Below are 60,948 nucleotides of genomic sequence, written 5' to 3' on the forward strand. Positions count from 1 at the left end.
ATGTTCTAAGACTGATTATGGTGATAGTCACACAACTCTGAATATGCTAGAAACCAACAAAGTGTTATACGACATGTAAATTACATCTCAGTAAAACTGTTACTAAACAAAAGTCTGGGATACATGGAAAACAGTATGGAGGGTTTCAACTTCAAAAAGTTAAAAATAGAATTGTCATGTAATCCAGCATTCCCACTTCTGGGTATAGTTCCAGAGGAATTGAAAACCGTGTATTTGCACACCTGTGTTCGTTCTAGCATGATTCGAGATGGCTGAGAGGTGGAAGCAATCTGAATGTCCACCGGTGGACAAATGGGAAAGAAAACGTGGTGTATCCATGCAACAGAGGATTGTTCAGCCTTAAGAAGAATCGAGTCCTGACATAGGCTAGAACATGGATGAAACTTGAGGATGTTAAATGAAATAAGCAAGTCACAAACAAACAACTAATGTATGAATCTACTTATTTGAGGCGCTTAGCATAATCAGACCCACAGAAACAGTAACAGAATAGAATGAGGGTTACCAGGGGCTGGGGAGGGGGAAAAGAGGAGCCGTTCAATGAGTGGAGCATTTCAGTTTTACGAGATGAAAAAGTTCTGAAGATCTGTGATGCAAGGGACATGTAGTTAACCCTAGTGTACTGTACACTTAAAATTTATTAAGATGGTAAATTTTTTGTTATTTATTTTTTTAACACAATGGAGTAAAGTCTGGGAACTAGACTGGAATTAGGAGCAGCAGACCTTGTCTTCTCATTGTAACCTGTTCTGTACTGTTGGGTGGGTTTTGCTTTTTTTAATCTCTAAAACTTAATTGTTTGGGGTGCCTGGGCAGCTCAGTCATTAAGCGTCTGCATTCGGCTCAGGTCATGATCCCAGGGTCCTAGGTTTGAGACCCGCATTGGTGTTCCCCGCTCTGCAGGGAGCCTGCTTCTCCCTCTCCCATTCCCCCTGCTTGTGTTCCCTCTCTCACTGGCTCTCTCTGTCAAATAAATAAATAAAATCTTTTCTTTTTATAAGACTTTATTTATTTATTTGACAGAAAGATCACCAGTAGGCAGATAGGCAGGCAGTGGGGTGAGGGGGAAACAGGCTCCCTGCTGAGCAGAGAACCCAATACGGGGCTTGATCCCAGACCCTGAGATCATGACCTGAGCTGAAGGCAGAGGCTTAACCCACTGAGCCACCCAGGCACCCAATAAAATCTTTTTTAAAAACTTAATTTTTCATTAAAACTAACAAATAATATTACCAAAAAAGGTTGGACATAGATTTTTTTCAAGTACCTCCTGCAATATTTTAATTATTGTTCTTGAGTCTGTAGCAACTATGGGTGCTGGTTTCTTATCTTGAAGTACATTGCTAACAAGCTCACATTTCTTGGGGGTTATCTATCCTATATGGCAAAGCAAGCAATGAGATCATAGTCTCACCAATTATTTGCTGTTATATTTTCTATACATTTGTAATATAAATTTCAGTCACACAGACAAACCATCTGGATATACATTTCATCTGTTGAAGTCATTTACAAATGCCGAGTTAAATTTTATGTTGATGGCACACAAATTATTCCATATAAGCTTGTATACTTATATATCCATTATAAAATTATTCTTTCTATAAGAGAGAATTATTTACAGACCTTTGGTTGATCTAATCTGATTTTCACTGATTTTTTTTCCACTAATATCCTTTTTTATTCTTTTTCAGTATCCCACATTGCATTTAGTTGTCATATGTCTTCAGTCTCCTCCAATGTGTGACAGTCCCTCCGCTTTTCTTGTTTTTTTTTTTTTTTTTTTCACAAAGTTCACATTTTTCAAGCATTCAGGTCAGTTGTTGTGTAGCATTTTGCTCGGTTTGGGTTTGTCTGATGTTTTCTCAAGATAAAGTTATGTATATTTGGCAAGAAATCTACAGAAGTGATGTTGTGCCCTTCTCAGTGCATTGTATCCAGGGTACATGATGTTGATGTGTCTTATTCTTGGTGATCTTGACCTTGATCTCTTGATCAAGGTGGTATCTGTTGGGTTTCTCCACTATGAAGCTACTGTTTTTCCCTTTGTAATAAATATCTTGGGGAGATGTTTCAAGGTTAGATGCAATTTCCTTTGATTGCTCATCCCTATGGGCTGTTAATTTTTTAACATCCCAAGTAGTTTGTTGGGTGGCTAGGTATTGACTCTAAATAAAAAAGGATATAATTTATACGTATCTGTACCACAATATTTAAATATTCTCCAGTTGCCACCTTACTTCTTTCCTAGTGAGATTTCATACTCTAACCACACAAAGAAAGTTAATGAAGTGCTATGATCCTCCTCATCTGAAGGCTTATATACACTTAGGACTTTTATACATATAGGACAGTTAATGCTCAGGATTTTTTATATATTCCATTGCTCTTTTCATTTGTTTGTTTCATGCATTAATTATGAACGTGAAGAATGGATTTGATGCTATCCAAATATGTTTATCTTGTTTGCCATCCTGATTCCTTCTAAGAAAATATTAGCTCATGCTAGCAGGATTCAGTTAAATGTGTTACCCCATTTAACTAGTATTAAGAAATGATCTGGGCTTCTCAATCACCATGGTATAAGGCGATATTCTAGCCCTCTTACTACTCATGGTGGACAGCAAAATGCCCTCCACCAGCACAAAGATGTCCATGTCCAAATCCCCAGAATCTCAGGGAATATGTTATAGTGAATGTCAGAAAGGACTTTGCAGGCATGATTAAGTTAAGGATCTCAAGATGTGGGAGATTGTCCTGGATTATCCAGATTGGTCCAATGTAATCGCAAGGGTCTTTATAAAATGAAGGCAGGAGGTTTAGAATCAGAGAAGGACATATGATGAGAGAAGCAGAGGGGAAGGAGAAAAGGAGTTGAAGGTACCACGCTGCTGGCTTTGAGGATAGAGGAGGGGCCCCAAAACGAGGAATGCAGTTAACCCCTAGAAGCTGGGAAAGGGCAAGGAAACATTCTACTCTAGAGCCTCAGAAAGAACTCAGTTTTGCCAGCACCTGGCGTTTAGCCCCATATAATGACCCTTTTTGGATCTCTGACCTCTGGAACTATAGTAAATTTGTGGGGTTTTTTAAACGATTTATTTGAGAGAGGGGGGTGCAGAAGGAGAGGGAGAGAATCTCAAGCAGACTCCCTGCTGAGCACAGAGCCTGACACGGGGCTGGATCTCACAATCCTGAGATCATGACCTGAGCTGAAATCAAGAGTCAGTCACTTAACCGACTGAGCCACCCAGTCGCTCCTAAATTTGTGTTGTTTTAAGTCACTAAGTTGTGGTGATTTGTCACAGCAGCAATAAGAAACTAATACACTGTCGCAGAAAAAAATGATTTGTCCTCTCTTTTTTGGCTAGTGTTATAGTCTTGAGTGATACAAGTTTTGAAAGATAAATTCAGTGATATGTTATAGGAATACCTGCATTTTAAAAATCTGTGCCATCCGTGGCATTTGGAGGGATGATATGTTTTTATGAATTCTAGAAAAGAGGATTGAATAATTATATATGAGTAAATCACATGTCAAGAGTGTGTATTTACTCACAAGGAATTTCCAGACTCCACCATCTATATATATAGTATTTCAAATGTGTAGTAATTGACTAAAGCAGATCACTAAAGAGGGGCACTTTGACAAATTCTGGTTTTGTATAATTAAGCCTGAAGTCGATAAATGGGGTAGTTGTGTCCATATTTCTGATACCAGATGATAAATAAGTTGTCATATTATTGGCACATAAACCAATAATGCATGAGACATTACAAGTCTTATGGCTTGGCAGTCTGGGATAATTTCTGAAAGCAACTACCAATGAGTTTCTTTAAAAAAAAAATAATAATGAAGAGAGTACATGAAGAATTGAAAGTACCTCTGCTTCCCTTTTTATTTTGATATGTCCCAGGGATTTTATATTCATTGGAAGAAATTTTTCCAGAATACATCTTTTGAACACTTTCTGAAATAGTGACATTCCAGGTAATGAAAAGCTTCCAGCATCTACTGCTGGGCACATGGAATGCTTTTCCATTCTTTTCTAACTGCCTAGGGAAATAAACTATTTGAGAATGACAAATGTGTTATTTAATTATGTCATTTGGTCTCATCGCATATGGAGGTGAAGAATCATTTGATGGCCTTTATTCCACCTCCCCCAAAAGTGATATGTGTTTATATCCAAAATAATTTGACCTTTTTGTTGTTGTTGTTGATTTCCTTCTTATTTGAAGGAAGACAGTTGTGTACTCCTTGGGTTGTGACAGAGATAAGACTGTTCAGCATTCCTAGGTAAGTACCCACGTTTTCTCTCTTTGCTGGGCTGAGTGTACCAGTTTGGGATTGTACATCCTCACTTCTCAGGCTATGCTGGTGTCCCTAGGTGCTCTGACTTTCCTCTCAGCAGCTGGTAGAGCAGGCTGTGTAGTGAAGATGAAAGAGGAAGTCAAGGAGAAACTAGGACTTGAGCCACACCTTGGCCACTCCACCCAATGTTCTGGGGCCTGCAAGTCTTGTGCATATGAGGTGGCTGTTGTACTATCATGCTATCATGCTATCATGTCCTACATGCAGGGAAGGAACTCTAGCTTCTAAAGACTTCTTCCCTTCTCTGGATTTCGCAGTTAGAGTTTCCTTTTTTTGTTTAAATAGGTGGCTTCCCCCCACTCTGTTCAAATGCAGATATTCTGAGAGAAATGAACACTAAGGCTTATCAGGCATTTATTTTGTAGCGGGGCTAGTTTTCCAGGTCCCTTCCTGAGAGTAGATTTTGAGGGAGAGGGAGAATATGAAGACTCCAACAGCTAAGGAACAGGAGGCATTTGTGGGAGGAAAACAAAAAGAGCAGGCTGTTCTTAGAGAATCAACATTTCATAGATTACCCAAAAATGGACCTTTTGTTCAAATAGAATGATCTGTTCATTCTTTATCCTTTATCATCTGTAAATATGAACGATGCCTTCTCCACCCCCATGACCACTTTCTCCCTCTTCTTCACATTCCCCAACCCCTGTGATACCCCCAAGGAGAGGACATAACCCAGTAACTGTCTACACAGATGTCCACCCTTGCACTACAATTTGGGAAAATGGAGGAGCCCACTTTGCTCTAAAGAAAACAGGTTGAAGAAATCTTTCAAATGCTTTCCTTAACATTAAAATATATTAAATATGTTTAAAATTTTATGTAAATACATGAAAATATATGTAAAGATATTTTAAACTATTAAAAATAAGTAACATCCCTTCAATACTCGTTAGGATGGCTATCATCCAAAAGACAGATAATCACTGGTGTTGGTGAAAATGTGGAGAGATTCGAACCCTAATATACTGGTGGTGGGTCGTAAAATGGTGCAGCTGTTTTGGAAAACAGTCTGGCAGTTCCTTACATGATTGAATATAGAGCTCCCGTATGACCCAGCAATTCCACTCAGAAGTATGTACCAAAAAGAAATAAGAATATATGTCCACACAAAAATTCATACACATATTTTCATAGTAGCAAAAAATTCATAATTGCAAAAAAGTGGGAAGAGCCCAAATGTAATATAAGAAAAGAAGGAAGCATGGAGGAAGAAAGGAAAGAAAAAGAGAAAAAAGAACCCAAATGCCCATTAAGGCATCCTTTGATGGGTTAAACAAAATGTGGTCTAACTACACTATGGCGTACATTCAGCACATGCTACAACGTGGACAAATCTTGAGGACAAGATGCGGAGTGAAAGAAGCAAAACACAAAGGACCACATGTTGTATAATTTCATTTATATGAAATGTCCAAAGCAGGCAAATCCGTAGAAAGAGAAAGCAGAGTAGCGGTTGTCTAGGACTGGGGAGGAGGGCGACTGTTGATGGCATACTGGGATTCTTTTCAGGGGTGATGAAAATATTCTAAAATGTAGTGTGGTGATGGCTGCCCAGCTTTGTGAATATACTAAAAGCTGTTGAATTAAACACTTGAAGTGTGTGAACTGTATGGTATGTGATTTAAATCTCAATGATACTGTTACAAAAAAAAAAAAAAAAAAAAAAGAAAGAAAGAAAGTGAGAGAGAGAGAGTAACATGACCACAGAGGCTAGAATCTTTCCATGTACCATGTTGAGGAATTTGCAAACCATTTTAATTCCCTCAGGAACTCAGTCAACCCAGAGATGCTGGGCCCTCACTCTCGCCTTCTCCCCCATGGTACCCCAAGATTCTAGGGAATCCCATAAATCCAGGTGGCATCTTGCCCAGGGGCCTGTGACCACCCCCAACCTTAGGTGCAAACCTCATGGACTGCTGGTGTTAGGGCTGTTGCTGAAGATCATCTTGTAAGGTTTTTACTAAAGAGAAAAGTTTGTATTTACAACTGATACATCTTATAAACTATATATATACACACATATTGTTTTAATATACATATATATCCCCCTTTTTATTAACATATAATATATTATTGTTTCAGGGGTACAGATCTGTGATTCATCAGTCTTAAACAACACACAGCACTTACAACACATACCCTCCCTAAGTGTCCATCACCCAGGCTCCCCATTCCCCCACCCTCAGTTTGTTTCCTAAGATTAAGAGTCTTTTATGGGGGGAGCCTGGGTGGCTCAGTGGGTTAAGCCTCTGCCTTCAGCTCAGGTCATGATTTCAGGGTCCTGGGATTGAGTCCCATATCAGGGGTCTCTGCTCGGCGGGAAGCCTGCTTCTCCCTCTCTCTCTGCCTGCCTCTCTGCCTACTTGTGATCTCTCTCTCTGTCAGGTGGATAAATAAAATCTTAAAAAAAAAAAGAGTCTTTTATGGTTTGTCTCCCTCTCTGGTTTTCTCTTGTTTCATTTTTTTTCTCTCTTTCCCTATGATCCTCGGCCTTGTTTCTTAAATTCTGTGTATGAGTGAGATCATATGATAATTCTCTTTGATTGACTTATTTCTCCTGGTATATTACCCTCTTGTTCCATCCATATCATTGCAAATGGCAATATTTCATTTTTGATGGCTGCATAATATTCCATTGTATATATGTATCACATCTTCTTTATCCATCTATTGATGGACATCTGGACTCTTTCCATAGTTTGGCTATTGTGAACATTGCTGCTATAAACATTGGGGTGCAGGTGCCTCTTTGGATCACTACATTTGTATCTTTGGTGTAAATACCCAGTAGTGCTATTGTTGGGTCATAGAGTAGCTCTATTTTACACACATGTATATTTAATATCCACGTATTTTTTTTTAATGTGGAAAGAGGTTGATCCACAACATTGTAAGAATGAGTCTGTTGGTCACATAGCAGATATTTGTTGAGAATTTACTAAGCGCCTGTAGTGGGGGACACAGATGACAAGAAGGCAACATGAGTATTTCTGACAATGATTCCGATCATAAATAATTACCTTCCAACAGTGACAATAATCTCTCTTTCCCACAATAAACCCAATACCACAATCAGCCTCTACTTTGGAAGAAACTTTGTGAAGAAAATGAACCCAGTTTTAGAGAAGTTTCTCTGGGTGACAAGAGAGGAAAATAAAACCCAGCAAGGGAAGGCAACTCGCTCAAGGTCACGTGGGTGATGCCATTGAACCAACAACTTTCTCAAATCAGTTGTGAGGCTCTTAAAACCCTGGGAGTGTACCACTCCCTGACCCACGGAAGATGCTCAGAGAACATTCTATGTTGTCGTCTAAGCCTTTCTAACTACAACACGAGTCCAACTCCCAACCTCGCACTAGGACGTCATCGAAAACTTGGAGTTGCAGTGCCCTCTCCGCCGGCTTTCCAGGCTGTGCCCTCACATCCAAGGTGCCCACACCCTGAATTGGGAGTCCATCATTCCCTCACTTTAGGAAAGAGTTTGACCAGATCTAAATACGTCCAGCTAAAGCTGTTTTGGAGCATTCGAAAGAGAGGCATGTTAAAGGAGAGGAAATCATCTTAGATTTGTATGTATCCCCGTGTTGCCCAGCAGGGGCATCGCAGCAGAACAGGTGCTCAGAGCCGGGTGTAGGACTTTCCTTTCCAGCAGACGTGATGCAGGCGGGGTCTCCAGACAAGCACCTTGGAATGAATTTGGCCCAGTTGCTTGTTCTCTTCTCCAGGCACCTGTGGTCTGAATGGCTTTCCGTACCTGTTCATATTTCAGATTCCTCCTTCCCCTGCCTCTTCCCATTTCTCAGAATCTCTCTTCTCAGATAGATAGATAGCCATGGAACCCATTTTTGGGTTTTTGTTATTGTTGTTTTTGCTGGGGTTTTTTGTTTTGTTTTGTTTGTTTTTTGGTTTTTGTTTTTTCTTAGAGTCTGTCCTTAACCATCAGCATCTCTAGGTGCTTGATAGGTAAGGAAACTTCTACTCAATTTTCCTCTGAGGCAGAATTAATTAAAAAATCTTTACAGCCAAGCAATCTGAGGGATAGAGCTGGAGAAAATGATACTTTATTACTCCATAAAGTTCACAAGCTGCCTTTTGAAGGCAGCATTCTTACTGGAATAGAGTACCACAGAACTTCGTACCATTTAAGTGCTACGGTAAGTAGAAAATAAGGAAGGGTCTAGGTGTGGACGACTGTCCCTGCTGCCATCTTGTGCTCATCTCATCATTACCACCAACATTCACTTCTCGCCAGAAATTTCTCATAAGGCCTTCCTCTGAGGCCAAACCACAGTTCTGTTTCTCTAGGACCAGCTTGCCAATTCTGCATATTCTTAGACGTGGAGCCCTTTGGAGAATGTCGTGGGTTCAATGGTGCCCCCTTCCCCCCAAACATTCATCCACCTGGAACCTATGAATGGACCCTATTTGGAAAAGAGATCTTTGCAGATGGAATAAAATCTCTTGAGATGAGATCATCTCACTTTAGGGTGGGCCTAAATCCAGGGACAGGTGCCCTAATAAGAAAAGAGGAGACTCAGGGGCAGGCCATGTGAAGCCAGAGGCAGAGACAGGAGCGACACTTCCATGACCCAAGGAATGTCTGGAACCACCAGAAGCTGCAAGAAGCGAGGACAGATCTTCCCTGAGAGCCTTCGGAGCGAACACACTGTCCACACCTTGATTTCAGACCCCTTTGCCTCCAGAACTGGGAGAGGATAACTCTGTTATATTTCAGATGCGTGCTAATGTGTTATGGCAACCTTGGGAAAGCAGCCCCCGGAGTGCTGAGGGGAAGGGAGAGGTACAGAGGGGCTTGTCCACAAGGTTTCCAAGGCAATTACTCCCTTAAATACACAAATGCCAACGAGTGTCAGGTGAGAAACGCGTGGTCTCCAAATCCAGCCCATCCCAGAAATTCTAGTGGATACTGGGATTTGCTGATCTACTCAGGATCAGTAGAGCTTGTTTCTGGTACCCCTTAGTGTTTGTCCTTCATTCATGCTCCTCCGTCTGAGTAATCTGCCTCTTCACACCCTTCGAGAAGGGAAAGCATGCGGGCTCTGTGGGTGCGGGGCCATTTGCCCAAGTGCCCATGGCTACAGCAGCAGGTTGTACTTAGTGGTGATGAACAGCCGCCAAATGAAGGATTCCGTTCACAGGTGGAAGAAAAAGCATTTGCCTCACAGCTTCTACAAAGTCACCTGCATCTCATGCCCAGAGTTCCTGATTCAGTAGATCAGGGTTGGGGCCCAAGAATTTGCATTTGTCGCCAGTCCCAGCTGATGCGGAGGCTGCTGGTCCGGGAACCTCACTTTGAGAACCACTAGCCTGGACCAACTGTGGCTTTCCCGTGGCTCAGGATTTCAGGCTCGATGAGCTCAACAGAAGTACCACCCCGCAGAGAAAACTGTGGTCAAAACCAGCTGTCACAGCTTCACCTGTCCACCGGTGGCTCCTCTGGTGACAGGCCAACAACAGGAACAGGCTTCGGACTCCGCCGAGCCAGCGCCCTCCCCTCAGTGCGGGCGGCCTTGCTCTGCTTCATGCAGTCGCTTTGCCTGCACCCCCCAGGCCTCCAGTAACACCACCGGCTGCCCCGCGGGTAGCCATTAAGCCATCACCTGCAGACACTTCTCCTCCCCCAGGTCCCGGAAGAAAGCCCGAGAAGCGCGGGGTCCAGCCGCGGCTGGGGAAGCGCTGCCGGGCCAGGGGGCTTCTCCGCGCGCACCAGCCTTCCAGCCGGCGGGCGTGCGGAGGGGGCACTGCGGAGACGAGGACCCTAGAGACACGAACCGGCGAACCAGATGGGGCGCGCACGCGGCCGGGTAGGGATCCGCCTGCGAGCGGGGGACGGTCGGACGGCTGCGCCGACGTGGATGGATCCCGCCGACGTTAGAACCAGGGGAAGGAGCGCCGCGTGCTTGCACCTGTCGGAGGCGCTTGGAGCGCTCGGATTCGTGGGGAGGGAGAGCAGAATGCTGGTGGCCGGGGCCCCGGAGGGAGGACAGACAGGAAGAGTCCCGTGGGCAGAGCTTGCGTCTGGAGCGAGGATAAAGCCCCGGGGACGAGCGGTGGTGGCGGCTGCACGGCCACGGGAAGGCACCCGGTGCCACTCACTGTACACTTGGCCGTGACAATGTACGTTTTCCGTGTACTTCGCCATGATTTGAAAAAACAGAAACTCCCTTTATTTTCCCTTGTCATGTTCCCTCTCAGTATTTGCAAAGCCCAAGCCCGCTTTCCCTTGAGTCAGACCAGGAAACAGAAATGATCAGGAGATCGTGGCCCTATTATCATTATCATTTTTGTTCTCGTTGTTCTTAAAGGAAGGTGAGGTAGAGTCTTCCAGAAACTCTTTGCCGGGTTCACATCGCCGGTAAAGCCCCACACGCGCGCGCGCGCACACAGACCACGGACCAGGGCTGCGCCCAGTTTTGCTTCCTCACACAGAAGTGGTGTTTCCCCCGCCTAGTGGTTTCCAGCGTGGGGTCCCTGGAGCAGCAGCGGCATCCCCTTAGAACCGGTTAGAAATGCAGATTCTCAGGCCGCACCCTGCCCTACCGAGCCCGCAATCGGCGGGGAGGCCGGGGAACCTGCATTGTCACAAGCCCTCCCGGGGGCCAGCTGGGCGCCCACGTTGGGGCGTCCCTAGCCCGGGTTTCTGGCCGCTGCTCCTGTCACCCGCGCTGTGCCCGCCCCCAGGGGCCTGGGGCGGGACGGGGAAGACCCGGGCTGGCCCCTGCCGGCTGTCCCCTCGCTGGGGCTCCAGGGGCGCTCACCTCTGCTCCCTGTGGGCCCCCGCCTCCGAGGGTGGAGCCCGGCCGCCCCGCCTGCACACCTCCAGCTGCACAGGTGGTTGGGCCGGGCCTGGAAACAAAGTTATAAGAGCGACACCTTAAAAAAAAAAAAAGAGTCCTCTCTCCTGGACTGCCCGCTCGCCAGTCGGCGCCGGAGCCCTCGGAGCCGCCACCATGGGTAGGTGGCGCGGCCAGGCGCGGGGTCTCCGGGGAGCGGGGCGCGGGGGGGGGGCAGAGGGGGCTGCGCGCTGGGGTCGCTGCACTGGGGGCGCCGCGGGGCTGGCTCGGCTGCAACGCAGGTCCCCGCAGTCGCCGGCGGCCGGCAGACGTGCGCGCGGAGCCGGGAGGCGGGAGCCGCGGACTGGTGCACGCCGCGGGGGTGGGAAGCGACCAGGGGTCGGGAGAACCGGGTCCCTCGGGCTTCGGGCAAATCGCCGGCCCCGATCTCAGTCTCTGCGCGAAACCGGGAGAGCCCGAGGCGCCCAGACTCAAAGGTGGCAGGAATCGATACCGTCACCTTGACCTGGCCTCCTGCTGGGAATCCTGGTCCCCGTGTTCTCAGCCTGTGGCTGGGATTGGGCTTGAAACTGGACGGGGTCGCGCCCGTGATAGCAGGACCCCAGACCCTCTAACCAGCGGGCGGGCTGCCTTGGCACCTCCCTTGCCCGTGGCTGGCCAGACGACCCCGCAGCTCCCTGCCTGGCCCCAGGGGGAACTGGGGGCCCTCGCTGGCCCTTCTTATCCATCTTGCCACTGTCCTGAGGCTTCAGCAGAAGGCCCTCGAGGAGAGTAGCTAGTCCCCGCAGGCGTGGAGTGTCCACAGCACCTGGAGGAAAGATCTTAATCCTGCCTGCTTCAGAGCAGACCCTGGGGCAGGAGGCAGAAGCAGAGAGCAGAGCCCATCGTCCCAGCCCTCTTCTCCCTTAAAAATGGAGAAAGCAGGTCAAGGGACTCCCCCAAAGTCATGCCCCGGATGAGCCCAGGCAAGTGCAATGTGGCCGCATGGCTGAGAGAACCAGGTCTGGCTTTGACCACCTCGCAATTCTGTTCCCGTCTACCACGTGCTACCTCTATGATTTGGTGTCAGTAAGTTAAACTTTTGGGGCTTCGATTTCCTCAGCCACTAGAAGTATCGGTAGCAACCTCCGTGGTTGTGTCAGACTGTGTACGAGTGTGGAACCAGGGGGTGCACCACTGTGACAAGCTCAAATGTCTCGCTGTACCACGATGCGTCCCGGTTCACACTCGGGGCTTCTAGTGGTGGCCACCTATGCTACAGCCGCCCTTGGGGAGGGAGAGGCTGTCAGTGGTATGTGCTTCGCCAGCTGATAAACTCCTGGGCTGGAGTTCTGGATCCTTACCTCCCCCTGTCATTTGCCCGTCACTCCGTGTGACTTCTCCGGGAGGTGATCTGAGTAGTTATTCGAGTTTTAGATACAAATACCTGAGAAGCCTCTGTGCTAAGTTTGGACTCTCCTAAAATACTTCCAATCAGGCTAGCTGTGGGCAGCCTGGTTATCGGTGAATGAACACTGTTAGCTTCTGAAGTGTCGCCCTAAATGAATTGATTCTTTCCAGTTTGCAAACCGGTCCTTCAGTGGTGGCTTTTTGTTGTTGTTGTTGTTCCAACTGAGATTGGCGCAGCATGTGAGTAGCATTATACCCACACACCAGTTGTATGTTTACTCAAGTCCTACAGTTTCAATATCTAAGTTTAGGTAATAAGTAGAACAAAAGATTTTTAAATAAAAGGTAGCAGTAACCTCTCCTCGTGAGAATAGATCTTTGGCACTTAGATGGTGCCGAAGTTGCTTCAGGGCCCCTCCTGACTGAAGAGGGAACACCTGGCACGCTGGGTGAACCCGTCGGGCGGCCGGGGATGGAGGGGAGGAAGCCAGGCAACGGAGCTTAGAAACACCTTTGCTTCCAGCTGATTCTGTCCCATGTGAAACTGGAACTAGTTTTCACACCAGGCTCTTTGGCTGACCCCGGGAATGGGGAGCAGAAGTTGGGATGAAGTAGGAAAGTGAGGGGTGCAGTGAGAGTCAGAATTATACCATTGGTTAGACTCAGTACCCCAGCGGCAAGGATCCCCAAGAATAAAGTGGGTGAAAAGTCGCTTTGGGCATCTCAATGCAGAGCTAAGCCTGGCCACAGTCCAGTTACAATCACGGACTGCAGACCCTTTGCTTTAAAGAGAGGTTGGCAAGCTTTTCCTGCGAAGGGCCAGATAGTAAATGTTTTCAGCTTTAGGAGGTAGCCAGTCTCTGTGGCGACACTCAATTCCGCCCTTAAAGTGCGAGATATATATAAACACACGGGCAGAGCCGTGTTCCAATAAAACTTTACTCACGGGCACGAACATTGGAATTTTCTGTAATCTTTGTGTGTCACGAGATAGCTTTTAAAAATTGTTCTTCAGTCATTTAAAAACATGGAAACCATTCTTAGCTCGGGAGCCGTGGAGAAGCAGGTGGCGAGCTGCATTTGGGCCACGAACCATCGCTCGCCTACTCGTGCTTTAAAGTCCGGGCGCGCTTCTCAGAGCCCGGGATGGAGAGGAGGCCGCCTTCCGAGAGCCGCCTCGCGAGTTAGGCTTCCGGCTGGCGGAGAGCCTCTCAGGGGAGGCCTTGTGGGGCTGGGGATGCTTCTGCTGAAGATTCCCCATATCCTTCCCGTCCCCAGAGCTGAGCAGGAGTCTGCGCTGAGGTTGCTGTTCTTAACTAACTACTTCCCGTATTTGACTTTGAGAAAATGAAGTGTGAAGAGGCTTCAGGTTCTATGACCCAAGCTCCTGCCAGATCCTCCAGGCCATTTTTGAGGAATTCATTCACTTAATGAAGAATGGTTGGTTATAGTTCTGTCCCCCACTACCCCTCAGCCTCCCGCCGGTCTTGTGGGATTCTGATGAGCTTTTCCAGTCAGCTTTCTGCCCAGGCATCAAATGGCGGACTGCTTTGTTTTTTTGTGTTTGTTTGTTTGTTTTTTTTTAAGATTTTATTTATTTATTTGACAGACAGAGATCACAAGTAGGCAGAGAGGCAGGCAGAGAGAGAGAGGAGGAAGCAGGCTCCCTGTTCAGCAGAGAGCCCGATGTGGGGCTCGATCCCAGGACCCTGAGATCATGACTGGAGCTGAAGGCAGAGGCTTTAACCCACTGAGCCACCAGGCGCCCCAGTGGACTAGTTTTGAAGGTGCCGCAAACCTGGTCACTTAAAAGTTCTTCCACATTCTTCCTTCTTTCTAGAAGGTCTTGGGTAAACCAAAGAACGGTGCTGAAGTCTGAGGGAGGCTGGCAACCTGCTGTGGGCTGTAAGTGTCCAGCTAGAAGCTGGAGTTTCTCTCGAAGGGGACCCTGGGCATCAGACCCTTGGGGGAATCATGGACCCCTCAGACAGCAGGAAGAGAGAACTTCTGACCCGGGGTTCTTTCAGGCTGACATGTCTGTAGGTCAGTGGTCTTCAGTCTTTAGTCTACATCACAATCACCAGAGTGAGGGCTAATTCCAGCACGATGCTGGGCCCCAGCCCTTGAGTCTCCACTTCTGGGGCAGCGCTCAAGGATCAGCATCTCTACAAGTTCCCATGTCCTGCTGCTGCTGGTCCCAAGACCCCACGAGGAGAACCATTGCTCAGAATGACTCTCACTGACAGGCTCTGTTTTTCTCAGGCCACACTCATGCCCAGACATCGTTGCTGTGCCCCGCAGCGGAGATCGTGGCAGTAAGATCTAGTGCAGCCTGGCCCTGGCTTGGCAGTAAATTGGTAGCTAGAATTTGAAGATTAGCTTGCGCAGGCCAAGACTGTAGCGTAGGGAAGAGCAGGAGAGATGAATCCAATGGCTGCTGGGGGAGGGGCCGGTGGTGAACCTGCATCCCTGACTGACGCCTGATGAGTTTCTTAAAGAAACTCATAGCCTGGGGGGCAGGAACACAAGCCCAGAAACAAATTTTTCCATACTGTGGGGCTTTACTAGTCAGTGAAAGCAGCAGCTAATGGTGTCTCGTCAAAGCTGGAGGGTGTGCCATCTTCATGCTGAATTTTTACCCAGTCCTTCACACCTCTACAGAATGCCCAGGGTAGAATTATTCCATGTTTGATTTATTTGGATTTTTTGTTAATACTTTTCCTGCTGCCCTTTGAGTTACTGGAGAACAAAGAGCCCATGAGGGATTCCTTAGCTGGCTAGTTCACTAGCAAGAGGGACCACCGTCTGTTCTCCAGGGTAGAGTTGTGCATGGCAGGAACCAGGGTGGGGTCAGGTTGGGGGTAGGGCATGGGTCACTCAGCTGGTCACCCTCACACCGCTAACACCTCTCTGTGCTGCGGCTGCTCTCTGACCCAATGGCATCTCGATCCTATCCCTGGCAGCAGAGAATGTCGGTGGGTGTCCCAGGTGAGCTGATGAAGGATATAAAAACAAGGGTGGACTCTGAGGAACATTCCACATTCTTCTGTGATGATAGTTAAAGAATAAGAGCAGTATTATCTGCAAATGAGTGAGAACCACTGACTCAGAATCCTGGGTTGCAACATAAAAAACCCGGGAACCTCTGTTTTGTAATGTCGTCTCTTGGTTTCGGAGCCCAGGAATGTATCACCTGGATGGAGGGGCATCTCATGGGGTTGCTGCGAAGGGGGCCAGGTCAGATGGACCATGCTGTGCATCTGCTCACCCCCATGCCTCTGCTTGTTGCCGAACCTCCACTTGCTGCCAAGCCTCAGAACAAGTGCGGCTACCATCTGTAGGTGGTGCAGAGTTAAAGGACAGTCTCAGCAGCTAGAAAGTGGCCCCGAAGGGAAGGGATAGCATCTTCCACAAACTTTCTGGAGAAGGAGGAAGACCTAGTTCCTCTAAGCCTGGACACCAGCCAGGTCCTCCCACGGGGCTTCTGAAAGGAGCCTGTCATTGGAGAGGGTGTAGAGCCATCCAGTTGTTGTGTGGGGACATGTGAAACTGGGCACATACCCCAAGGAAAGCTTGGTTCAAGAATCAGACTTAAGACTAGAAAATTCGCAGAATGTACTCACATAAGAAGACCCATTGAAAGCTCACAGACCAGGTCTTGAAACTTGTACATTCTGCTTCAAGATTTTATTGTAAGCTCTAGCAGGACATATCAGAAAGTACGTTTGGGATGTTCTTGGAAGAGCAAACCTTTTTCCTCAGTTCATCAAAACATGTCAGCTCACACGGTGTATGAGTTTCCTGTGGCTGCTGTAACAAAAGTATCACAAACTGAATTGTTTAAAACAGCAGAAGTGGGGTGCCTGGGTGGCTCAGTCAGTTAAGCAGCTGTTTTCAGCTCAGGTCATGATCCCAAGGTCCTGGGATTGAGCCTTGTGTGGGGCTCCCTGCTTGGCAGACAGCCTGCTTCTCCCTCTCCTTCTGCCTGCCGCTCTGCCTACTTGCACACTCTCTATCTCTCTGTCAAATAAATAAATAAAATCTTTAAAAATAATAATAGCAGAAATGTAGTCTCACAGTTCTGGAGGCTGGAAATCCAAATTCAAAGTGTCTGCAAGGCCATGTGCTCTCTGAAGGCTATAAAAAAATCTACTCCATGACTTTCACATAGCTTTGGTGTTGTCCACAGTTCTTGGCGTTCTTGGCTTAGAGATGGGTCACTCCAGTCTGTCTTCATCATTACGTGGCCATTTTCTCCCCACGTGTCTTCATGTCACCTCCCCTCTGTGAAGCTCTGTCTTCACACGCCTGTCTTCTCATAAGAACACCAAGCATGTGGGGTTAGGGTCCCAGCTTTTTCCAACACGACCTCATCCCAAATCGTTACATCTGGAAAGTTCTTGTTTTCAAAGAAGGTCACAATCTGAGATTCGAGGAAGGACATGAGTGTTGGGGGACACTATTCAACCCAGAAAATATACTAATAAAATATTGTTCTGAAAGATGTATGTCAGTTATATATGACTTTAGGCAGGAAGTATTCTTTGTGTGTAAAGAGGACACCACTGTGGTCTCCATCTTCAGCTAAGATGCTACATGTAATGACTAGTATCTTTCCTAGCAAGACAGGTGGATTTGGAGTATAGCGCTAGTCCGTTCTAAACAGCCATTTATTGGGGCATGTGGGTGGCTCAGTCATTTAAGCTTCTGACTCTTGATTTCAGCTCAGGCCATGATCTCAGGGTTGTGAGATCATTGGGCTCCACACTCAGTAGGGAGTCTGCTTCTCTCTCTCTCCCTCTGCTTCTCCCCTCATTCATCTCTCTCTCTTTCTAATAAATGAATAAATCTTTAAAATGCACATATTTTACCATTCCAGGAATTTCTTAGAGATATTCTCATGATAGGGATGAAGCCATGTACAGCCTAAATATCACCATGGTGGTGGGGGGAATGGAGGTGCTGTAGATCACTTTGTAGCCTAACTTCACACTTCCTGTGATCATAAGTATTTTTTCCAGTCATGAACTATCATCTAAGAGAAAAAAACAAAAAACAAACAAACAAAAAAAACCTTTGTGTCTAAGATTTAGGATCTCAAATAAATAAGTAATGGAATTTAGGGTCTCTAACTGAATGGCTTCCAAAACATACCCCCCAAAAGACCAGGAGGTTGGTTACTTCTGATTTGGTGACACTTTCATGCCTTTGGCATTGTTCTCACCTGTGACGACACACGGCATTTCAGGGCTGATGCTGCGGACTTGTTTCTGTTATCTGTTGGGCAGTTTGCTGCTGTTTCCTGTGCTTCCCACTCTTGCTTCGGCCTAGAGCCTGCTGGAACTGAGTGACCTCCCCTGCCCACGCCTGAGGCAGAACCTGGGCCTGGCCCTGGGCACTTTCTGTTTCGCGTAACAGCTTACTACACATTAACCTGTGGCACCCTCCTGCCTGGGGAAACTTTTCCTTCAACTGGGAAGTAAACAATCTTTGAACCCATCAAAAGTCAGGAGGCTCCTGGGGCCCGGAGCGGTCATTTCTTTCGGAAGGAGAATGGGAACAGCCCTCAGGTCTGTAATTCTAGAACCTACGTGCTAAAAGACAGGGGTTATGTATAAAACCACCAGAGGCGGCCACCGTGGCCTCTGAAGCCTATGAATTTAGACAGACCCGTGTGGAAATCTTTTTTAAAAGGTAAAAGGGTGCCTGTAACCTACAGCGATGGGTGTGACCCTATTTGGAAATGGGGCCTTCACAGATGTAATTAGGTCAGACGAGGTCATCCTGGAGTACCAGGGGGCCCCCAGTCCAATACCGCTGGAGTCCTTCTACCAAGGGGACATTTGGACGCAGACACACACGCAGGGAGAAGACGGTGTGAGGTTGGAAACAGAGGTCTGGGTGGAGCTATCATGAGCCAGAGGACGTCTAAGAGGGTCAGTAACCCCTAGAAGCTGGGGAGAGGCCGGGACAGATTCCCCTCACAGCCTCAGAAGCCCGGCTGACACGTTGGTCTCGGACCCCCGCCAGGTGGTGGAGGCGCGGCGGTCAGCCACGCCCAGGACGACACAAGAGTGAGGCGGGGCTGCTCATCATCACCGGGGAAGCCCGGCCCCAGCAGTCCTGCTCCTGCCACAAGGGGGCGACACAGTTGTGAACCACGAACCGCGAAGCGGCTCTGGACTCTGCTCCTGTCTTCTCAGCAGCTGGGCTCATCATGCCTCTGGCCGCTGTGGCCTGTATGGAAACAGGGACACCAGCGCCCCCAGACTGAGCTGGTCCCCGCCGTGACACCGTGCCAACGTCACTTAATGAGACCTCTATGCTCCCATCAGCCTGGTTTCCCCGTGTTTAGCTTCATGGAATTCGGGTTTAGTTGACGTTCCTAGTTCTCAAAGGACCGATAACCCATTTGCTTTTCGCCGGGATACCTTGGTTGAACTGGCGTTCTGGGAACCAGACATCCGTGTGTCCTGGTGGAGTAGTCGTTTGCTGACGGAGCAGAGGAAAGATAGTGGGGAAGACCGTATTTGTGGAAAAGAGTCTTTCTACTAAAAACAACAACAAGAACAGAACAGAAAGATGGACAGGACCTGGCCGTCGACGTGCAGGCAGTACCCTGTGTGAGGTCCTGTGGGGCTGGAATGCGGCCGTGCTCCACCCAGGGACACCTTTTCTTGTTGGACCCAAGCCACAGTCCAGCCCAGCCCTGCCTCCCGGGGCAGCCTCCGGCTTCAAGCATCACGGTCCTCTCACGGGCACACAAATGCCGGATGGAGCAGAGGGGCCCTCAGGGTGGGAAATGGGGCGACAGAGCCAAGTAAGAAAAATAATGATCAAGTCGGGCAAGAAACAACCTCAAGATGGATCATTCCAGAAACCAGGGCCTGGACGACAGGCACAATACTTGTCCTAAAGCTCACCTGACCACGGTCGGGGACTAGCCCATTTCAGAAAAGAAGAGTGCTTCTTCTTAATCAAAGTTGATCGATTTTTGGAAAAAACAAACCAAGTGTGCCACACAAGGCACTCAGCCCCTTCCTGGCTGCCCCCAGCCCCCATGCCTCCTGTCACCTCGACTTAGGTCCACCGCAGTGACCCTGAGCCTACACCCTGCTGGGCTCTTTTTGAAGTGGTGCACACTTGATTTCCACACCGGAAAGGCGGGGAGAGAGCCTCTGGTATGTGAGGCTCTGTGACTTCTGTCGGTTCAGAAGTCAGAACAACGGCGCTCTGCCAGGGCAGTTGTAAAAAGACTAGAGAAATCTAAAAGGGGGTACCTGGGTGGCTCAGTAGGTTAAGCGTCTGCCTTTGGCTCAGGTCCTAGGATCGAGCCCCGCACAGGCTCCCTGCTCTGCTTCTCCCTCTCCCTCTTCCCCTGCCTCTTGCTTGTGCTTGCCCTCTCTCTCTCTCTCTAAGATAAAATAAATAAAATCTTTGTTGAAGAAAAGAGAAATCTAAAAGGAAGAGAGAGTATCTGGGAGGCCAAGGGGCGGGGCGAGGTGCTAACGGCCCTCATGGCAGCAGAGGCTCTGAAGGATCCTGGTGCGGAGAGAGAATTGAAGTCGTGCAGCCTGACGGGTGGGGCGGGGGAAGCTGGAAGTCGGATGCCGGAGGGCTGGTTGTGCTGTGCCAAGCGGCAGGTCTGACCTCCAGGCACCAGAGAGCCATCCTGAATCGCTCCGTCTGAGGACACTCAGGTCCGCTGGGGTGGAAGGGAGACGGGGAAGGTTGGCACAAGGCATCATCAGACAAGGCAGATGATTCTGGCTCATCATAGCCAGAATCACATCAGAGGAGCTGATCGCCTGGCCCCGAGCCGCCACATACCTTCACACCGGACCCCTTCCTCGCCTGCTCCCCAGCATTGCTCTGGAGCAATGAGGGGCTCCCAGACCACGGCGGGCCTGATCCCATGCAGCTGGTGGGGCCTCCCCCGGGGATGTTCGGATTGGTTAGGTCTGGGATGGGCCTGAGAGTGTGCACCCCTGACAGGCTCCCAGGAGCTGCTGCCGCCGGGCCAGAGATCACACTTGAGAACCACGGCAGCGGGGAATTGAACAGCATCCCGAAACCCCTACAGCCACACGCACATGGCACATTGTAGTGCTGCCCGTTCAAAACAGCAGCTTAGTTGAAAATCGGTGGTTGTTCCTGTGGCTTGTGTTTAAGAAGACTGGCTTTCCCCTGTCCCCAACCTGCTAATCCCCGTGGCCTTGTTTCCTAGGACGGTGTCATAAAGACTGCCTCTTTCTTTGAGGGCCCTTCTCAGCCCTGCCAGGGGTTCCCCATCACAAGGTCTTGCCCATATTTTCATCTTATATCAGTCCCTGCCACACATCCATCTGCACTACCGAGCTGTCTTTCCGGGATGCCACAAAGAGCAAAGTTCATTTCATGGCGGCAGATCTGATCTTACCAACCAGCTTGCAAAGGCGGCGTCAGCATCTCTCGGTGACGGAACGGCGGGCCAGAGGTGGACCGCTTTGAATCCGTAAAGCCACACAATTAGGAGGGGTGTCCCCAAGTGGAGGCTTCCTTCCCGCACCCCACGGCCCATGCCCTTCCACCTAAAAGAATCCAGACTTGATTAGCGTAACTCATTTTCCTCCCGGTTTATGAAGCCATTTTCAGACCGCCTCCTTCTTTGCAGCAGACCTGGAAGGCAGCATCATCTATATGGCCAGCATCGTCTATATGTAGACCTGCAGACGTTAGAGCAAGGAAAGATGCCGCCAGATCCCATGGAGCAGGCATGGGACAGGACTCCTGAACCCCCAGACAGAAAACATAGCTAACGGAAAGAATTATTTGAAAAAAGAGCACTTTGCAGGCAAATAAGACTTGCTGGAGGTTAGAGTCTTAGTTCTATGTGAACAGTGAGGGATTGAGCGATAAAGACCTCCATGTACAGAGCTTGCGGCAAATCCTTATTTCCTATTAGCCGTTGTCACACACAACCACAAACTTAGTGACTTAAAAAGGACACGGATTTCTTATCTCGCAATTCTGGAGGTCAGAAGCCTGCATGGGTCTCACTGAGCTAAAATCTAGGTGTCCGTAGGGCTGTGTTTCTTCTGGAGGCTCTGGGGGAGAATCTGGCTCCTTCTCTTTTCCAGCTTCTAGAAGCTGTCACATTCCTTGCTCGTGTTGACCTTCTAGAACTCACCATCGCTCCGACCTCTGTTTCCTTCTTCACATCTCCTCTTTTGACTCTTTTAAGGACCCATGGGGCCACCAGATAATCCAGGATAAACTCCCCATCTCATGGTCTTTAACTTAGTCGCATCTGCACAGTCCCCTGGCCGTGGAAGGTGACACATCACTAGCTCCAGGGTCAGGACACAGACATCTTGTGGACCACTGGTTCTGCCGGCCACACCATGCAGGAGTTTCATTCCTAAATGCAATACATAACTTACTCCCTCAATTTTGCTCTTGGGGTGGTGGAGAGGAGTTTCCTCTCTGCCCAAAGGTAAGAGCTGCTCAGACAGGGGCAGCTTCTTCATTCCTTCCAACTTCCCAAGTCCAAGTCCTAGAAATGCTCTCTTCACACCCATCATGTTGCTGAGAGAATTCTTAATTTCTGAACATGAGCTGTTACAGTTAGAATTTCCATCCCTAAATGTCCAAAATATGGAACCTGCTTTGTTAGACAGAAATGAAATGAAGAGTTTTCATTAGGTCGTGGGAAATTATAGTAGACTGTCTTTCTTGGTTTTGCCTCCTCTCTCTCTAAGCCGGTAACCACAGAAACGTCTAATGCACACTTATCTTATTAAATTCTTTGGCCAAACGAAAGACAAAAGCACTGCTAAGCCTTGAATAACAATAGGAGCCAGAGCGGACTCTGTGCCCGGTCCTGGCACGCCTGATTCTAAGCTGCTTTATTGACTCCGATCAGCAGTCACATCCAAGTGACCCACGCATGATGCCAGAACCGCCGGCCACTCAAACTCACTGATTAGATGTACTGTCCGGATATGGACGGATAAGGCTCCCCGTCCACGCCCTTGAGCTTTCTCAGAGAGTGACCCTATTGACACGGATGTGAGATAAGAAATGCTGACTGCACCGTCCATCCACCAAGAGCCCTGAATCCCGCAGCAGAAGAGGTTGGCAACCTCTGACCCCTAATAATCAGAGTTGCTCTTTGGAATGTGCACCTTTCAGAAAAGAACAAGCTTCCTGGGTGAGGGCTGGGTACGAAACCTCAGGTGTTCCCCAGGGTGAGCTTAGGGATTTCACCTGCCATTTCGTAGTTCTGAGGGTGCTGGTTGCTGGAACAACAGCGAAGCTCTCTTTTCCATAACTGGTTAGGTTTGAAGTAGACAAAATCTTTAGCGCCAACTGTTTGGCAATTAATAATGGTAAGCAGTAATTTTTACCCAAAAATGATAGGCGTGGGGCACCTGGGTGGTTCAGTTGATTAAGCATCCGACTTGGTTTTGGCTCATGTCATGATCTCTGGGTCGTGGGATCGAGCCCCGCATCGGGCTCCACGTCCCACGGGGAGTCAGCGTAAGGATTCTCTCCCTCTGCCCCTCCCCTCATTATCTCTCACTCTCTCTAAAATAAATAGATAAATCTTGAAAAAAAAAAATTACAGGCGCTACCATGTCCTGAGAAACCATGGGGAAGGAACAATTGCGGGGAAGCTCCAGGCTGTCTCTGTTGGGTTTGGGTCTTTGGGCCTCCCTCCTGCTTTTCTGTCAAGGCCTAGGGCAAGGACCTGTCTGAACCCAGGGCAGGGGTGCTCAGCTTGCTCCGTCCGGTCTGTGGGGAGACAGTAGTGAGAGCACGTTATGGGAGCAAAAGCAGGCAGCGCATCTGCGGTTTCCTCTAGAAGACGGGGCTCCGCCGCAGCGAAGCCGGACTTGTCTGCGGACATTTGTTCAGAAGCGCGTGCTCCGGACCGGGTCTTTTATTCCACTGGTGAGCAGCAGTCCCCGGGCTGGCGACGAAACTGGCTTGTGGCCTGCCGCAGTCATGGTCCCATGCGGACACAGAAGGCACACTCGGAATAGGAGTGATTAGTCACGCGCACGCACACACACACACACAGACACACACACACAGACACACAGACACACATTTTGGAAAAGGCTGGGGGAGGGGTGCAGGGAGCCACTGATGTCCATGCAGGTGCCCGGAGTGGTGGTCTCAGTCACCACCCCCAGGAAGTGGTTCAAATCTGTGACCAGAGCCTGGAAAGAGAGTTGTGTGAGGAAGGCCTACTTCAGAGGAGCCGCAACTATGTCTTGAGGGTGCAGCCGTCTGAGGTGATTTCTGGGGAGGAGGCAGGGAAAGGAACACCTGACCCCTCTGCTCACCCACCAGGGCTCCTCACTGGCCAAACCCTGTGGGGATCGCAGGGACGACATGCAGTGGGGCGGCCTCACAGGCAGAAGGAGGCTGGAGCCAGGATCCGAACGTGGGACGCCATGACAGATATGACTGAGCCTCTGGAATACTTACTCATTCAACAAACACTCGATTTCCAACCTGTGGGGCGCTGAGGACTCTGAGGTAGCAGCATCTTCCTGAGTGAGGCACCAGGCCTGGGCTGGGGGCTTCACACTCAGAACTGTTACACCGGTCCTGTGAGGGCCATGGTGTTGTCTGCCTCTGACAGGAGGGCTATCTGGAAGGAAGCTGGGCTCGTCCCCGGTCACAGCTGGAAAGCCACACGAGTGTGAGTCAGCCACATGTCCCCCTCAAGTTCACACACTTCACCTGCCACCGCTTCAAGTGGCTCCTGCCCACAAGGAAGTCTGACTGGGGAGACAACCAGGCTCTCCGTGTCAAAGAATCTCCTTCCAGAACTTTATAAATGGCAGGAGTGGGGCCTGGCGCCTCAGGAGCCCAGGACAAGTTCTTCCTCGCCTTAGGACAGGGACTGAAGGAGCACCATTCCTCTCGAGAGGGCAAAAGCAAGACCTTGTGACGTGAGGCCAGGGGCCACGCAGAGCTGGGGAAGTGCCGGTGCCCACAGCGCAGCGCGACCAGAATCAGGAACCAGGCCCCGGCCCACGAGGGGGGTGGCTGGGGGCCTGGACCACCGCCGGGGTCTGGGCCAAGCGCAGGGTTCCTCAGGCAGAGTTGCGGTTTTGTTTCATGTGGGCTGGGGCTCAGGGCGGGCCCATAACGAGAATGTGAGGCGACAGGCCAGCTTCCGTATTGGCTTCCTGCTCAGGGCAGCAGGCTCGGGGTGTCTCTGTGGGGCTCGGGGCGGGGGAGGTAATAAAGCCGACTTCTGCGCATCAGTCAGGCAACATCGCAGCCTGTGGGTGGTTCTCCGGAGTGGGGGGTGTCTCTGAACCAGCGGGGACATCCCCTGTGGGACTTGTGACACATGCAGACTCCAGGGCCCATCCCCCCTACCTCAGAGGCAGCCGCTGAGAGTGTGGGATTCAGCAACCTGCTCTCACAGGCCCCCCGATGGTTCTGGGGCCCACCGAAGTTTGAGGACCCTTCCATGGGGTCACTGATGCATAACAGAGGCAGGGAGCGCTCAAGCGTCCCCCGAAACAAAGGATTCTAGGATCCGGGGAGGGGCTCTGTGACAGGCACGGGTAGCTACAGGACCTTGCTCTGGGGCAGGGAGCTGCCTTGAGACAGGGTATGGGACAGCTGTCATCATATTTCAGGCGAGACCAGAGCAGGGGCTGGGCCGGTGGGCATGATGGGTATGCCGAGGATCTAGAAGGTCGAGTCAACAACGCTGGATTTGCACTGGCTCACTTGGAAGCTCACGTTTTTTTTCCTTCCTGTTCTTCCAATTTCTTCTTCTGACAATAAGGCCCTGCTCTGTGGTGGGCACTAGAAAAGACGTCGGGGGTGGGGAGGTGGATACCCCTAGAGGGGAGCCAAAGATGTAAACCACTGAGCTCTGGGAGCACAGGGAGGCAGACAGGGCTCTGTGAAGGTCCTCTGTGGCCAGGTGGACGACAAGGATAGGAAGGGGCCAGGGCTGACCCGGGAGTTACGTACGGTCTTGTGCATTAAGGACTCTGGGCGGGCGCCCCACGTGCTCAGCAAACAGAGCTGAGAAGGGCAGGAGGCCTGTCTGCGTGCGGAAGGGGCTAGAAGGAAGGCCGTCACAGGTAAGGGGAAAGCTGGTCGGATCCTCGTTGTGTTAGGCCCCCTGTGGCATTTCATATTTCCCTCCTTGAATCCCCACCAAACCCCACTGACCGCGTGAGATCATGAAAGGCATGCAAAAAGGTTTGGATTTCATCCTGTGGCCAATGAGCAGCCTCTGAAGTGTTTCAAGGAGGAAATGGCTTTGGCACCATTCTCGAAGCCTCTGACTTTCAAGTCTGACCACAACGAGAATGGCCTGCAGAGCTAATTAAAAGAAAATCCGATGCCAGGCCCCACTCGCCAGAGAGAGCTGGAAGGGTCTGGACAGCACATCTGTCTGCCTGAGAAGTCAGAGTCTGAGCGCGGCCTTAGCAAAAATATTTTAATTACCTAATAGTGGTGTTTTGGTTTTCTTTCAGGGATGTCCAAGTGTCGGGTGAGTATCCTTTTTCTTCTTCTCTGCATAGCTTCATTTGGCAAATTCCAGTCCATTCTGCTTGTGTAAGTTCACAGCTGTGCTCCCTTCACTTCCCAGATGTCTGTCATCTGCGTGAATCGGTGTGGGAACAGTCTTGAGTTTGTGTGTGAAATTTCTTCTCTTGAGGAAATGCTAATGTCTAGTCCCTCTCGAACGAACGAGAAAACTAGATGCTTTATTTCACTGTTGTCTCTGTGTGGCGTGTGAGGGCATAAAAATTTCTGAATTCTAGATCCACTTCTGGTTAGTCACTGCCAAGTTACTAAATACCCATCAACTACTTTTCATGCCGTTAGCTTTGTCTGTGACTGTGACCCAGTGAGGAGCATGTTTCAATCTTACACCATTTCCTTTTATCAGGGTTGCTTTGGTTATCCCTTGAGCATCTTCTTCATCGTGGTCAATGAGTTCTGTGAAAGATTTTCCTACTATGGAATGCGAGGTAACGATTTTCACCCTTCTCCCCTTGAGCGAAGAGCCTGAGTTACCACAGCTCCTAACTTTGTCTCCCTCCTACTTCCCTTGCCCTCTGCCAAAAGCCCTCCTGATTCTGTACTTCAGACGGTTCATCGGATGGGATGATAATCTGTCCACGGCCATCTACCACACATTTGTGGCTCTGTGCTACCTGACGCCGATTCTGGGTGCGTTGATTGCTGACTCCTGGCTGGGAAAGTTCAAGTGAGTGTTTCTAGCTTCCTTGTGAAGGAATAAGCCCAAAAGGAATGATAAGCTTTGTGGTTTGGAATGATGGATGGTGGGAACAAAGAATCAAGGCATATCAAACTCTTAGGAGAGCTGCTAGGCCGTGTTTTGGCTCAGATCCTATCCCCAGAGTCTAGTACAGTGCCTGGCATTGAACAGTGAGAATGCAGGTAATGCTGGTGAGTTTTTCCCCTCCTCCAAACAATGATAACATCTTTGTCCCCCTTGAAATAGTAGCAGGGATACTATCCATCATTAATCATGTGTGAGGCACGGAATTGAGGTCTAGAGAACATGGAGGTTCCCCGATGTATATGCTTTCTACTGGAAGGCTCACATGGCTCACTGGGCAGAGAGGACATGGGGCGCTCACCCAGATCTGTAGGAACAGCTCCATGAGTGTACCCAATAGATAGTTACCGAGAAGTCCCTAGGACTTAATGAGCGAGGCAGTGGAGGCTCTTCTGGGCCAAATTCACGGAGAATTCAGTACAGTACAAAAATAACCCATGGCCCACTCCAGGCCAAATATTGTTACCAGGCACAAGGTAAGTCTCTCTTACTGTTTAATCGTAGATGTTCTCATTTCAGTAGTCAGGTAGAAGAAAACATTGTGTTTTTCAAGTAGTTCAAAGATGAAACAGACCTTTTCCCCTTCCCCTGGCCCTAACCAATGTTGCTGGACTCTCACCGGCTGAGTGACAGATCGTCCAGCAGCCTGCCTTTCCGAGAGTTACCAGCCTGACTCAGGTTTGAGCAACGAGCATACGCATGACTGGGCTCTTGTGTTTTGAAGCAGGAGGACATTCTGTGGGAGAAGAGGAAGTGGACAGGTCTTGCATAACTAACTTGGATTCTCTTAACCCATTTCAACACAGGACGATTGTGTCGCTCTCCATTGTCTACACCATTGGACAGGCGGTCACCGCAGTGAGCTCAATTAATGACCTCACAGACTTCAACCATGATGGAATCCCCGACAACCTTTCTGTGCATGTGTGAGTTGACATTATTTGTTGCCCTACCCCACCCGGCCACTGGTGGCTTCCTTCGTGCTCGAGTGTTTGGTCTTTTTCCTTGAACTTCACCATAAGAGTAAGGAGGTCTTTCCTCCCTCATGAGCAGAGAGAAAGCTGTTTAGTTGACTAAGAGTTGGGTCTTTGAATGTCACTATCCTCAAAGTTGTCCAGGGTCACGGCTTGCTTGATGGCTTGCTGTCTCGGGTCCATCTCAACGTGAGACATGGTCAGCGTACGGAATACTTGGGTTAATCTTGATCTTCCCTAGAGGGACATATCTCCCACGAACCTGGATCCCTAATTGTGCCAGGTTTCCTCAAGACTCTGTACCTTTGGTTGTCTTCTCGTACCAAACTTCTGCTTATTTTTCAGCAATTTGTTTTGTAAGTATTTGGTCCAGCCCTGTTGTTCTGAGTTCTTGATAGAAAGGGCTATTGACAAATGCTCCTCTGGGAGATTAATTTCCCATCACTGTAGTCTGGCCCAGTAGACAACTTATAAGGATTTATTTTGCTTCCGGTTCTTGTGCCTCAGTTCCTTGATCCATGACTAAACCATCTTATGGGTTGAGAAAGTAGTCACTGAAATTCAAATTAGTCTCTGCAATTCCTACACTTCTGGTTTGTTGTTAGTCAATCAGATTACTGTTTAGACCCGGTCCCTCGTGACAACACCCGTGGTGCCCACAGGGCACTGTGTTGGTGGAAGGGAGTGGCTCCATGCCCACGTGGGCAGCTCAGACTTCCAACATCTAATGCCCAGTTACCCACAGAGGAGCCGCAAGTTCTGGGCAGCCCATCTTCCTCATGCCTCCACTTTCTCTTCTATAATATCAATTAAGAACAGGGACTTTGGAGCCAGGCTAAGTGGGTTCAAATGCTGACTGTGCCTTTTACTAGCTGTGTTACCTTGAGCAAATTTCTTAACCTCTGTGCTCAGGTCTTCTCGTTTTTACTGCTGCCTACCTCGTGTGGGACACTTGTCGTCATGGTGAGCGCCTACACGTGGCCTGGCAAGTGAGAAGTGTTCAAGAAAGCTTAGCTACTGGGTGTATTTCATGGAGTTAGAATTATGGCATGTCTACAACTCTCACAAGAGCGCAGGGAGTATCATATCCAATTGGTTGGTTTTGGTTGTCATTTAAAATGCTTGAAGTGAAGAAAACAAAAAAGAAGAAAAACACGAAATAAAAAAGAATGCTTGGAGTGACAGCACGGAGCACAAATTCTATTAAAAGGCAAAGGAAAGAAATCCTTCAATTAATTCAAGTAGACAATCATGGTATTTTCAAGGTTCCTTTCTATGTGCAGTATCTTTCTTGACTTTCTCTGTTCCATGAAATATTTCTTAGCATTTTAAAGCCATATTTGCAAACAGGAAGGTATAGAATAAATACTTATAAAACCTGTAATTTGTAGCATGTACTATAAATCCAACAAAAAATGATAAAATGAGGGGTAGTAAATTCTTTTTTTTTAACAAGTCTTTTTTTTTTAAGATTTTATTTATTTGAGAGACAGAGATCACAAATAAGCAGAGAGGCAGGCAGGGAGAGAGAGAGAGAAAAAGAAACAGGCTCCCCACTGAGCAGAGAGCCCGATGTGGAGCTCAATCCCAGGACCCTGAGATCATGACCTGAGCAGAAGACAGAGGCTTTAACCCACTGAGCCACCCAGGTGTGATTTTTTTCTTTTCCAATACAGGAGGTAAGATACTTACAGATAGCTTAGAAAATGCAAATTAAAGTAACTAACACTTGGGGTGCCTGAGTGGTTCAGTTGGTTAAGTGTCTGGCTTCGACTCAGGTCATGATCCTGGGGTCCTGGGATCGAGCCCCGAATTGGGCTTCCTGCTCAGCAGGGAGTCTAATTCTCACTCTCCTTCTGCTACTCCGCCTGCTTGACTCTGTCTCTCAAATAAGTAAATAAAATCTTTTTAAAAAAGTAACTAACCCTTAATCTCTTCTGTTACTATAAATAATCCCTTTCATTATTGTAAAAATTATAGTCATAAATCTTATGCTCTACTTCTTTCCTGTCTTCTGTACTCTGTAAACAAATTAAACTCATCTATATTACCTGATATTCTGCTTTGTAATTAAGTCGTGTTTCCCAATGTCTTCTTTTTTTTTTCTTCCCCAATGTCTTCTAATGACTATTACGAGTCTGTTATGATTGTACCAGAGACAGTGCTTAAATATTTTACTTAGCCATTCTTTTAGTGAGAATGATAAGGCTACAGAAGAATCCCATACATAAATACTTGCTCAGTATTCAAGCTATTGCTCTGCATTTCCTAAATAGTAGGTAATGGTACTAACATGAAGGCCCATGAATTCAACTTTCATTCACCTTCAAGACTGCAATCCTGTGAATTATCTTCTCAAACAGATTGAGCCCCTTTTCTGTTTAACTACTGTGAGACTGTGATTTATCATAAAAATATATATTTGGTCTTCCCTGCTTGGGGCACAGACCTCCTAAGACCCTTGGCGGGGTGCCTGGGTGGCTCAGTGGGATAAGTCTTTTCCTTTGGCTCAGGTCATAATCTCAGGGTCTGGGATTGAGTCCCGCATCGGGCTCTCTGCTCAGCAGGGAACCTTCCTCCCCCTCTCTCTCTGCCTGCCTCTCTGCCTACTTGTGATCTCTCTCTCTTTGTGTCAAATAAATAAACAAAATCTTTAAAAATAAACAAACAAATAAATCCCTTGGGATTCACTAAGTGAGGAGAGGGACAAAGTGTCTCTTGTTATGTTAATGAGGTAACTTTTGGTCCCCACCTAAGGATGGGGGCTGGTTGCCCAAAGAACCAATCATATGAGGGGTGCCTGGGTGGCTCAGTCAGTTAAGAGGCTGGCTCTTTTTTTTTTTTTTTTAAGATTTTATTTATTTATTTGACAGAGAGATAGAGAGAGAGCATAAGCAGGCAGGGTGGCAGGCAGAGGGAGAGGGAGAAGCAGGCTCCCTGCTGAGCAGAGATCTCGATGCAGGGCTCAATTCCAGGACCCCGAGATCATGACCTGAGCCAAGGGCAGCTGCTTAACCAGCTGAGCCACCCAGGCACCCCAAGAGGCTGGCTCTTGGTTTCCATTCAGGTCATGATCTCAGGGTCCTGGGATTGAACCTTGCGTTGGCTCTGGGCTCAGTGTGGAGTCTGCTAGTCTGAGTGAGATATTCTCTCTCTCTCTCTCTATCTCTCCTCGCTCTCTCTCTCAAATAAATAATGTTTTTTCTTTTTAAAGAACCAATTATGTACCTACCACCAGGTTCACACAACTGGTGGTGGGTATTATGGAAGGCATGTATTGCATGGAACGCTGGGTGTGGTGTATAAACAATGAATTTTGGAACACTTAAAAAAATAATAAAATAAAATAAAAGCATTACATTCTAGAAAAAATAAAGAACCAATTATATGATTAGAGAATTGGAGCTTTCATCTACACGTACACCACTCCCCAGCCTCCATGGAGGAGAAGAGGGGCTGGACATTGAATTAATATCCAGTGGCCAGTGATTTAATCAATCATGTCTATGTAATGAAGCCTCCATAAAAACCATAGGACTAGGTAGGGAGAGATTTCAGCTTGGTGAGCAAGTTCAGGTACAGGACAGGAGCGCCCTGGAGGGGGCATGGCAGCCCTGTCCCCCTTCCCACCTACCCTGCCCTGTGCATCTCTTCCAGTTGGGTGTTCCCAAGTTCTATCCTTTCCTAATAAACCAGTGATCTAGGAAGTAAAGTAGTTCCTGAGCTCTGTGAGCAGCTCCAACAAATTCCTTGAACCCTAGGAGGAGGTCGTGTGAATCACCAATTTGTAGCCAGTAGGTGAGAAGTACAAGTGACAACCTGGACTTGTGAGTGGCATCTGAAGTTCTAGGAGAGGGTCTTTGGAACCTCCAAGCCTTATCCATCAGTCAGAAGTCAGAATTCAATGGAGTTGAATTGTAAGACCACCTAGATTTGCACCTGGTACCTGATGGGGCTTATTGGGGGGAGGGCAGTCTTTTTTTTTTTTTTTAAGATTTTATTTATTTATTTGACAGACAGAGATCACAAGTAGGCAGAGAAGCAGGCAGAGAGAGAGAGGAGGATGCAGGCTCCCTGCCGAGCAGAAAGCCCAACGTGGGGCCCGATCCTAGGACCTGGGATCATGACCTGAACCAAAGGCAGAGGCCCCAACCCACTGAACCACCCAGGTGCCCAGTGTGTGTGGGGGGGAGAGTCTTACAGGACCGAGCCCTTTACCTTCGGAGGCTACCCACTATCTGTGTAGACAGTGTCAGAATAGAGTTGAATTGTAGGACACCCAGCTGGTGTCTGAGAAGTGCTTGCTGGTGGTGTGGGGAACTCCCTCCCTACACTGGAAATCAGGGCCAAGAACCCAAAAACCACTGTGCCTGGTCTTCTGAGGGACATTAAAGGAGAGAGACGCTCTTGCTTTTAAGAATCTCATATTTCTGGGGCACCTGGGTGGCTCAGTCAGTTAAGCATCTGACTCTCGATCTCAGCTCAGGGTCTTGCTCTCAGGGTTGTGAGTTTGAGTCCCACACTGGGTTCCACACTGGGTATGGAGCCTACCATTAAAAAAAAAAAAAAAAAAAGAGTCTTACATATCTGCAATAACCCCTCTCCTTCCCCTAGGGCGCTGTCCATGATTGGCCTGGCCCTGATAGCTCTGGGAACGGGAGGAATAAAGCCCTGTGTTTCTGCATTTGGTGGAGATCAGTTTGAAGAGGGCCAGGTAAGATCACATGCCTTCACAGAAACTACATAAATGAGTTACAAACGTCCAGGAGTCACATTCTCCTGACACAAAGTCTGTTCTCCATTTGATTCTTTTCAAGGACATTTGAAAGTAGGATACTGACCAAAACTAAGTTAGAAGTGAAGACAGATCATCAATTACATTTTATCCTTTGATACATAACCGGAGTCATATTGTAACTTTTTCCCTTCTTATTACAGGAAAAACAAAGAAACAGATTCTTTTCCATCTTTTATTTGGCCATTAATGCTGGAAGCTTGCTTTCTACTATCATCACTCCCATCCTCAGAGGTAAAAAATATATATATATCTGAAGAGGACTTCTGTTTTTCTCTTTTTAATTATGGAGAGAAAGTCAGGTGGGAAGCTTAAGTCCTTGTTCTGTGTGTCCATTTTGTCCCTCTTCTCCCGTTACACTTCCGCTGTGGGCATCACGCTGTTCACTTTGGAAATTCAGAAGATGAGCTTCTTGTCTTTTCTGATCTTTATTGACCCCCTGATCCCAAGGACCAGTGAAGAACCTAAAACATCCCAAGGATGGCAATTAATTTTTCTAAATGATTGTTAATGCAAAGTCTTTGTTCACGGTCAAGGATGAGACAAGAGGTGCGGTTTGGAAACCTCACCTGGATGGGTCATGGTTGACATTTTTGCTTTTCAAGCTTTGCTCCCGGTGACGTTCAGTGAGCTAGGAAGAATTTAACGGGCAAAATTTTATTCTTTGTGTGCCTCTCATCTCAGCTATTTCTAAAAGAACTGCCCAGGAAAGAGAACAGCCCAGCAGCTATCAACAGCTCGCACATTTTTGTGCTGGCTGACGCACCACCGAGAGTCTGTGAATTTCCCACACGGAAGGAGGGAGTATCAGGGACAGACTGGACCCGGACAACCCCCTGGTAGACACCATGCAAAACAGATTACACGATGAAAGAAAACATTTTATGGGGATTTGTGTATATTTGCATGGAGTAGTAATTTGAAGATAACACTTAAACCCCATTCTAGCTTGTTGTGTATAAACATTTACTAGCTTGTATTCTTGCATTATGTTCCCTCCCCTCCCCTCCCCTCCCCTGCCTCCACTTTCCACTAGAATACATACTATGCATGTCTGAATTGCAGAATGTGTGGAAGGATCATTGAAAAGGTAAAGTCGTGGCTCTCATACAAATATGAAAGCAGGTGCTAAGATTTTATATGGCTTATTAATTAAGGAGGAAACTGGAATACTGCCACAGTCAGCCCAAATAAGCATTTGCCTGACAGAGACCAATACTCTTAACCCTTTTGCATTGCCACGAGCTGGGATCATTTGTACAGCTATGAACGAGAAACATTTGCGTGATTCGAGTTTCTACGAGTTAACTTCTTTCTCTCCGGAACTGTGAAGCAGCTAGTCAAAGACAGAGTCAAACCCCTTTTGGATCAGATTACTCCTGGAGGCTCCGTTCCATGGAAGGAATTCCCAATAATCTCTGTTGCTCCTTCCAAAGTCTGTATTTTCCTCCTACCGGCCCTAGGATCTCAGAGCTAAAATAAATCTGCAGTCAGGGGTTAGCAAACTATGGCCAAGGGCCCAGATCCGGAAATCTGGACTAGACCATCCCTTTGTCTATTGTCTATGGCTGATTTCATCCTATAAAGTCAGGGTTGGGTAGTTAAAACAAAGACTAAATCATCCACAAAGTCTAAAATATTTACTACCTGGCTCGTCACGGAAAAGTTTATTGACCCCCACCATGGGCCATCTAATTGCTTTCCAATTAGCATGAATTCAGGAACACACAATCTTGATTTCCCAGGGTACTTTTGGTTTTATTTACCGAGTCCCCTATCGTAAGTTACTGTATCCTGGTCACTTCTATCTCCCCAACTAAGCAAATCCACTTAAGGGTTCCCACTGATTTTGGCTTGGCCAATACCAGCATCTGTTTCGGGTCTAAGATGAGAAGCTGTGTTCAGCTCTTACTCTTTTTACTCCAAAGCTGTTTGGCTCAGCGGGCAGTGAAATCAATGAGGCAGATGGATGTGTCTAGAACATTAAGTGAAAACAATATGTAATAACCAGGTAGGGATTTTTAAAAAGGTAATCATATGAGCATTGCCAGTGCTATGATGGATTTTAATCTTGTAATTTCTCCTCAGTTCAACAGTGTGGAATTCACAGTAAACAAGCATGTTACCCACTGGCCTTTGGGGTTCCTGCGGCTCTCATGGCCGTGTCTTTGAGTAAGTAGAAATTAGTTGAATCAATACAATCCTATGATCAGGTCAGACCCTCCCATTAATTATTGCAACCAATTTGTGGAAGGTCATGGGACAAATCGTACTAAGAATTCCCGTGCTCTGAGAATCAAAGTAGAGCTAGGGTATTGTTTCAGAGGGAACAAGGTAAGAAAAGGGTCTACAGGAACCGGGATCGCTTGAGCTGGGCACTGGAAGGTTTGATACTATTTAGGCAGACTAAGGTAGAAGTGATGGACTCCGCTAGACTCGACGACCTGGTGGCCAAAAGCATTTGTTTTCATCCACGTGTGCTCATTTCCAGCTTGCCCGAGAGCAGGCAATCTGGTCCAATTACTGCTTAAACACTTCCAGCGAGTATCTAGATTTCCATAAAGTATCGTCTCAAAGTGTTTCCACCAGGGGACACCTGGGTGGTTCAGTCGGTTGGGTTGTACTTTTCTCTGATATTTTTTAGTTTTTAAGAGTGCTGAGTGTGCCCACTTTAACCCTGTTTGCCCAGCTCATAGCCATCTCCCTTTAACCGTGCACCTGTGCCAGAGCTCAATATTTCTCCCTTTCCTGTGCCTGTTTTCTTCCATAATTCCAAACAGTGCCCCCACTCTCCTAAAAGGCTCAAATACACCTTCTCCTCTCTGACGCTGCATAAGGAGATGGAGAGGATTTCAAAAACTACTGTTCTAGGCCAAACACTGTATTCAGTTGGCATTACGTAAATTTTCATTTAATCCGTCTGAGTCATTCTAATATCAAAGAGTATGTTTTAGTAGTAATAAGCTTCAGTGTCTGTGTATGAGAACACAAATACAACATCGCTCGGAAACTCCAGTGAATGTTAGGACCCAAAGCACTTTCTAATCAGGGAGATAAGTAGGCAAGCCTGTTCTGTGAGTAATCTCAGTATATCCAAAACAAGGTTATAACTCAAATAAAAGCACATCTTCTAGGTCCCAGGGAGTTCTGTCCAATGCCTTGTTAACATGTCTTCTTTTCCTCCCCAGTTGTGTTTGTCATTGGCAGTGGAATGTACAAGAAGTTTAAACCCCAGGGTAATGTCATGGCTAAGGTTGTCAAGTGCATTGGTGTAAGTATTTTGGTAGCTCTCTCTCTTGAAGACATTTAGTCACCCCAGAACCTTCTACTGCCTTTAAAGTAAAATGCAATGGAGCGCTGACTGTTCTTTAAATGTTTTATTATTGTTCTTAGTTGTTGCGATAAGCTGAAGTTTCTTATAAAACTCACCAAACGGAAAAGGACACAAATGGAACTCAAACAGGGAGGGATAGAAAGGGATTTTGAACTGTTCAGTTAGATGGGTGGTCAAAGAAGACAAAGCAGAGCGACTCTCGGCGATCAAACCGGCAGTCCCTGGCTGCTGTCGATCAGGAAGGCGTGAAGCCGAAGGTGGGAGTCATGGCTTCATGCTGTGTGTCATGGATCTGAAGTATGTAAAGTGTCAGCCATGCTACTCTCAGGAATTAAGGCAAAGAAAATAAGTTTGTAAATGAACACACTAAATGGGGGCACCTGGGGAGCTCAGTTCTTTAAGCATCTGCCTTTGGCTCAGGTCGTAAACCCAGGGTCCTGGGATCGAGTCCTACGTTGGGCTCCCTGCTCAGTGGGGAGTCTGCTTTTCCATCTCCCCTGCTTGTGCTCGCTCTCTCTGACAAATAAATCAAAAAATTTTTAAAAATGAACACAAAATGAAAATATTCACATATAAAGATTACCACTCTAATATTTATAACAGCAAAAATTCATAACACCAAATTGCTGGAAACAGAAGAACAGTGCTAAACTCATAGTGCATCTGTCCATCTTACGTAGCCATCGGAAGCCTTGTTTTCAGACTGTTTGGTGACAGGAACAGGCAGGATATGGTTTCTTCTGTGTGCATCTATGTGGTATATGTCCATACAGGCATACTTAAAGGCAGAAAATAAATGTTGAGTGTAGGGAATCTTTCTAAAAAGGAATCAAATAACTTTCCTCCCTATATAGTCTCCATTTTTAAAAAAAGATTTTATTTGTTCGACAGAAAGAGACACAGTGAGAGAGGGAACACAAGCAGGGGGAGTGGGAGAGGGGGAAGCAGGCTTCCCGCTGAGCAGAGAGCCCAATGCGGGGCTCGATCCCAGGACCCTGGGAATCATAACCTCAGCCGAAGGCCAACACTTAACGACTGAGCCACCCAGGTGCAGCTATAGTCTCCATTTTTAAAATATACAGACCATTGTGGAATCGGGGAAAATGTATCACTTATCTATTAAAAAAAAAACAAAAACACACATGTGTGGACAATCTTGGCTGAAAAGACAGCCTTAAAATAATTTTAGCCCCTTATTTGCCCTTTACTTGGCTTTATTGCATTAAATTATGCATGTGTACGTTACGTTGTGAAATCAATGTATCCTATCAAGGTCAGCAAACCTCCCTCCTCTGGTCGCTATTCCTCCTTTGCTTTCCCCTCACATGAGATCAATTCCCACTACAGATGTTTTTTTCTAAGCTAAAAACAGATCTTACCAATTCTCTCTCCAAGTCCTTCCTTAACAAGGACTTGACAACTTAAACAATGAAAGAACAACGTGAAGCTCTTTAGAGTCACAAGAACCGGTGTTCTCAAATCAGCCTGTCGCTTTGAGTCCTTGCCCGGCGGTCACACGTGTGTCCCCAGCCACCTGGGGCATCGCTTTCTCTTGCTGCCTGTATGGTGGACCTGCGTCCTCAGACTGGTAGCCACCAGCCACGTGTGGCTGTCCCACGTTTGAAATGTGGCAAGTGCAACCAGAAACTGAGTTTTAAGTTGCATTTCATTCAAATTAATCTAAATTATGTAACTTCATATAAATTTATTTCTGGATAGTGGGTTCTCAGTCTTAAATTTTAAAACCAATGTTCCACTCAGTGAGTGGAATTAAGTATCTTTGGAACAGCTTAGGTATATAAATTGACATTTCAAGACAGAAATTTTATGAAAAGTAAACCCAAATCTAACATTTCTGATAAAAATTGAGCATCCACATTGAGATGTTCCAAAAGTCTAAGATATACCTTGGATTTTGAAGACTTGAAATGAAAAAAATAATGTAGAAATTCTCATTAATTTCAATATTTGGTAGGATTAATAATTGTTTCCATAATTATTTTTATGATTGATTTACCATTACTGTTAATTTATTACCTATTAAGATCATATTTGGGGTTTATTGGGTTAAATAACCGAACATATTTAAAATTAATTTCACCTGTTTCCCTGTTACTTTTTTACATTTATATATATTTTTATTTTAATTATTTTAATTCTGGTACAGTTTTTTTTTTAAGATTTTATTTATTTGAGAGAGTGAGAATGAGAGATTTTATTTATTTACTTACTTACTTATTTGAGAGTGATCTTAGGACCCTGAGATCATGACCTGAGCCAAAGGCAGATGCTTAACAGACTGAGCCACCCAGGTGTCCCTAATTCTCGTGTGGTTGAGGCACTGTAATATATCAGTTTCAGGTGTATCTGTGTATCTTTTTCATAGGCTACCAGAAAACTAAAATCACAAATGGCACACGTGATATTTCCATTGAATGCTCCTCTCCAGAGGGCGTGGAGAGTAAAGTGGCAACAGTGTGACTTTGTTTACCCCACTCAGAGTCTCATAGTTAGGAAGAGATTAGAAATAAATGCAGGTTATGCCTTTTTGTGTCATCGTTACACTAACGTATACAATTTTATATCCGTCTTTTCTCGGGAACACAGTTTTCCCTGAATACGTTTTCCTGGTAAAGAAGTTGGTTCTGTTTTGAAATTTGATTTCTCTTCCTTCCTTCAGTTTGCCCTCAAAAACAGGTTTAGGCACCGGAGTAAGGAGTTTCCCAAGAGGGAGCACTGGCTGGACTGGGCTCAAGAGAAATACGATGTAAGTGGTCAGTCCTGCCGTCGTGGCCCTGGGTCCCCCTCCAGGAGGCCAGCAGCCTGGGCGCGATTCCTGTGACTCAGGCCACATGCACAAAATTATCAGCTGCAGCTGTAGCCTTGTAAACTCAGTTAGGGTTTTAAATAAGACTACGCAAGAGTGTTTTTAAATTTGGAGCAGAGCTTGATAAACAACAGGTAGAATTTCTCTGGAAACCATGTTATCTTTTCATAGTTTTTCATTTGGCATAATCTGTCATTAATTATATGTGACTGTGATCACCCAACTAGTTTGAAAACAGAAGAGTCAGTGGAGGGTGGGGTTTTCATTTCTTGGAAGTACATTTAACTTCTAGTAAAATGCCTTCTAAGCATCTTTAAATAGCTGAAGAGTTTGGGGTTTTCTCAAAAAAAAAAAAAAATCTGGGGTAGATTTCCTTGGAACAATTAGTCACCTCCCAGCTTGGCTCTGGTTGCAAGTAGACAACGTCTACTGCAAGTAGACAACGTCACTGATCACCGTGGGCGACATAGGTCGTGGCTGATTTGTCTTTTCCCCACTTCATCAACAGGAGCGGCTCATCTCTCAAATTAAGATGGTCACCAAGGTGATGTTCCTGTACATTCCGCTCCCAATGTTCTGGGCCCTGTTCGACCAACAGGTAGTGTGACGTGGTGTTTCTGTACAAATGTCTGTATTTAGCCCAGGTTCTGTGCGTGCTACCACGGACGGGGCAGTAGCTAGTATTTAGCTCCTAGAGACGTTCTCTTCTGGTTTCCTTTTTTTGTGTGAATTTCATTTTTTAAATTTTATACTTAATAAATAATGTATTGTGTTTTTTTTAAATTTTTTAAATTTTTTTAAAATTTATTTTCAGCGTAACAGTATTCATTATTTTTGCACCACACCCAGTGCTCCATGCAATCCGTGCCCTCTCCAATACCCACCACCTCGTTCCCCCAACCTCCCAAACCCGCCGCTTCAAACCCCTCAGATTGTTTTTCAGAGTCCATAGTTTCTCATGGTTCACCTCCCCTTCAATTTCCCCCAACTCCCTTCTCCTCTCTAACTCCCCATGTCCTCCATGCTATTTGTTATGCTCCACAAATAAGTGAAACCATATGATAATTGACTCTCTCTGCTTGGCTTATTTCACTCAGCATAATCTCTTCCAGTCCCGTCCATGTTGATACAAAACTTAGGTATTCATCCTTTCTGATGGAGGCATAATACTCCATAGCGTATATGGACCACATCTTCCTTATCCATTCGTCTGTTGAAGGGCATCTTGGTTCTTTCCACAGTTTGGCAACCGTGGCCATTGCTGCTATAAACATAAACAGATGGCCCTTCTTTTCACTACATCTGTATCTTTGGGGTAAATACCCAGTAGTGCAACTGCAGGGTCATAGGGAAGCTGTATTTTTAATTTCTTGAGGAATCCCCACACTGTTCTCCAAAGTGGCTGCACCAACTTGCATTCCCACCAACAGTGTAAGAGGGTTCCCCTTTCACCACATCCCCTCCAACACATGTTGTTTCCTGTCTTGCTAATTTTGGCCATTCTATCTGGTTTCTTTTTTATACTTTATTTATTTTTAGAGCACACTGAGTTTCCTTTTTTTTTTTTTTTTTTTTTTAGATTTTATTTATTTATTTGACAGAGAGATAGAGAGCACAAGTAGGCAGAGTGGCAGACAGAGGGAGAAGGAGAAGCAGGCTCTCTGCCGAACAGGGAGCCCGATGTGGGACTCGATCCCAGGATCCTGGGATCATGACCCGAGCTGAAGACAGCCACTTAACTAACTGAGCCACCCAGGCTCTCCTCCTTTTTTTTTTTTTTTTTTTAAAGATTTATTTGAGAGAGATAGAGTGTGTATGTGTGTGTGCGCACGTGTGCCCGTGCAAGTTAGGGAAGGGTTAGAGGACAAGAGAGAGCTCCAAGCAGACTCCCTGCTGGGCATGGAGCCCGGCCTGGGGCTCAGTCCCTCAACCCATGAGATTGTGCCCTGAGCCAAAATCATGAGTCAGATGCCTAACCAGCTGAGCCCCCCAAGCACCCCACACTGAATTTCTTTAAAACAAAACAAAACAAAAAATTCTAGATGGTTCTATCCACATTTCTGTTGCAAAACAATGGAGAAAATTAAGTGTGTACAGGAGACCTAGGAAAGATTTGATCAAGGTATGTACGACTCTTACCCATTAAACTAAGAATAAAGAATTAGTTTTTCTGACACAATGTGCTCAGAGGATGTACAATATTGCCTTTTATGGGATCCATAGAATATTTAAGCTGAGAGGGGCTTGGTACCTCTCGCGCTAAAACAGAACGCGTAAGCTAGCAGTGTTTTCCAGGACTGGAGATGACTGCCCAAGCCATTCTGACCAGAGCAAGGAACTGGAACCCAGCTCACCGCCTTGTCACTCTGCTCTTGCTCCAGCAGACGTAGAAATTTCTCAGATTTGGGTTAAACAGCTCAATGCACGGTACTCAGTAACCAAAGTTATAAGATATTGTTTCTTCTAGAAACTGGAGCTTCAAAAAAAATTATAAGGTTTTATTGTGCAGGAAGGATTTTTTTTTAAGATTATTTATTTATGAGAGAGAGAAAGAATGTTCATGAGCAGGGAGAGGGGCGGGGGTGGGGGGGAGCAGGCTTCCCTCTGAGCAGGGGGCCAGACACAGGGCTCCATCTCGGGCCCTGAGCCGAAGGCAGTCGTTTAATCAACTGAGCCACCCAGGTGCCCCCAGGAAGGATTATTATAAGGGCAAAACATCTCTTGGAAAAAATTTGAGCAAATACACCAATCTCCTTATTTGCAAGTATGGGATTTAGACCAGCATCTTACACACAGGGAGGCAAATTTGCATGTCGGGTAGAAACCAGCTCTTGGAATCAGACCTGCACTAGAAATACACTCATTGCCTTTTAGTGGTGTGCCAAGGGGGAGTCCATAACCCTCCTGGAAGGTTAGTCACCTGTGACTAGGCTGTGGTGATCAAATGAGAGACTGTGGATAAAGCGATCCATGGCTGGTATCTGTTAAGAGCTCAAGTATGGGGTGCCTGGGTGGCTCAGTGGGTAGAGCATGCAATTCTTAATCTCAGTGTCCCGAATTCAAGCCCCACGTTGGGTGTAGAGATTACTTAAAAAAAAAAAAAAAAAAGAATTCAAGCAGTGGCCTATTTCCTGACTTTCCACGATGCCTTCTAAATGGAGTTGACAGATTATGCTGAAACCCGTATGTGTTCAGTCCTCCATGGAAATAATCACGTGTATGTGAACAGACCTGAGTCTCCTTTATACAAAATAGGTTGAACATAACTAGGCTGCCCAGGTTGAAATCCATTGCCCTCTGGACGGATTTCCACTGAGGACAGCCTAGACTGTCAGAAATGGCCCTTAGGCAATAATGATTTTCTTTTTTTTTTTTTTAAAGATTTTATTTATTTATTTGATAGACAGATTAGAAGTAGGCAGAGAAGTAGGCAGAGAGGCAGGCAGAGAGAGAGAGGGGAAAGCAGGCACCCCGCTGAGCAGAGAGCCCGATGCGGGGCTCGATCCCAGGACCCTGAGACCATGACCTGAGCTGAAGCCAGAGGCTTAACCCACTGAGCCACCCAGGTGCCCCAATAATGATGTTCTTGAAGCTGTGATGCCACTGAACGGAGGCCTCCTCCACCTTGCGGGTGACGTCATGTTTTCCAACAGGTCTCAGATGGACATCTTTGTGTTTCCTAAGGATAGCTGCATCTCAGAGTAGCGCTTTGTAGGTTCTTCATTGGGGGGCGGGGGACAACTAGATGTCATGTTACTTTCTGCAGCAGAAACACCATGGGTTTGGTTTTACCCAGTGTTCCGGTGCAGCTGGAAGATAAACTTGATGTTGGAAAAACATTTAAATCCCATAACACTCCAGACTTCGTTCTGGTTCTGGAAAAGTCTCAACCTTGGCTTGTAAAATGTTTAAACCCCCACCCCCAAATGATGCATTGAACGTATTCGTTTTTTAGGGCTCCAGGTGGACACTGCAAGCAACAGCCATGAATGGGAAAATTGTAAGTCCGGGGTATCAAGCTTCTCTACCTCCCCTGGTCACTGCTCCTTTGCTCCAATCCCTTTGCCCCCTTTCCCCTTCCCTGTCATGATGTTCCTCATCCCTCCCAGCTGATCCTCTCTGGGAACCTCTCAGTAAGACTTGTCCCCCCTCTTTTTAGGGAGCTATTGAAATTCAGCCGGATCAGATGCAGGTAGGAAGAAAATACTTAAGTTGCCTTCTGAGTTCAAAGTCACCTTTGAGACCACAGCTAATGGTTCATTTCCGCTCCCCCCGCAGACCGTGAACGCCATCTTGATCGTCATCATGGTCCCCATCATGGATGCCGTGGTCTATCCTCTGATTGCAAAATGTGGCCTCAATTTCACGTAGGTGACTGGCAGGTTGGAGGTGGGGTGAGGAAAGATTATGCCCCCTCCCACCACACCTCCTAGATGATGGGGTTTTTAAAGAATTATATTTGAATTAGAGGCTGGTACGCTGATGTTTCTGGAAATTTGCCCTTAAACTGAAAGTTCTATTAATGGCAGCCGGAAAATCCTCTAATTAAAGCGTTTCGTGTATGTAGACAATGGACATGTTAACGATCATCCCAAGTATCCCCTGTTTCTAGAAATTAAATGTAAAAATGCAAATTAGAGGCTATATTACCTTTACCCCTCTTTGTCTTGATCATAAATAAGAGAGCATGAGACAATTTCATTTGCTGTTTCCTAGGGAAGCTAGTTTTGTTTGGGTGGGTGGTGGGAAAGGAGTGTGATCGTTCGCTCGTGGGTATGAGGCTGGCGGAGAGTCATTCTTCCCCGTGTCTCCCAGCTCCTTGAAGAAGATGACAGTTGGGATGTTCCTGGCTTCCATGGCTTTTGTAGTGGCGGCAATCGTGCAGGTGGAAATTGATGTAAGTTGCCCTGATTCCCCAGGGGCCTTTCCTGCAGGTCGGGTGGGGCATTCAGAAGGCGTCTTTCTCCGTGACCGCAGGGAGGCCAGGGGCTAAGGCAGGGAGGTCCTGGAGCTAGGGACCATGTGGAGACACCACAGGGGCAAAACGGTCCCTCCAGGCAGCGAGCACCGTGGGTGCTCTGCACTGCGACAGGGCAGCTGGGAGGAGGGTCGGATGGGTGTGCTTTGGCAGGGGCAGGGAGATGACAGTTACATGGTGAGTTTCTGTGGACACGGTTTTTGTCATGGGAGTTGGAGTTTGTAGAACTTCTTTCACAATCTGAACGCCTAGGAAGTCTGGGGAGAGGGTCATCCCTGCCAAACAGGCAGCCTTTTGAAATGTTTCAGCTGTCTTCGGGAAGATGCCTTTTGTATTCTCGTGTTTCTAGTGATGTTAGTTCACACGCCAGTTTTCAGTCTGCCAGATCCACGGTGGCACTAAAGCAGATTCCTGGTGTCCTCCGTGTGAGAGCAGGCTAGAAGCGAGTGTTGTGTCGTGTGTGAGACAGGAGGTAAACACCCTCCTCCTGCTTCTCCCCTTCTCCATTCTCTGTCTCCTACCCTCAGTCTCCGTGTGTGTCTCTCTCTGGTTCTCTCTCCTTCCTTCCTTCCTTCTCTCTAATTTTTCTTGTTAAATTTTTAGGTGTGATAACATGTAGGGAACAAAAATTTACCATCTGACCCACGTCTCAGTGTACATTCAGTAGTGTTAAATGCGTTCACGTTATTGTGTGACTCATCCCCAGCAAACTTTTCATCTTGCAAAACAAAAACTCTGTGCCCACTTCCCCTCCCCGCCCCCCACCAGCCCGGCACTCCCCATTCTACCTTCTGTCTGCACGAGTTTGCTGCTGGTACTTCCTGTAAGTGGATTCGGAGAGTGCCCGTCCCTTGGGATTGGCTGATTTCACGGAGTCTGATTTCCTCGAGGTTCATCCATGTCACAGCGGGTGTCAAAATCTCCTTTTTTTAACAGTGGAATCCTAGCCTACTGTTGGACAGCGTTTCGTTGGTCTGTCTGTCAGTGGGCGTTTGAGTTGTTTTCACGTGTTGGCTTCCGCGTGTGGGGCTCCTGCTCATGTGGGTTTACTCGTTTGCTCCTGAACTGGGCTAGCTTTGTGCACAATGCATCGTGAAACTAGGATAGACGTTAGCACAGAATAGAATAGAATAGGTTGCTTTAGGGACCCTGGGATTGGAGAGAGAGCGCTGTGGGGAAAAGGCAGGAGCCCTGAACAAATGTATGGAGGCAGGAGGCATAGAGCACTTGTGAAAGGAGGTTTAGGGCACGGTCAGGCCGTGGCCGTGGCCGTGGCTCCCAGAGCTAGAGGGGACGACGCTGGCCTCCCAGGAGAGCAGATCTCCGGTGCTACAGCAAGATACACACTCATTTTGGTTGTGTTTGCTCTGACCCTCAGATAGGAGGCTTCCTTTCCTGGCATCCTTCAGCCTGGAGGTGTTAGGACCAACGGCAGCCTCTCCGTGATCACTTCCCTGTTCTGTATAAACATCTTCCTCTGGGTGCCGTTAGGCGAGCAATGGGAGGCCTCGAGGGGGTGTTTGGTCTCTCGGCCGGGACAGCTTTCCACGGCTGGAGGGTGGGGGTGCTGGTGACGGGGCCAGGCTGATCGTCAATCAGCACGGATTACATCACTGCCAGCTTTCTCTTGTTTCGCTCAGAGAACTCTCCCGGTCTTCCCCAAGCCCACTGAAGTCCAAGTTAAAGTGTTGAATATAGGGAACAGTAACATGATGGCATCTTTTCCTGGAATGCAAGTGACACTTCCCCAGATGAGTCAAGTAAGTAGAAAGAAATGCAACTTTCTCTTTTCTCTTCTGACCTGAGTTATAATAGGCTTGGGAGACACTGATCTTCTCGATCTTTATGTAATTCCTACAAGTATGGAAGTGAACTGCCTTAGTATCTCGGTCTCTTTGGGCTTCGCACTAGACCAGTGTGCCTCAGACTTTAATGGGCATGTGAGTCGCCTGGGGAATATGTAAAATTTTGCATTTTTAACATGCTCTCAGGGGAGGGGTGCCGTGGTTGGAGCGTGGAACCACACTTTAAATAGCAAGGCTCTGTCCGTGGTTCTCTACCATTTGGCTGCCTCAGGGACATCTGGCAATTTCTGGAGATGGTTTTCAGTGTCACAACGGAGAGCCTGCTGCTACTGGCATTTCAAAAGGAGGAAGCCAGGGAGGCTGACAGGACGGTTCCACAACCTAGACTTATCTCGTCCCAGATGTCAGCCCAGCCCAGGCTGGAAGGCCCTCATCTGGATGGTCACTGGTCTGAATTAGAGGTTTTTAACCTGAACTCCACATTAGAATCACCTGAAGAGCTCTGAAAATTCCAATAGCCCAGAGGTTTGGATTTACCTGGTCTCCTTCCTGTTCAGCCACAGTGGAGAGCTGCTCCCTTGGAGTTTATGAAACTGACGATCTTATAGAAAAAAGAAAATTTGACTTCTGGTGCCTGGAGCAGCCCGGGACTGATTTCCTTCCAGGTTATTCCTTTATCCCTGATGCTGTTCTCTGCCTCATGGTAGAGATGATTTCCAGAACATGTATTTTCAGAAAAAGAAACAAAAAGTAAAGTGCTGTGCAAAAAGCCTAATTCTTGCGTAACAGGAGACGTCATGACGGAGTCCATGGTGGGGGAGGGGCGGTGCTGAGACAAACCGATCCCAGCTCCCACAAGGCATTTTTTGATGCGTGTGAACATGAACTGAGGCAGAGCCAGACTCTATGGTATTAATTGTGACTCCTTCTCTCCCAATGCAGACAAATGATTTCATGACTTTTGCCGGAGACAAACTGACAAGTATAAACATTTCTTCTCCTGGTTCACCAGTCAATGTGGTGACTTATAACTTTGAGCAGGGCCATCGGCACACCCTTCTAGTGTGGGCCCCCAATAATTTCCAAGTGGTAAGTCGTTGGACACCTACAGCTGATTCTTTACTGTGAGTGATGTTGGCGATAGAGCCTTTCAGTTGTGTGGCATTGCTTTAACCCAGGTAGTATTGCGAGAGTTAGTCCTCAAGTTCTTCCTTCTTTGAGGATACAAGTCATTTGACTTCGAAGAAAACATTGGTGCATGGGAAGGGTTAATATTAATTTAAAAGTTAATTTAAAAATTTTAAAAGATCTTTTGTGGGGGAGGTGCCTGGGTGGCTCAGTCAATTAACGTGTCCGACTCTTGATTCCAACTCGGGTCGTGATCTCAGGGTTGTGAGATCGAGCCCCGCATTGAACTCCGTGCTGGGTGTGGAGCCTGCTTAAGATTCTTCCTGTGCCTGGCCCCCACACACTCCCTCCAAAAAAAAGAATTTGGGGTCATGGTAGTGGGAGTGTGTGAGAACATGCAAGTCACACAGAGTACATAGGTGCATTCTTAGCAACTTCTTGAGATAAACTTTTACATACATCTTAAACTGTATTGGTTAAAAAATCACACTGGGTAATTGGAAAGTTAAAACAGTCTCTGAAAAGAATATAGTGAAAACATCAGGTAAAAGCAATAAAAATACATGTGAGATATTTCATGACAAGATATCAGCATCTAGATGGGCCACGGAACACATTAGGAAACTGTGGAAGTAGAGTTAAACTGAGTGGAGGAGTGGGAGGTGTTCTGTGAGGTGACCTTCTGTGACTGTCTAGAAAACTGCCGTATGGAATTAAGACTTCTTGGTCGTGTATTTTATTAGGGAGCTCTTGAGTGATTTGTTCTCAATTCTTGAATAGTCGTGTTCTGTGGAAGCACTAGAAAGCAAACATCAAAAATTGTAGAGACTCATTTCACCTTCAGGAGAATCGGGATTGAAGGACGGAGCTTTGCAAATGTTATCATACGCCCTTAGCTCCTAGGATAAATGTCAACATCGCTCTTTTTCTCAAGTGCTGAAATGGTCATCTAAATTTATTCTAATGGATTAGATTTGAAAATGCTTTCTTTCTCAGGTAAAGGATGGCCTTAACCAGAAGCCAGAAAAAGGAGAAAATGGCATCAGGTATGTACTTTTCTTTAAAACTCTAGTCTTATCAGCTTCTTATGGAAGTAATGCCTTCCCATAGTAAAGTCCCACTGCAACAAGGCTGTAAAATGAGAGTATAGGAATTTATCCCAACAATGTAAGGCGGTTCAGCATTCTTAAAAATATCAATCGATATCATCTATCATCTTAATAAATTAAAGAGACAAATCCGTATCATCATATCCATGGATGCAGGAAAAGCATTTGATAAAATTCAGTGTCCATTTATGATTTAAAAAGAGCCCTCAGCAAACTAGTAATTGAAGGGAACTTCCTGACTCTGAAAAAGGATGTCTAAAAAACCCAAGCTACTATTACAATGAATGAAGAAAGTCTCAATGCTCTTCCCATAAGATTGTGCACACCTTCCATTCCTTTTCAACATCCTTCTGGGCGCCAGTGCAATGATACTGGAGAAAGAAGTAAAGATCTTAACTGGAAGGAAAGAAATAAAAACTATTCCTACTTACAGATGACATAAGGACCTGCACAGAAGGTCCCAAAGACTCTACCAAAAAAGTTCATAGACTCAATAAGCGTTTAGATATGAGTATAGAAATGTTACAAAATATAAGATTGACAACAAAAATCATCTTTCTATGTGCCAGCAATGAATGATTGGAAACTGAAAAATTAAAACTATACAATAGCTCCCCAAAAAGACAAACTACTAGGTACAAAGCTAATAAAAACATAGATGAGATTTGAGAACTAAAACTACAAAAGGCTTATGAAAAAAAACTAATGACGAGTGAAATCAATGGAGAGATATGCTAGCTTTGTTGGTTAGAAGGTTTAATACAGTGACAATGTCAGTTCTCCCCAGATGGACCCATAGGGTTAGTGCAATTACTATCAAAATCATAGCGTTATTTTTCTATGATTTTTTCCAGTTTTACTGAGATATAAGTGACAAAATCAATTATATTTGAAGTGGACAATATGATTCAATGTATGTATCCACTGTGAAATATTTACCAGAGTTAAACTAACACAGTCACCTTACAGTGAACTTTTGTGTGTGTGTGTGTGTGTGTGTGTGAGAGAGAGAGAGAGAGAGAGAGAGAGAGATAAGAATGCTTAAGACCTTAAAAAAAAAGAAGAAGAAGAAGAAGAAGAATGCTTAAGATCTAACTGCTTAGCACATTTGAAGTATACAATGTAGTATGACATATAGTCACCACATTGTACATTAGAACTTACTCATCATGGAACTAAATCTGTACCTTTCACACAACATTTCCCTGCTTCCCACCCCTCGGTCCCTGGAAATCACCATTCTACTCTTTTTTTTTCTATGAATCCAAATGTTTTTTAGAATCCGTATATACGTGATACCATGTAGTATTTGTCTTTGTCTGGCTCGTTTTCACTTACTGTTTCTAGGTTCATCTGTGTCACAATGGCAAGATTGCCTTCTTTTTAGTGGCTGAGTAATGTGTCCTTTTAATATATACATATAGATATATAGACATAGGTAAATTAGATTTCATTCAAACTGAAAACGTTTATTCTGTAAATCTCACTCTTAAGAGAATGAAAAAGGTATAAAATATTTACAAATCACATATCTGACTAAGTGTCTGTATCCAGAATATATAAAATACTCTTGAAACACAACTGTAAGGAAATAACCCCGTTGAAAAAGAGCAAAAGATTTAGACATTTCACCCAAGATATACAGATGGCAAAGAAGCACATGAAAATGGCTCAACATTGTTGGCCATTAAAAAATATAAATTAAAACCACAGTGAGTTGCATGACATACCTATTAGATGGATTTAATAATTTTTTTTTAACTGACAATGCCAAATGCTGGGGAGGAGACAGGGCAACCAGAACTCCCATGTTCTAGCTAACAGGAGTGCAAAATGGTACTAAAAAACAGTGAGGCAGTTTCTTATAAAGTTAAGGGTACACTGACCACACAACCCAGCTCTCCGGTTCTCGGGTATTTATCCTAGAGAAATGCAAACTTATGTCAACATAAGAACCTAAACATAAATGTTCATAGAAATCCTATTCGGAATTGCCAAAGACTGGAAGTCACCCAATGACCTTGAGTGGGTGATGGATCAACAGACAATTGACTGTAGACTATACTACATCCATACAACAGAATAGTTCTTAGGAAAAAGGAACTAGTGATACAGGCAATAATATAAATGAATTTCAAATGTATTGTGCCATGAAAGAAACCTGTCTTAAAACTTACATAGCTACTGTGTAATTCCATTTATGTGACATTCTGGAAATGCCCCCCACCAACAAAAGATAAGGATGTGGGAACAGATCAGTGGTTGCCTTGGGTTAGGAGGGGAGGAGAGGTTTGGCTACGGGTCTGTGTGAGGGAGATGCGGGGGCCGATGGAACTGGTCCATATCTTGGTGGTGATGGTGCTTCTCTGAATCCAGACATGTGTTCAAATTCATAGAATTGTACACCAGAAAGCCAATTTACTGTAAATGTGCTTTTTAACAAAGATTTTATTTATTTATGTGAGAGAGAGAGCATGAAGGGATAGGGTTAGAGGGAGAAGTAGACTCCCTGCTGAGCAGGGAGCCCAATGCAGGGCTCGATCTCGATCTTGGGACTCTGGGATCAGGACTTGAGCTGAAGACAGACACTTAACTGACTGAATCACTCAGGCAAACCTGAAAATACACTTTTTAAGTAAGATTAGAACATCTGAATAAATTGGGGGAGAAACGCGGATAGGGCTCCTATTGGCCTCAACTCTTACAGCCAATCTCTGTTTCCCTGTGACACTCCTTAACAATTCCAGATTTCAGCTTTTACCAGTTACCAGTAAAACATGAACTAGTAGAGAGAAAGTGTATGATTAGGAGGATGAATATTAACTTACTAATGGAAATTGTGAAGACATGGAATTAACTTTTCATCTCTCTTTACCTCTGGCTTGTTTCACATTGTTAACATTTGTAATGTTTACTTTTGTGGGTTCTCCATGTGCTAGGTCAATTCTACAAATGATTAATAGACAGAAATTACAAGTTGACTATCAAAATATTAGTCACAATGCACTAAAAGCCTGAAAGGGAAGGAAATGTAACTTTATATCCTTGACAATATATCCTCAAATGGAAATGTTCTGAATGTCAAGGTTAATTGGAATAGCCTATTCCATACCCTGAATTGTCCCATGGTTCTACATCTTTAAACCAAGGTTTTCTTGCACAGCTTTTGGGTTTTCCTGTGACTCACTTGGCCTCTTGTTGACAAAAGCATATGAGCCTTTACCTCCTGGGTGATCCAGAGAATGGACCCAGGGAATTCACCTTCCTCTTGGAGAACCAACTCTTCAGCACACCCTTTGATGTAACGAGGGCATTTTGCTCTGTGGTCCTTGTGATGCCACTGTCCTCACAGAATTTTTACCATTTGTCCAGATTAGTGTCTTTCTTTCGTGAATTCTGGGTCACCTTTCTTGTTTGGCTGCAAACTTGTGCCCAGATATCTGACCGAGAAAATCTGTGAGGCAATTTGCAAGTCCTTGCTTGCCCAAAAATGCTTTTCTGTTCTCCTGCTTAGTCATAGGTTGGCCGCCATTTTCTTCCCAGAGTCCTGGAGGCTTGTCTCTATTGGCATCCAACACCCAGCTGTGCTCAAACACACACACACACACACACACCATCTGCCACTCTCTGTAGTTGATTTAATTTCCCCCTCACCAAGCATTGGGGATCTTCTTTCTCCTTGGTGTTCTCACATATCTCTGTAGTAAAACTACATGTGAATAGTAGCCAGCACTATGTTCTTTTGATTTTTGGTTCCTTCTCATTTTCTTTGTTCTCTTCTGTATGAGTTTGCTAAGGCTGCCATCACAAGGTACCATAGGCTGGAAGGCTTAAAAAACAGAAAATTATTTCCTCATGATTCTGCAGGCTTGAAGTCCAACATCAAGGCATTGGCTAGATTAGTTTTGTCTGAGGCCTCTCCCCTTGCCTTCTCTGTCTTTACATGGTCTTTCTTCTGTGTGTCTATGTCCTGATCATCTCTTCTTCTAAGAACACCAGTGATCTTGGATCCCTCATGACTTCATATTACCTCTTGAAAGGCCCTGCCTCCAGGGGCTCCTGGGTGGCTCAGTCAGTTAAGCATCTGCCTTTGGCTCAGGTCATGATCTTGGGATCCTGACATCAAGCCCCACGTCAGGCTCTGTGCTCAGTGCTGAGTCTGCTTTTCCCTCTCCTTCTGCCCCTCCCTGACTCACGCACACATGCACACACATTCTCTCTCTCAAATAAATAAAATCTTTGAAAAAAGAATAAAGACCCTATCTCAAATAGAGTCACATTCTGAGGTCCTAAGGGTTAGAATTTCAACATATGAATTGGGGGAGGGGTGGAGATACAATTCAGATTGTTCTTCTGTCCTGCACACATGCATATACATACAGCTGTCCTGCACACCTGGAAGGAAATCCTCTAATGCTGGTCATCTGGCCCTTTCCTAATCTTTGCGTCTGAGTCTCTGAGCTGGAAGTACCTCTGGGATGTCCTTGGTGGCTCAGAACCATCGTTTTGATTTCTTCAGAAATGTCTCTAAAACTTTGGAAACTTCAAACAGTCTAAATTGTGGTATCCTTTCTTGTTCTGGTGCTATGCTAAAGTTTCATTCTTCTTTAAAATTGTCTTTGTTGAGATCTTGGGAAAGGACACATAAGATCAGCAACATTTTACCTCACCAACCCACTCATGTAGTAAAAGATAAGCCAGAAACTTTTTTCTTTTAATTGGCATCATCATATCTTCCGTGGATCAGAAGATTGATTATTTCAGCAATGTCCAAGAGACAATCCATAAAATGGGGAAGTTCTGAAAAACCAATGTCAGAAACTAACTGACAAATAGAACAACTTTGAGAAAGCCAGGAGGTTGGATTTTGGAATAATATATGAATTAAAGAAAGAGTAGAGAGAATTTTAAACACAATGGAATCGTTTTAATTATGTGGTATCAGTAAGTTGTGAGACTTCTGTGGACTACCTTCAACAGGGTCCTTTCAGGGGCAACTGGGTGGCTCAGTTGGTTAAGTATCAGACTCTTGATTTCAGCTCAGGTCATGATCTCAGAGACATAAGATCGAGGCCTGCATTGGGCTCCACGTTGAGCATGGAACCTACTAAAGTTTCTCTCTCCCCACTCTTCGTTTGCCCCTCCCTCCAATTACACATGCTTGCTCACTCTCTCTCTCTCTCAAAAAAAAAAAATGACAATACTGGGGTCTAAATTGGTTGAGAATTTGATATTGATCTTTCTCATGAATTTTTTAACATTACATATTGCTCTCTCTCTCTCTCTATATATATATATATATATATATTTACAAACAATGTTCTTGAGAATGTTTTTAAACTTAATATATTATGGTCCTCTGTGTGTTCTGCAATATTATATATTATAAAGTATAGTATAAAATATTTTAATACTTATCCATATTTCTATAAGTATCCCTTATCCACTCACACAAACCACTATATAATATTCCATTGCATGTACATACCACAATTTATTTACCCATTCTTCAAGGAAATTTAGGTTGCTTCCATTTTTCCAAACAATACTCCAATTCCCATTCATATATGATTTTCTTTGTCCCCATGTACAAAGTTTCTCTAAAGAGGTGGCCTTTAAAGCTTTTATCATGGGGTGCCTGGGTGGCTCAGTTAGTTGAACAACTGCTTTTGGCTCAGATCATGATCGCAGAGTCCCGGGCTCGAGTCCCGCATTAGGCTCCGAGCTCCACGAGGAGTCAGCTTCTCCCTCAGACCTTCTCCCCCTCATGCTCTCTTTCACTTATTCTCTCTCAAATAAATAAATTATAAAATCTTTATAAAGCTTTTACCACATCCAGTAAAAATATTTAAGCATATAATGCATGAACATGGTATCTGTTAAAATTATATATAATTATTATACCAAATTAATTTGAGCATTATAAGTAATTTAAAAATATATTAAGAGAATGAGAAAAATTTTAAAAATTTTACAAGTATTTTTATTCATTAGTGGTACAAAAATCATTAATGTAGATGATGTGATTATATATGCTTCATTAATTTCTAAAAAGCTCAATTTCAGATTTAGAAAAATCTAGGCATAGGCTTAGTTTTAAGTTTGGTTCATTTCAAGCCTTGGTTTCCATGACTATCATACTGAAAAAGATCTTTCAAGGAGGGAGTATGGTCATAAGTAGATTAAAGAGAAATCTTCATTTAAAGGTAGTTGTGGGTTTATTAAAATCATTTTGGTACTAAAACAACCAGATACCCATACGCAGAAGACTGATGTCAGACCCTACCTGAGACCACACACAAAAATGTACGCAGTGGATCATAAACCCAATATAACTAAAACAATAAAATTTATAAAGGAAAAATAACAATAAATCTTTGTGACCTGGGGTTAGACAGCAGTTTCTTGGATACAGAGCCAATAAATAAATAAATAAATAAATAGTCACTTGGGCTTCGTCACATGGAGAGCTTTCGTGCTACAAGTGATACCGTCATGACAATGAAAAGACAGCTCACAGAATGACAGAAAATATTTGCAATCATATAATTGATAAGAGATTCTGAATACAGAAGGAAGAGCCAGCTCAAAATTAAAAAGACAAATAACCCAGTATCTTAAATGGGCAAAGTATTGGGAGAAGGTGGGGGGGTGGGATTATGGACATTGGGGAGGGTATGTGCTTTGGTGAGTGCTGTGAAATGCGTAAACCTGGTGATTCACAGACCTGTACCCCTGGGGATAAAAATACATTATATGTTTATAAAAAATTAAAAATTAAAAAATAAAAAATAAATAAATAAACGGGCAAAGTATTTAAAGAGATGTTTCTCTGGCACCTGGGTGGCTCAGTGTGTTAAGCCTCTGCCTTCAGCTCAGGTCATGATCTCAGGGTCCTGGGATTGAGTCCCGCATCGGGCTCCCTGCTCAGCAGGGAGTCTGCTTCTCCATCTCCTGCTCCTCCATCTTGTGCTCTCTCTCTGTGTCAAATAAATGAATGAAATATTTAAAAAAAAGAGAGAGAGAGAGAGAGGTTTCTCCAAAGATAGCACAGAAAAGTCAAAAAGTCTAGGAAAGAAGTGCAACATCATTAATTATTGGGGAAATGAGAATCAAAACCACATTGAGGTACCACTTCACACTCACCAGGCTCTCACCAAAAACCAAAACAAAAGCAACCAAGAAAACAGGTAATAACTTGAATCCTAAGTTCAAGGATTTCGAGTGTGGTGGGGATGTGGGCACATCAGAAGACTTTTACACTGCTGGTGGGAATATAGAATGATAAAATGATGCAGACAATTTGAAAAACTCTTCCTCAAAATGTTAAACAGAGAGGTACCCTATGAGCCAGCCATTTCACACGGAGATGTCCGCCCAACTACGTAGCTCCTGCTGGCCCAGGTCAGGAGTCCGTTCTCAGTGAGGCACCTGTCACACTACACCAGGTCAAACGCCCATGGACTTTAGGGCCTGAGCTTAATTCAGAGAAATGTTGTCCCAATACCTAGAATTTGACCAATATTACTTGTCGCCGCAAAGCCGATGAAATGTGGCCACATGTTTTAGGAATGTTCAGGTTAAATTGTTGTCTGCAGTCCTTGGGTGTACGATCTTATGAGTGCCCATCCTTTAAATTGGATAATCTGCTGAAAGCTTTCCCTCAGCTGTCCAGGGGAAATCCACTAGTCGCATTGGAGGCAGCACCCTTCTGGCTGGTGTGCTGCAAGAGCATCAGGGTCTCCTATAGCCTGGAGCACTGAAGGAAGGGATCCGATCTTCTGTCCATCCTGTCACCATCTTTATGGTCCTTTGAAGGCAAGCCGCTTAGGCATAGAGGACTTTGCAGCCCCTGGAAGCCTTGAAACCCAGGACCAAGGCTTTGGGTGCTACACTCCCATCCAAGCTCTAGAAGAGCGTCAGTCACCACTGTTCCAGGTCCTGCAGACACAGAACTCCCTCTCGGAGGTGAGCTCCCCAAAAGTGTCTCTGGTTGCCGGACCGACCCTTTTCTTCCTCTCCACTCTTTGGGGCCCCTCCCTGCTCAGGCTCCTACAGGTAAAGGACAGAAAATGGCCTTCCATCCCCAACCCCCAGAAAGAAGCCCGGACGGAGACTGTTCGGGTACTAAGCAACTTCTACTTTGATCTTTTAGTTCTTTAAAGCTTCTGAGCAAGGAATACAGAGCACTGCCTTCTTGAAGGGGGAACCAGCTCCTGTTTCCATCCAGGCTAATATCCCAACACACCATTGAACTACTCCTAGTTACCAGGCACTTAGAACAGCTCCAGGCAGAAGACTGTGGTCAGCTCTTGTGGGTGTGTTCTCCTGAGTGCGTCAATAATAACAAACCTGGGTTGGCTTCCTTCTGCCTTTATAAGTCTAGAACTCTTCCATAGACATTTTAAGTCCCTTCCAAAAGAGATCACAGTCCAAGTTCAGGGGCATATACTGTGACCTAAATAAAGTACCCCTTGGTCCAGTCACAAGACGGATGGTTTTCTGTTTCAGATTTATAAACAGTTTTGATGAGAGCTTCAACATCATCATGGATGACAAGGTTTATGTGAATGTCACCCGTTACAATGCCAGCGAGTATCAATTTTTTCCTTCGGGCGTGTAAGTACCTCTCCTAGACACTGTGCTCCCAAGTTCAAGGATTTCAAGTATTTTTCCTTAAACATTACATTGAAGCTGTTAATACCAGGAAAGTTAACCTATATCATTCTTTCTTTCCACAGAAAACACTTTACGATAAACTCAACCCAACAGATTCCGCAAAAGTGTGAAAGAAATTTCCAAACACCCAACCTGGAATTTGGTAGTGCGTTCACCTATGTCATTGGAAGGACGGTCAGTGAGTCATTCTGTTGAATCCGAAGTTCTACTCAAACATTTAGGACCTGGTCATGACTGAAATGGAGGAACATTAGCATCTGTGTTTTAAACAGGCTTTGAATTCATTCAGTTGGCCACTAGTTCTTTAACTCACTGTTGACTTCAGTGTGCTGTTATTTTTAGAATAAAACTAAACAGACAACTGAGGCTGACTAAAAGTCCACGTTGACCAGTATCTGATGTCTCTTCCTAGACTATTTACATGGACTTACAAACTTTGAGTTCAAAGAGATGGCAATGTTTTAAACAAACCCTGACTTCCACTCTACTGTCTGATTTAAGAGGAAAATGCTAGTGAACAGATTTTCAAAACCAACGCCATTTCGTCGAGAGGACAAAATGCACTGTTGCATATTTTAAAAGGGCATAAGGGCTTGTATTGCATAGAGCGTTGAGTGTGGTGCATAAACAGTGAATCTTGGAAAACTGAAAAAGGTAAAATTAAGATGTTAAAACAAATAAATAAATAGATAAATAAAAACCGTATTTATTTGACAGATTGTATGACATGGTTCTAGAAGTCCAAGCTCCATTTGCCTGTTTGAGCAGTTTTTATTCTAGAAGCAATTCTCCATTTTAATATCTTCTCTCTTCTGCCTTATTGGTTTAGCATATCGGCTGCCCTGAACTGCACATCTTTGAAGATATTTCGCCCAACACAGTTAACATGGCTCTGCAGATCCCACAGTATTTCCTCCTCACTTGCGGCGAGGTGGTTTTCTCTGTCACGGGACTGGAGTTCTCATATTCTCAGGTCTCTTGGTCATTGTTTCTACCACCCTTCTCATACCCCCACCCCCGTTGGGACCTAACTTCAATAAGCAATATATTTATAGTTTAAAAGATTCTGGGGGGAGGAGGGAAGGTTCTAGAAAGCATTATGGTATCTTCCATCAAACAAGGTGTTTGAGATCCCCCAAGTCATGTTTTTATCAAGTAATAATATGACTGTTTAACTTCTTGGGTGCATGTATCATATGATTCTGCATTCCCACATCCTATACCGGAGATTTACAGCCCTGAGGGGGGGAAAGCTGTATTAATGATCGTGACCAGGGCCACGATAGGCAGCAGAGTCTATGTTCTGAAACAACTAAATGATATTAACTGTTCATTATGGTGTCCATTTCTGGGTTGTGTCCTCATAATCGTTAAGACTCAGGTGAGATCTCTCCATAGCTACATGCTGGTTGAAGACCAGCTTTAAAAAGTTGAAAGATATTGCTTTCAACTGTTCAAGATGAGACTCATGAGGTAAATTCTGCTGATTAGAAGCTAGTTTCTCAACAATTTCATCAAAATACAGTTAAGGTCATTGTGACCCTACAACGCCTAGCACCTTTAAGTCTTGCGGTGAAGATCGTAAATATGAGTTGGACAGTCCCTTTCTGTGATGACCTCACTGTGTGACCTCACAGTCGGATAAAATGACATATCATAGGTGACAAGAGGGGTGTCGTGACGTGACAGGGAAGCTCACAGCAGAGCAAGCTCCTGGCCCAGAGAGTAGCCTCCATTTAGGGGAAAGAGAACGGGATGGATGGCTCTGCTTGGAAACTCTTCTGTAGACACAGAATTGATTCATCTGTAGATTTGCCCATTTAACTCAGGACAACAACGCTGTGAGAATGTGGAGAGTGGGAAACAAGGAATTCTTGTATGTTCGTACATGAGTGTTTGGGGTGTCTTGTTACCCAAGTGATAAGCCTTTTTATATGTGACCCCACATATAGATGCGAAACCCACTTTCGATGCGCATTTTTAGGGCGGACTGCCCAACTGAATGCATTGGTAAGTTGTGTTCTGCAGCTGTGCCGTTGCCATCTAGAGACTGACTGTGTGTTGTTTCCCCAGGCCCCCTCCAACATGAAGTCAGTGCTTCAAGCAGGATGGCTGTTGACGGTGGCTGTGGGCAACATCATTGTGCTTATCGTAGCAGGAGCAGGCCAGTTCAGTGAACAGGTACGGGGTGGGGAAAGAGTCTGTGTGTGTCTGTGGTCATTATGACGACTCTCCCTCACCACCTCTGTATACACATGGTCATCTAAGCTAATGGTCAAATAAAACCAGCCAGAGAGGATGATGACCAAATGCGTTTTTGGCCAAATGTGTGCCGATTCTTTGTATTTCTACTTGGTTGTGTACAGTTATATAGTGACAGACAAAATACCAAGATTTGCCTTAATATACCTATAACCTAATGTGGTTTACTATCAAAGGAAAGATCTTTCCTAGCTTCTGTGAATGTTGCATGATGGCCCCAAGCCAGACATGTTTTCCAGAAAGTTTCATGTTACCTAAAGTTAGAGCCCTTCTGAGGGTAGTTGTAATTTTTCCAGCTAACATAAAATGAGAGCGTCTCTGAAACTGAAACCCTCTCCTTTAGCATTTCAGTATTTGTCTTGTAAGGGGGTCGTCCCTTACTCTATCAGTTTGTTCACTTCCCCCTCCAAGTCCCATCAGAGCATGCACCCCTGCTGTGAGCTCGTAACCTCAAGATTCTGCCAAAGGATGATGTGGAGGTCTTAACTTAGAACACTTCTGCATGTTATTTTTTGCTCAAGAGTACTGTATGCTGTTCTGTTGGTCCCCATCCTTCTAGAGGCCAGCTCTGTCCCTTAACATGGGTTTTTCAGAAATTTTCTCTCATCCTCCCAGAGTCTTGGTTTCTGCCCTCCTGTGTGGTTCCAAAAAAATGTTATCTTTGTACTTGGGCATTCAAGAAAAGCCGGCCATTCCGGATCTATGGTAGTCACCTACCAATTCTCCATCACAGTTCAATTGCAGAGCACCTCCTACCTAGACATAGCAAGAAAATGTACTCCCAAAGCACACCGTACCATAACCTGCGTTGTTTTTGTTTTTTTCTTGCTCCAACTCCAATTCCTTCCAAGTGGGCTGAGTACGTTCTATTCGCGGCGTTGCTCCTGGTGGTCTGCGTGATATTTGCCGTCATGGCCCGGTTCTATACTTACGTCAATCCAGTGGAGATTGAAGCCCAGTTTGATAATGAGGATGAGAAAAAGAACGCAGAGAAGATGAATATATATTGCACGACACCTCCTGTCTCACAGACACAGATGTGAATGTCAGGAAGCAAGTGGAGAATGGACTGGGGTCCAGAACACGCCCTGACTTCTGTCCCCTGGTGGCAGGACACTCTGATGGGGAAGACTTTGGAATTGTGAACCAAGAAAGCTTTTTTCCAAGCAGCCAGCAATGAACCTAAACCTCAGGAAGAAGTCTTTTTCTTTTAAGAAAAGTCATATTTAAAGCAAACACACACACACATATACACTCTTTTCTACAATGGCGAATCCATACCCTGCCTTTAACTCCTTTTCTACCACATAAATGAAGTTGTTTTGGACTAACTAGTCATTTTCTGAAAGAGTGGCAAAGTTGTATATTGTTTGCATTCTAACTCTCTTTGGAAACACTGTTAAGTGAGGCAGGAGCTGGTGTGAAAAGTGAATTTACATGCTTTAGAATGGCATGTGATAAGCACCAGCTAGTATTAATGGATAACTTTACCTTTTGTTTTTTTGTTTTGTTTTTTCCATGCCCTACCTCTGCTTAACTTTTGTGTGACTCAAAAGACCACTCAGGTAATGGCCAGTAATGATTTTTTGGAGTTTCAAAGATGAAATACATTCCTACTCTTAAGACTAGGAGTCTGTAAGTTTTGGGGGTAGGATAAGAAATCTGTGTCCCGATTCTAAAATTTGTGTGCACTCAATAAAATGGCATCAGAAGTTGGAAAACAGTATGAACAAAAGCAATGTCCACATATAATAAATTCCAGGAACATGAAATACCAAGGTTTGTTTCTTCCTGGTCCTCTTTTTTCCCTGGGGAAATAGATACCCAAGATTCTCTTCAATTACTTAGTTTTGTATGTGCATATGTATGTCCCACCTTGAAGTGTTTTTCTCAATACAACCATTTTTTCTGCTCAAAAACAATTCCTTTTTAAAAAAACATTTATTTCTTTTGGGGGGGGCACACGTGGAGTGGCAGGGAGAGAGAATCTCAAGCAGATTCTGTGCTGGGTGCAGAGCCTGATGCAGGGATCAATCCCATGACCCTGAGATCATGATCTGAGCTGAAATTAAGAGTTGGACACTTAACCAACTGAGCCACCCGGGCACCCCTCAAACAA

At 45.5% G+C, this 60,948-nt stretch overlaps 1 protein-coding gene across 1 annotated transcript; it reads left to right on the plus strand.

Annotated features, from left to right (window-relative positions):
• Positions 1-11,129: 11,129 nt before the first annotated feature.
• On the plus strand, positions 11,130-60,748 carry SLC15A1 (solute carrier family 15 member 1). The gene is made up of 23 exons (XM_032315192.1): positions 11,130-11,368; positions 26,103-26,119; positions 26,522-26,603; positions 26,701-26,842; positions 27,745-27,864; positions 32,527-32,626; positions 32,851-32,941; positions 34,796-34,879; positions 35,896-35,978; positions 38,722-38,808; positions 39,377-39,466; positions 42,824-42,868; positions 43,028-43,060; positions 43,147-43,235; positions 43,684-43,765; positions 45,487-45,606; positions 46,594-46,740; positions 47,776-47,825; positions 56,400-56,507; positions 56,630-56,741; positions 57,397-57,540; positions 58,641-58,748; positions 59,681-60,748. Exons 1-23 carry the CDS (start codon positions 11,365-11,367, stop codon positions 59,870-59,872), a joined length of 2,130 nt encoding a protein of 709 aa, XP_032171083.1. The 5' UTR covers positions 11,130-11,364; the 3' UTR covers positions 59,873-60,748.
• The last annotated feature ends 200 nt before the right edge of the window (positions 60,749-60,948 follow it).

Source organism: Mustela erminea, chromosome 15 (genome assembly GCF_009829155.1).
Source record: "Mustela erminea isolate mMusErm1 chromosome 15, mMusErm1.Pri, whole genome shotgun sequence".
In the NCBI taxonomy this organism is placed as follows: Eukaryota; Metazoa; Chordata; class Mammalia; order Carnivora; family Mustelidae; genus Mustela; species Mustela erminea.

Coding starts and splice junctions, on each gene's coding strand:
- SLC15A1 (XM_032315192.1), top strand. Junction 38,809..39,376: donor GGGCTCAAGAGAAATACGAT/GTAAGTGGTCAG, acceptor CTTCATCAACAG/GAGCGGCTCATCTCTCAAAT. Junction 46,741..47,775: donor CCCCCAATAATTTCCAAGTG/GTAAGTCGTTGG, acceptor TTTCTTTCTCAG/GTAAAGGATGGCCTTAACCA.